Source organism: Coregonus lavaretus, assembly GCF_964263955.1.
Source record: "Coregonus lavaretus genome assembly, chromosome: 22".
NCBI lineage: Eukaryota > Metazoa > Chordata > Actinopteri > Salmoniformes > Salmonidae > Coregonus > Coregonus lavaretus.
In genome coordinates, this window is record NC_140009.1 from 14,654,319 (window position 1) to 14,726,407 (window position 72,089).

A 72,089-nucleotide genomic window follows, 5' to 3' on the forward strand; every position below is an offset into this window, starting at 1 on the left:
TCAAACAAGTTAAATCGACATCCATTGACGGAAAATGATCTGGCGAGTTAAATAAGGGAAAATTATATTTTATCTTGCGACATATTCAAATTCCTTTATTACGTCATGTCATAGCTCACAATAATTATTATTTTGAGGAAAACCGAATTTTGCTTCTAACGTCGTTACAAGTTACAATTTAGGCCTTTTGGGCAGGACCTGGCAACCCTGAGTCTGACTAGTAGTAGAAGAGTTGTCTTCTCTTCCCTAGTAGTTGAAATTCAAACATAGAAAAACAATGTAGCTTTTGAACAAAAGTATGTAAATGGCCAAGAAACACAAGGACAAAGTCTCACTTCAGTAGACTTTAGTTTCAAGTAAATTAGACCAGCTTTTATGCCTGTGCACAGCGCTTCTAAAAATGAATCTTTCACTCAGCTCTTCACGTGCGCACAGCCCAGCCAGGCAGTGTTGCAGCGCGAGGTGGGAAAGGCTATATAGGATTCGTAGTTCTTTGACTTTGTGCGATTAATTTACCAGCTATGAAACAAAAACGGCAGAAATACTTTGAAACAGCTACTGCAGCATTTATTTTACTAATATATATACACACACACACATATACATACATATATATACATACATACACACAGTATCTCACAAAAGTGAGTACACCCCTCACATTTTTGTAAATATTTGAGTATATCTTTTCATGTGACAACACTGAAGAAATGATACTTTGCTACAATGTAAAGTAGTGAGTGTACAGCTTGTATAACAGTGTAAATTAGCTGTCCCCTCAAAATAACTCAACACACAGCCATTAATGTCTAAACCGCTGGCAACAAAAGTGAGTACACCCCTAAGTGAAAATGTCAAAATTGGGCCAAATTAGCAATTTTCCCTCCCCGGTGTCATGTGACTCGTTAGTGTTACAAGGTCTCAGGTGTGTTAAATCTGGTGTCATCGCTCTCACACTCCCTCATACTGGTCGGTCACTGGAAGTTCAACATGGCACCTCATGGCAAAGAACTCTGAGGATCTGAAAAAAAGATGGCCTGGGCTATAAGAAGATTGCCAAGACCCTGAAACTGAGCTGCAGCACGGTGGCCAAGGCCATACAGCGGTTTAACAGGACAGGTTCCACTCAGAACAGGCCTCGCCATTGTCGACCAAAGAAGTTGAGTGCACGTGCTCAGCGTCATATCCAGAGGTTGTCTTTGGGAAATAGACATATGAGTGCTGCCAGCATTGCTGCAGAGGTTGAAGGGGTGGGGGGGTCAGCCTGTCAGTGCTCAGACCATACGCCGCACACTGCATCAAATTGGTCTGCATGGCTGTCGTCCCAGAAGGAAGCCTCTTCTAAAGATGATGCACAAGAAAGCCCGCAAACAGTTTGCTGAAGACAAGCAGACTAAGGACATGGATTACTGGAACCATGTCCTGTGGTCTGATGAGACCAAGATAAACTTATTTGGTTCAGATGGTGTCAAGCGTGTGTGGCGGCAACCAGGTGACGAGTACAAAGACAAGTGTGTCTTGCCTACAGTCAAACATGGTGGTGGGAGTGTCATGGTCTGGAGCTGCATGAGTGCTGCCGGCACTGGGGAGCTACAGTTCATTGAGGGCACCATGAATGCCAACATGTACTGTGACATAATGAAGCAGAGCATGATCCCCTCCCTTCGGAGACTGGGCCGCAGGGCAGTATTTCAACATGATAACGACCCCAAACACACCTCCAATACGACCACTGCCTTGCTAAAGAAGCTGAGGGTAAAGGTGATGGACTGGCCAAGCATGTCTCCAGACCTAAACCCTATTGAGCATCTGTGGGGCATCCTCAAACGGAAGGTGGAGGAGTGCAAGGTCTCTAACATCCACCAGCTCCGTGATGTCGTCATGGAGGAGTGGAAGAGGACTCCAGTGGCAACCTGTGAAGCTCTGGTGAACTCCATGCCCAAGAGGATTAAGGCAGTGCTGGAAAATGATGGTGGCCACACAAAATATTCACACTTTGGGCCCAATTTGGACATTTTCACTTAGGGGTGTACTCACTTTTGTTGCCAGCGGTTTAGACATTAATGGCTGTGTGTTGTGTTATTTTGAGGGGACAGCTAATTTACACTGTTATACAAGCTGTACACTCACTACTTTACATTGTAGCAAAGTGTCATTTCTTCAGTGTTGTCACATGAAAAGATATACTCAAATATTTACAAAAATGTGAGGGGTGTACTCACTTCTGTGAGATACTGTAATATATATAATCATAACTGACTATTTTTATTCACAAATGCGAGTGAAATGCTCGCACTGTGGAGCCCTGACCACCAGCCAACTAGGCTGGTGAAATAGACATCTTACCCGCCAATGCCAAAATCTACCCGCATTTGGCAGGTGTTAATTTTAGGCCCTGATGTCAACTCCTATTATTTCACACAGAGTGAGTCCATGTAACTTTTTATGTGTTTCGTTAAGCCAAATTTAACTGAACTAAATTAGGCTTGCCTAAACAAAAAGGCTGAATACTTGTTCATGACTATATTTTAGTTATACATTTGTTTAATGAAAGAAATAAAAAAATATTCCACTTTGACATTAAGGGTATTTTGTGTATATTGTTGGCAAAACATGAAAATGAAATAAAATGTTAATCCTCTTTGTAACACAAAATGTGAAAAAAATCCAAGAGGTCTGAATACTTTTGCAAGGCATTGTAGTCACAGTGCTACCATTTTTGTGTCTATCCTAGTTGTGAGAGTTCTACCTCTATACAAGCTGAATTGGTGTACATGTTAAAATGTGGACTCACGCTGGTGACTTTGCGATAGATCTGTGCAGCATTCTGGCACTCCGAGTAGGGGTACTCCGAGGTCGCCATCTCCAGCATGCACATCCCAAAGGCATAGACATCCACTGCTTCGTCATAGTGCTCCTCATACATCTCTGGGGCCATGAACTCTGGGGTGCCTGGGAGGACAGGGGTCAAAGGTTAGAAAGGAGGAAATTATTAGAATCTGGAGGGAGGCTAATAAAGGACGAGACACCAGGTATTACTGATGCAGTCTGGTTGGATCTCCTACCTATGACACTCTTGGCGAAGGAGGCCCTCTTGAGTGTGGCCAGGCCCAGGTCTCCGATCTTGACGGAGCCGGTGGGGCCCGTGATGAAAATGTTGTCACACTTCAGGTCCCTGTGGATGATAGGAGGGTCCCGGGTGTGGAGGAAGTGGAGGCCCTTTAGAATCTGCCTACACCAACTCCTTAAGACCTTGGGCTTCATCACCTTGAAGCGCTTCAGATACCTACAGGAGGAGAGGACCACAGTATCACCATTCAAACATTCTACAGTCTTGGGATTGATAATCCACTAAATAAATAAGGGGTAACTTGGGGCTAACTTGGAGCAAATATAAATGTGCATATCACACCCATGCCTCTTTTTGCAGTACTAGGGATACAAACTAAAATGGGGACAAAAACAAACTTAGTCATCTCATCAATGATAAATAATACTCCAGCACACGTTGACTGGTTGGTTGGGGGAATGAATTTAAAAATGTATGTGTGCTGCGTTAATGACTAGATGCAGCCCAGTTATAGCCTATTCCGTTGACCATCATCTCTCCCATCTCCAGCAGGTCTTATAGCACACTCACGTTTTGAGTGTGCCGGAGGTCATGAGCTCCGTTACCAGGACGATGCACTTCTTCCCTTTGAGGGGTGACTCCCAGAAGTCGTAGAAGCGGACGATGTTGGGGTGCTGCAGCCCCTTCAGCATTTCTGCCTCCTCCTTAAACCGCTGACGCTCCACTTTTGTCAGCTTACGGTCCTGAGGGAGGGGAAGGAAGGGGACAGAGAGGTCACACCAAATCCAGGCATGTGGCCAGGAGATCAAAGAAAATGAGGGAAAATATGCCTGGTTGGCCCTTGGTAATTTCCAAATGTTCTACAGAATCAATGTCACAAAACTGTGAATATAGTGGTAGGAGGGGAGGAAAACACTTCAGAGATCATGTGAAATGAAGAGGTCATTAACATCAGAGCATTTCCAGAGGGCCCTATAAGCAGGATGGGAGAGTGGGCCTACAGTATGTGCAGGAAGCGCTTCCCTTGCTGTTTGTCCGTCTGGTATCAGTGTGTCTGTCATATTCAGCTCACTAATTGGAGCATAGGTTTGACCCAGCTGGTCACCCCAGGGCAATGACTACTTTGGGAAATGAGGACCAGTACGGTCGGTGGAGAATAAGGGGTGTAAGCATGGCTCAGAGCAAATACACACTGGCTGCAGAGCACCATGTGGTCTACAGTAGGAGGAGAGGACCACAGTATTTTTATTTAATTTTTTTATTTCACCTTTATTTAACCAGGTAAGCCAGTTGAGAACAAGTTCTCATTTACAACTGCGACCTGGCCAAGATAAAGCAAAGCAGTGCGATAAAAACAACACAGAGTTAAATATGGGGTAAACAAAACATAAAGTCAAAAATACAACAGAAAATATATATACACAGTGTGTTCAAATGTAGCAAGTTATGGAGGTAAGGCAATAAATAGGCCATAGTGAAAAATAATTACAATTTAGTATTAACACTGGAATGATAGATGTACAAGAGATGGCGGCAGGTAGCTTAGTGGGTAAGAGCGTTGTGCCAGTAACCGAAAGGTCGCTGGTTCTAATCCCCGAGCCAACTAGGTGAAAAATCTGTCGATGTGCCCTTAAGCAAGGCACTTAACCCTAATTGCTCATGTAAGTCGCTCTGGATAAGAGCGTCTGCTAAATGACGTAAATGTAAATGATGTACAAATAGAGATACTGGGGTGCAAATGAGCAAAATAAATAACAATATGGGGATGAGGTAGTTGGGTGGGCTAATTTCAGATGGGCTGTGTACAGGTGCAGTGATCGGTAAGGTGCTCTGACAACTGATGCTTAAAGTTAGTGAGGGAGATAAGAGTCTCCAGCTTCAGAGATTTTTGCAATTCGTTCCAGTCATTTGCAGCAGAGAACTGGAAGGAATGGCGACCAAAGGAGGTGTTTGCTTTGGGGATGACCAGTGAGATATACCTGCTGGAGCGCATACTATGGATGGGTGTTGCTATGGTGACCAATGAGCTAAGATAAGGCGGGGATTTGCCTAGCAGTGATTTATAGATGACCTGGAGCCAGTGGGTTTGGCGACGAATATGTAGTGAGGACCAGCCAACAAGAGCGTACAGGTCACAGTGGTGGGTAGTATATGGGGCTTTGGTGACAAAACGGATGGCACTGTGATAGACTACATCCAATTTGCTGAGTAGAGTGTTGGAGGCTATTTTGTAAATGACATCGCCGAAGTCAAGGATCGGTAGGATAGTCAGTTTAACGAGGGCATGTTTGGCAGCATGAGTGAAGGAGGCTTTGTTGTGAAATAGGAAGCCGATTCTAGATTTAACTTTGGATTGGAGATGCTTAATGTGAGTCTGGAAGGAGAGTTTACAGTCTAACCAGACACCTAGGTATTTGTAGTTGTCCACATAATCTAGGTCAGACCCGCCGAGAGTAGTGATTCTAGTCGGGTGGGTGGGCGGGTGCCAGCAGCGTTCGATTGAAGAGCATGCATTTAGTTTTACTAGTGTTTAAGAGCAGTTGGAGGCTACGGAAGGAGTGTTGTATGGCATTGAAGCTCGTTTGGAGGTTTGTTAACACAGTGTCCAATGAAGGGCCAGATGTATACAAAATGGTGTCGTCTGCGTAGAGGTGGATCTGAGAGTCACCAGCAGCAAGAGCGACATTGATATACACAGAGAAAAGAGTCGGCCCGAGAATTGAACCCTGTGGCACCCCCATAGAGACTGCCATTGGTCCAGACAACAGGCCCTCCGATTTGACACATTGAAATCTATCTGAGAAGTAGTTGGTGAACCAGGCAAGGCAGACATTTGAGAAACCAAGGCTATTTAGTCTGCCAATAAGAATGCGGTGGTTGACAGAGTCGAAAGCCTTGGCCAGGTAGATGAAGACGGCTGCACAGCACTGTCTATTATCGATCGCGGTTATAATATCGTTTAGGACCTTGAGCGTGGCTGAGGTGCACCCATGACCAGCTCGGAAACCGGATTGCATAGCGGAGAAGGTACAGTGGGATTCGAAATGGTCGGTGATCTGTTTGTTAACTTGGCTTTCAAAAACTTTCTAAAGGCAGGGCAGGATGGATATACAGTGGGGAGAACAAGTATTTGATACACTGCCGATTTTGCAGGTTTTCCTACTTACAAAGCATGTAGAGGTCTGTAATTTTTATCATAGGTACACTTCAACTGTGAAAGACGGAATCTAAAACAAAAATCCAGAAAATCACATTGTATGATTTTTAAGTAATTTATTGCATGACATAAGTATTTGATCACCTACCAACCAGTAAAAATTCCGGCTCTCACAGACCTGTTAGTTTTTCCTTTAAGAAGCCTTCCTGTTCTCCACTCATTACCTGTATTAACTGCACCTGTTTGAACTCGTTACCTGTATAAAAGACACCTGTCCACACACTCAATCAAACAGACTCCAACCTCTCCACAATGGCCAAGACCAGAGAGCTGTGTAAGGACATCAGAGATACAATTGTAGACCTGCACAAGGCTTGGATGGGCTACAGGACAATAGGCAAGCAGCTTGGTGAGAAGGCAACAACTGTTGGCGCAATTATTAGAAAATGGAAGAAGTTCAAGATGACGGTCAATCACCCTCGGTCTGGGGCTCCATGCAAGATCTCACCTCATGGGGCATCAATGATCATGAGGAAGGTGAAGGATCAGCCCAGAACTACACGGCAGGACCTGGTCAATGACCTGAAGAGAGCTGGGACCACAGTCTCAAAGAAAACCATTAGTAACACACTACGCCGTCATGGATTAAAATCCTGCAGCGCACGCAAGGTCCCCCTGCTCAAGCCAGCGCATGTCCAGGCCCGTCTGAAGTTTGCCAATGACCATCTGGATGATCCAGAGGAGGAATGGGAGAAGGTAATGTGGTCTGATGAGACAAAAATAGAGCTTTTTGGTCTAAACTCCACTCGCCGTGATTGGAGGAAGAAGGATGAGTACAACCCCAACAACACCATCCCAACCGTGAAGCATGGAGGTGGAAACATCATTATTTGGGGATGCTTTTCTGCAAAGGGGACAGGACGACTGCACCGTATTGAGGGGAGGATGGATGGGGCCATGTATCGCGAGATCTTGGCCAACAACCTCTTTCCCTCAGTAAGAGCATTGAAGATGGGTCGTGGCTGGGTCTTCCAGCATGACAACGACCCGAAACACACAGCCAGGGCAACTAAGGAGTGGCTCCGTAAAAAGCATCTCAAGGTCCTGGAGTGGCCTAGCCAGTCTCCAGACCTGAACCCAATAGAAAATATTTGGAGGGAGCTGAAAGTCCGTATTGCCCAGCGACAGCCCCGAAACCTGAAGGATCTGGAGAAGGTCTGTATGGACGAGTGAGCCAAAATCCCTGCTGCAGTGTGTGCAAACCTGGTTAAGACCTACAGGAAACGTATGATCTCTGTAATTCCAAACAAAGGTTTCTGTACAAAATATTAAGTTCTGCTTTTCTGATGTATCATACTTTTGTCATGCAATAAAATGCAAATTAATTACTTAAAAATCATACAATGTGATTTTCTGGATTTTTGTTTTAGTATCCGTCTCTCACAGTTGAAGTGTACCTATGATAAAAATTACAGACCTCTACATGCTTTGTAAGTAGGAAAACCTGCAAAATCGGCAGTGTATCAAATACTTGTTCTCCCCACTGTAGGTCTGTAACAGTATCACCATTCATACATTCTACAGTCTTGGGATTGCCCCTGGGAGGACACAAATGCACACAGGCAGATGCATCCCACATCACACTGCAAGGGTGAGAAAAGATTAATCGATCAATCTCTTCCCTCTTTCGCCCACCCCCCTAGTCTCTTCTCCCCACCCCTCCCTCCACCTCTTCAAACCATTTCCTTCCCTGCTCCCCCATTTTCATCAATCACTCCTTCCTGCTCCCATCACCTCAGCCCCCCCTCATCTTCTCCATCCCTTTCTGTTCTCTCTATCCATTCTTCCCCATCCCTCCATTTGCTGACCACAGAAAAAGAAGCATCATTATCTCAGTAGCTCTGATGGGTTCCTTAGTGTGATGCTTTGCTTTTCCTTTAGAAAACCCCAGGCGCTGAGGCTTATATAACACACACACACACACACAGTGAGAGTAGTCATCCAACCCAGCGCCACACAGAGAAGCCGACGCCATTAACGATAGGATCTGATGAACATAAAACCCAGAGATCAAAATCCATTCAATTATTCAACCTACTGATTGGAAATTGGAGAGAGTGAGAACAGAGATGAGGAATTCAATGAGTGAGCGCAAGACTAGTAAAACAAAGTGAAAAACAGAGGCTGTGTGTGAGTGAGAAAACCAGAGGGTATTTTAGTAGGCCGAATAGATGCAATATAACGTGCAATGAGGGGGAGGTGACTACCTACATGTACATATTACCTCAATTACCTCGACTAACCTGTGCCCCCGCACATTGACTCTGTACTGGTACCCCTTGTATATAGCCTCGCTACTCTTATTTTACTGCTGCTCTTTAATTATTTTTAAGTTCTCTTTTTTACTTAACACATATTTTTCTTAAAACTGCATTGTTGGTTAAGGGCTTGTAAGCATTTCACTGTAAGGTCTACACCTGTTGTATTCGGTACATGCGACAAATACAATTTGATTTGATCTGGTGATGGAGTGTGTGTCAAGTTATTAGTCGTATGTATGGGATACACACGATATACACCGTCCAAAGAAATGCTTACTTGCAGGTTCCTCCGAAAAATGCAACAATAAGAAATAAAAGATAATATGAACCTAAAGTATATGGCTCAGTAGAATAGAATAAACATTTTAGCATAAGTACAATACAGGAAGGCACAATATAGTCCAATATTTTATAGTCCAAAGTGTTTTGGGGAACAGGGGATTGGGAGGGTGAGGGGGGATTTTTCACTGCACTCCTCTGAAGTCCAATAAATAATTCACAGCTGCAGAGAGGCTGAGCTGAGCTGTGTTGTGCTATGGTAGTCGGCAGCAGGCAGGGCTGAGTTGGGCTGTCCCCAAATGCTGCTACACAGGAGGATCCCTCCCTTTAGACTATACCCCCCCTCCTTCTCCCTCCCTCTACCTACTTTCCTTTCTCCCCCTCCTTTCCCCTCTCACACACCCCCCCCCCCCAAACCCTTCTCTAGTTTCACAGTCATACCCTTCCTGACAGGTCCTAAAAGTCCACCCACCCTCTGTGTTCCCCATCTCCTCCCTCTTTCCCCCCCATCCTCTCCCTCATTTCCTCTCCTCCCCCCTCCCCTTTCCCTTCCAGCAGCTCCTGCATAATTCATGTGCAGGCTCAGAGGTGTTGTGCACAGCATGGGAATATAAATAAACTGCATGACACACACAAAAACATGAAAGCAATAGTGTCTTCAGAAAGTATTCACACCCCTTTACTTTTTTCACATTTTGTTGTGTTACAGCCTGAATTTAAACTGGATTCAATTGAGATTTTGTGTCACTAGCCTACTTAAAAACAATACCCCATAATGTCAAAGTGGAATTATGTTTTTAGAAATTCACACAAATTAATAAAAAAATGAAAAGCTGAAATGTCAATAAGTATTCAACCCTTTTGTTAAGGAAAGCCTAGGAAAGCCTAAAGTTCAGGAGATAAAAAAAAACATAATAAATTGCATGGACTCACTGTGTGCAATAATAGTGTATCTAAACGGGTCTGTTTTGGAGATGACGTGTGTGTGTGTGTGGAGAGAGACCCAGCTAATGTAGCTATCTTCTAGAACAGGCTGTATAGAGTAGCCCAGAGCGAGCCAGGCAGAGTTGAAGGCACACAGAGCCATCCCATCGGGCCATGCTCCCTCTCAGAAAAATGTATTGTGACATTAGCAGGAGGTAATCCATAAAGCAGTGTTCCTCTCTGTCGCCTCCGACTACAGGCTGTATGTTTAACTCTATTCGTACAAGATTGTAGGCGCGATTGTTCTCATTCATGAAACAATCTCACCTCGCATCTCAGAAGTGCAGAAGTAGGTGAAACATTGGAATACTACCAGTAGAACTCTTACAACTCCAGAGCCCTGACATAATGCCTTAAAACTAATCATCACCACCAGCTTAACCAGGCCAATGTCCAGTGCTTAATGTGTAACAATTCCGATGATTGTCCGACTGGATAAAGTTCAGTTCCTACTGAAGTCTTATGACCACCAAAACACAGGCTGTGCCTTGAGACAGGCATGGCTGGGTCACTACACATTGAGATACATAATATGGCCTATTCACGAACAAAAGTTCAGAATTGTAGCGGCAAACATGAAAAGATCACCTGATGTATCACTTGAGCAGCATGACAGAGGAAGCAATTATTAGTGACCTATCCGAGTCACGTAAAGATTAGAGAAACTGGAACTACACAGACACACAGAGGGGATGCTGGAACGAGAGACGTTCTAAAGATCCATGAGAACCAGTCCTCATGTGAAAACCGTAACCCTTCCAGTGGTCTCCCAGGCTTTCTGTTCGAGAACAGTACACAAAAACACACCACAGATCTTTCCAGCGGTCATTAGTTTTCCTAAGGTTACCAAGACCAAAGGGATTTTTCCACCACTGAATGGATGGTAAAAGCTATTTTGTTTCTTTGAGGACCTGAACAACAAAAAGCCAATTTGCCTTCAATTGCCAATGCCAATATTCATGCATGTAACCTACAAAATGTTAATGTATCACATTTGCACTGCTTAGCCCAGGACATAGCTGGATAAATGAAGTCTTACTTAAATCAATTGAACTGAACCAAAGCAGAAGAGGGCAGGAAGGAATAAACTAAAGCATCATTGCAGGGCCTAACGGGGTTAGTGGCAGGCAGTCAGGGTTATCCAGCCCTATCCAGCCATTGATAGTCATTTACATTTACATTTTAGTCATTTAGCAGACGCTCTTATCCAGAGCGACTTACAGTTAGTGAGTGCATACATTATTTATTTTTCATACTGGCCCCCCGTGGGAATCGAACCCACAACCCTGGCGTTGCAAACGCCATGCTCTACCAACTGAGCTACATCCCTGCCGGCCATTCCCTCCCCTACCCTGGACGACGCTGGGCCAATTGTGCGCCGCCCCATGGGTCTCCCGGTCACAGCCGGCTACGACAGAGCCTGGATTCGAACCAGGATCTCTAATGGCACAGCTAGCACTGCGATGCAGTGCCTTAGACCACTGCGCCACTCATGAGGTGCATGACTAACCCAGGGAAAGGGCTGTCGGTGGGGGTGGACTCAGTCAGGGGTGGGCCTGGGCCATCTCGCTCGAGGATCCATAGTCGGAAAGATATCCACACGATGTTCAGATGACGCATTCGCATGCGCACACACACATGCAGTGATGGATGGCTTGCTGTGGCAGAATGACCTTAATGAATCCTGCTATGGGGCTGCTGGAAAAACGTGGGTTGTGTATTAAAGCACAGCCCCACACCTTTAACCGTGCTCACCGCTTAACAAACACAGTCACACACACCAATTGCTCTGTGAAGGCAATAAAAGACAACAAGTACTTTATTTATCAAGATGTACTTAATTCCACACCGGAAATGTGAAGAATCTCTGTTCATGTTAAAGAGAGGAATGAGGATAGATTTGCACAACAGTTGAGACAGAAATCACAATCTGAATATGTTCTAACCTATTCAAACTATTTTCAAAACAATTGATGGCACAGATAACAAGACTGGGGAATAACATCTGTGCCATCAGGTAAGTGCATCAGATATGAAGGAAAGGGGACAAGGAAAGGAAGCCACTGCCACTTGACTATTAGGACACAAGCTTATTACACATCCCAACATCAATACCTTACATGGCCTTTACCCTTAATGATCATAGGGCTTAAGCTCTGTTCATTGTTTGCTCTTAACCCCCAATTAACCCCGTCTTCCTCCAGCCTGATCCCGCTTTAACCATGGGAAGAGATTAGCTGCATCTGTGATTAGGGAGTATACACTCCCCCGGTCATAGTGTCATAAAACACACTGGAGCACTTCACAAAACGCTGCATGGGAGTCAATATTGTTATAATTTGAGATTGAGAGATTGCTTTGAAAAGAGGAAATGGTTTAATGACATAATTGACACTGACAAAACATGCAGTGACACAGCTATACTCTATGAACACCGTAGCTAGGCTATACTAAATCTGAGCTCAGACCAGTTCTTAGAGTGGTAGGCCTACTCCTGGAGCAGCTATGAGTAATTCGAATTTTTATTAGGATGTCCATTAGCTGACGCCATAACTTCAACTAATCTTCCTAGGGTCCAACACAGAACTTAAAAGACATTACAAACAATTACATTTAGACATTACACACATTTAACAAGTAGACAGACAATACAAATTCCTGAAAAGGTAATACACTAAACATTCAGTGGGATTAGTAGCTGTCCAGTCATATAATATATTAAGCAGACACCCGCCCCTGCGTTCTGTCCCATCAGTCATCCAGTGCAGAAAGTTTTGGCCAACAACAGCGTACCTGTTATCTGTTTCAGTGGAGCTGGGCTGAGGGCTCCTTTATAATTGGCACACTGGCATCCAGGGTGGCGCTGTGAATTATTAAAGTCGGGGGTGAGATGGTGAGACTGACTGCAGCAACAGTGAAAGGCCAGGAGGAGAGGAGGAGTGTGCACATCCAAACATGCATAATGGCACATCAGTCCTTTCAAATTAGGAAAGATGGACAGATGCAGTACACACACACACACATTTAGAAAACTAACCTGAGCCTAAATACTGATAAAAACACTAACCATTGTCAGTCCAATGACGTACTGACCGCTTGGCATCAGTCCAATGACATGCCAGCTAATCTACCGGATGTGTGTGTAAACGGTGTGTGTGAGGGGTCATGGAGAAAGTGTGTATAGCCTGGACTACGACACAGCCCTCCCAATAAGCTTCTTTCCAGTCACAGACTAAATGTGGAGGCTGGCGAAAAAGTACCGCCTTTGACACACAGCTGAATATTGGTGATAATAAGCTTTCCCCCCCCCTTCCTCCCCAAACTAATGCTGCTTATGTAATGGGCCCGGCAACGACAGGGTCGGGGAAATTCTGCCTGATTAGATCTGTGTGTGTCAGAGAGAAAGAGATGGAGTCTGACAGCTTACAGTGCTTGTGACAGACAGCGAGAATGAGGGAGCATAACAGAGAGTGAAAAAAGACTGGTAATACACAAAGCTGAGGACAACGGGGTCATGTGGCCTAGAGGAGAAGAGCCATGTTTCCATCAGTGCTGTTCTGACATGATCAGAGAAGAGGGCCGATCAGATCCCCAGGCGGCCAGTCTCTCTACAGTACAGAACAGGCCAGAGGCTTCCTCTCCATCCACTATGGGAGGATTAGAGCCAGTGGACAAGAGGGCAGCAGGCCTCAGAGAACCAAATTAGCCTGCTCCACTCCCACCCTCTCCACTGCTCTTCTGCTGAGCAGCAGCCGGGCACTTGGACAGTTAACCCCCTTTCTGAACAATTCCATTGGTCCTAGGTGATACTTCTCATCCCTGGCACACTGGGCAAGCCACATGTGCCTATTTAGAAAGGAACAGCGTTATGCACCCACCTCAAAGGGTTAACTACTGATGGGGCGGGGAGACCAGAGTTCTGTAGATGACTGAACCAATAATTGACAGGGGCAAATGAACCTGCCCATGGGGTTCTGTTGTTTCTCCATGGTTCTCAGCAGCCAGCTCAGGTTCCTTTAAAAAGAGCTCCAGGCTCCACACTGGAGTAACACAACACCAGCAACACAAAGCCCACTGCCAAGCCACCAGACAGCGGGAGTACATGAGCCAGATATCTGGATGTGTACAGCCGTACATCACAGCATGTCCCACCAGCCAAACAGCTGGTGGTGACATCCTAAACGTTAACCAAACACACTCACAGATAAACACACAACAAGATAGTTAACAGGGAATAACAGAGGTACCATGAAACCCAGTGATGCAGACTTAGTTGGAGCTAAGAGAAAGCCATATGTTCAGGGTCAGCTCATCTCTCAGGTAGGAGGATACTCGGCCTACAAAGTGAATATCAATCATCTGAAAAATCAGTCAAACTAGTGACAACCAGACAGTATGACAGGGGGCACACAGAGCTCTTGGACACCACTTCCAGGTCAGTCATCTTTGAGACAAAGCTTGCGTCCAATTATAGTACCAATATGGTCTGGAAAGTTTTTCACAGTAGAGTCAGCGTCTGTCAAGACCTTTCAGATCCTGAAGCCTTTATGACAGAAAAGAGACAAGGAAAAGGGAGCCATTATTCAGGAGTCAGGACGATTGCCTGACACCGTCCTCCTGGTCTGAGGGTGTCAGAGCACTACTGGGGCTTTGGGGACCTGTCCTGAGCTGAACCGAAGTCTAACTCTCCCCTTTTCCCTCCCCCTCTACAGTTTTATTGCCCGCTGCATTGAAGCGGCACAGAGCCAGAGAGAGTGGCTTGACTCAACAACAGTCTAACACACACACACACAATTCATGAACAGCCCAACTCTGTTGCCCCCAACCCCCGCTTTTAATTTGAGGTTTCAGCTAAATATTTGTGATTACCCTGAATGGCCTTTATGAAATCACCCAATTAAAAACGACCGGTAGTTGGGAAAACATAAGTATTCACACCTCTGAGTCAATACATGTTAGAATCACCTTTGACAGCGATTACAGCTGTGAGTTTTTCTGTAAGTATCTGAGCTTTGCACACCTGGATTGTACAATAACTGCACATTTTTATTTTTAAAATTCTTCAAGCTCTGTCAAGTTGGTTGTTGATCATTGCTAGACAGACATTTTTTAAGTCTTGCCATAAATTCAAGACGATTTAAGTCATAACTGTAACTAGGCCACTCAGGAACATTCAATGTAGTCTTGGTAAGCAACTCCAGTGTACAGTGCCTTGCAAAAGTATTCATCCCCCTTGGCGTTTTGTCCTATTTTGTTGCATTAAAATCTGTAATTTAAATGGATGTTTATTTGGATGTCATGTAATGGACATACACAAAATAGTCCAAATTGGTGAAGTGAAAAAAATAACTTTCAAAACATTCAAAAAAATTAATAATGGAAAAGTGGTGTGTGCATATGTACTGGGGGGGGGGGGGTGAATAGTTATGCACGCTCAAGTTCTGTTTTTTGTCATCTTATTTCTTATTTGTTTCACAATAAAAAATATTTAGCATTTTCAAAGTGGTAGGCATGTTGTGTAAATCAAATTATACAACCCCCCCCAAAAAATCCATTTTAATTCCAGGTTGTAAGGCAACAAAATAGGAAAAAATGCCAAGGGGGGTGAATACTTTCGCAAGCCACTGTATATATTTGGCCTTGTGTTTTAGGTTATTGTCCTGCTGAAAGGTGAATGTCTCCCAGCGTCTGTTGGGAAAGCAGACTGAACCAGGTTTTCCTCTAGGATTTTGCCTGTGCTTAGCTCTATTCAGTTTCTTTTTATCCTAAAAAACTCCCTAGTCCTTACCGATGACAAGCACACCCATAACATAATGCAGCCACCACGATTGAAATTATGGAGAGTGGTACTCAGTAATGTGTTGCATGTACCCCAAACATAACAGGACAAAAAGTGAATTGCTTTGCCACATTTTTTGCAGTATTACTTTACTGCCTTATTGCAAACAGGATGCATGTTTTGGAATATTTTTATTCTGTACAGGCTTCCTTTTCACTCTGTCAATTAGATTAGCATTGTGGAGTCACTAAAATGTTTCGGTCCATCCTCAGTTTAATGGCTGTGATAGGAAAAAACTAACTGTTTTAAAGTCACCATTGGCCTCATGGTGAAATCCCTGAGCGGTTTCCTTCCTCTCCGGTAACTGAGTTAGGAAGGACGCCTGTATCTTAACTAATTAATAACTTCACCATGCTCAAAGGGATATTCAATGTCTGCTTCTTTTATTTTTACCCATCTACCAATAGGTGCTCTTCTTTGTGAGGCATTGAAAAACCTCCCTAGTCTTGAGGACCTTACAGATACAGTTGGAGTTATTAAAACTCATTTTTCCAACCACTCCACAAAAGTCTTGTTAATAAACTATAGTTTTGGCAAGTCGGTTAGGACATCTACTTTGTGCATGACACAAGTAATTTTTCCAATAATTGTTTACAGACAGATTACTTCACTTATAATTCACTGGATCACAATTCCAGTGGGTCAGAAGTTTACATACACTAAGTTGACTGTGCCTTTAAACAGCTTGGAAAATTCCAGAAAATGATGTCATGGCATTAGAAGCTTCTGGTAGGCTAATGGACATCATTTGAGTCAATTGGAGGTGTACATGTGGATGTATTTCAAGGCCTACCTTCAAACTCAGTGCCTCTTGATTTTCCCATGATGTCAAGCAAAAATAAAAATCTGCCAAGAACTCAGAAATTAGGCCCACTAAGAAAACCTCTGTCAGTGACTAGGCCTACCATTTCTTTACACCTGCTAGGCTTTGTCACAGTGTTGGTTTCACCATCTCAAACCTACAGGCTATGACAAGAATGAACCCTATGTCATGGACTAGTCAAGGCCTTTCCTAAAGTTCACACACTGCCTTTGTGCCTTGGTCACAGTTCACACATTCTAACTACCGCTACCCCCGAGCATAGCCTGCTCCCAGATCAGGTACTGTATGTGCTTTAGCCAATAACAGACCACCTGTAACGGGCTTGGCCCACCTCACCATGGCTCGCATTTTCAAACAGCTTACACTAACAGGGCATTACCATCACTTTCACAATATTATTCCAACCTCAGTGTGGAAATATATATAAAACACATTTTTGACAGCACTGTGCTTTAACAATAGGCCTCAATCCAAAACAGGAAGTCAAGAGACTTTTGGTCAGAGTATTCTCAACGCCCAGTAGAACTGGTTACAGAGGGGTGTGCAGTTACTGTCCGTATCACAGCCCACGCTCAGCAGGAGCAAGCTTCATTCCTCTGCCATGGTGTCAGCACAATCACTGCAATCAGAAGCACAACAGCAGATTTTATCTGCAGAGCAGCATGCACCCTGCCAAATACCAGCGCACACTCAACTCTCTGTATGTGTGCGAGACCTGATTATGCACCATCTTAAAACAGAACTGAGCTACAAGTGTGAGTCAGAACCAAAGAACTTCCAAGAGTTTGAGTGACAGAGAGACAGTAGACCTTGATGATTAGTAGCCGAGTAGAACCAGTGTGCATTGGTGTTAATTTTTTTAATTTTTTTGGATCCCCATTAGCCGACACCAATGGCGACAGCTAGTCTTACTGGGGTCCGACACATAATGAAAAAGACGTTACAGACAGACTTTACAATTGACATACATTTAAAAACATGAACATGTAGTGTGTGTACCTATCAGTTACACATACATGTGCGTGAGACAATGGAATTTCTCCCTTCCTCTCTGCACACAGATTAGCATCCGTCCCTCAGCCAGTGCCATCTGAATGGTGCCAGGGCAAACAGAGAGATGTAGACAGAAAGAGGCAGAGACTGAGTAAGCAAGAGAGACAAGCTTGAGAGAAGAGAAGAGAGACGGAGGGAGGGAGAGCAAGAGAAAGAGCAATAGAGGAAGCCGGAGCAGAGGGAAAAAGACCAAGAGAGAGAGAGACAGAGAGAGAGAGAGATAGCACCGGACCAGATTAAACTTCCAGGCAGAAGGGCCACGTGACCGGGAGGGAAACAGTGGAAAATCACAGAGACACATTCCCCTCTCTTTCGATCCTTCTTTCTCTGCTAAACAAGAAACGCTCCAGCAACATTCACACAGCACCACACTGGCACCACCCACGTGCCCGGCTGAGGGCAAAATGTGCACACTCTGATTAACGTGCACAGCAGCTGAGCCTACCATGCACTGCTGTTGAGGGTGAATGAGGCGTCGGGGTGATGGCGGGGTAGAGGGCATTTTTTCTCATTATACTCCAGAGGCTTGGCTGGGCCCTTCAGACAGTGAGCTGTAAATGAGGGCCTTTATAGGCCATTAGGGCCCTTTCATCCCTAGTACCCAACAGACAGCATTACTACACATTACTGTACATGCTGCTGAATCTCACTTAGACTGTACTGCAATACAGTCATTACTAGCTAAGTGGATCTATGTTCATTCTCACATGCCTGTCCGTAATTAGATTACACACAGAAACATCCACCCACATTCGGTCCTATAGCCCTCAAACTCAACTCTGGACCTCGAAGCCAGTTCCACTGCATTTTTTCATTGTGCCCCTCTAATCAGGAACTGATTTAGATCTCAGACACCGGGCGTGTGCAATTAATTATCAGGTAAAACCAGCAGGCTCCGGACCTCGTAGGGTAAGAGTTGAGTACCTCTGTCCTATATGATGCATGTTAAATCTCATAGCCAATCATATGAATGTCAGACATGTCCATGATGGCAGAATCATAATGATGATGAGCAAAGCCAGAGTGTTGGCCAGAGGAACAACATCCAAAGTAAGGTACCTGAAGCCCCAAAAGAAAGGCTATATGGTCAAATCCACAGTGGAATATTATGAGCCAGTCCACTTGACTACCTGAAATTACCATAACCATATGGAGTTACACCTGACCACTCACTTGTAGACCACTATCTGATTGGCCAATAACGGTGAAAACACTACCATTCCTAATCAATTACTTAAGGCACCAACATGTGACTCTATCAATGGGGCCACCTTGAGCTCTAATCAATGTTTCTGATCAACTATGCTAAAAGTCCTAGGGAAGAACCAGAAAGCATCAGCATTCTGATGAAAACCATTGATCAGGGCAGCATTTCTGTCAACAATGCCATTTGTGAGGAACGATCTGTTAAAACCGACAGTACAATAGGCCTACATAGAGAGCAATGAGAAAGAAAATGGTTGCGGGAAAATGGCCTGTTGAATGGTGATTGGTTGTTGTTATTATAGCAAACAACTGTCCACTAGAGGGAGTGTTTGCACAGGTCTATTGGGAACAGTAGGCTATAGAATGAATGATTTCCTGTTCCACATCCTCTCCTCATCCTGTGTCCAATTATGGGTCATACTTTCCTTGCTTGAGGAGATATTGGATTCCTCTATTCCATGATCACCTACATGGCATCATCATCCCAGTGAAAATACTAATCTGTGTCTCTCAGGGCCAAGCATGTCATCATGACATCGCTTGAACAATGCTGAATAGGAGGGAGACATACAGCTTCACTCCTGAGACTCACTGCTGGGATAACTTTTCATGATCCCATGAGTTAGGCCAAGCAAGCAACATTCTCTTCCCCTTCCTTTCTTTCAAAACACACACACACGGTAGCCTGGGCTGAAAGAGCTCTATCAAGGCCACGGGGCCACCACACCGCTCCCAGCATGCATCAGCACGTTTCAGCTGCTTCCTGTCAGCAGCCCTCCTGTTGCACAGCAGGGGACTTTACCTCATCTGCATATTGCTGGGACAAACTCTAAACAGGCACTCTACCGTATAGTGTCTGACTGCTTAAATATAGCCCAATATTGTGACAAGGTCAGGAAATTCTTATTTTAGTGTTATATGAAATTGTAATCACATACGTGCCTAGGTGCTGGATAGCCTATTTGTATATGGGTTTCTTTGTGTCTGCACTAGTGCCACTAGGTCCATGAGGAGACTAGTCATGGTTACTGACTGTCGTTCATTTAAGACTACGCTTCCGGTGAGAGAGAAGGAGTGATAATCCCGTGCTGCAGACTTTGAGGTCGGAAATAATTAGGTAATACCTATGCAAGGTCTAAGTTGGTGATTTTCCAGTGTCTGTAACACACACTTAGACCAGTTATAGTCTCTCCTTGTTTCAATAAGACCCTAAGAGTAGGGTCACTGTAGCCTACAAAGGCCTCTCTCGGTCAATGGCAGTGACAAATGCTTGTCAATCCTACATGCCTAAATCATTTAAAATTTAGTGGAAACCCATTTACAATTTAGTAGATTCCCATTCCCTATAGTAGTCTAGCTGATTGACAGCTCCCCGTAGACATCACCATTATGCTGTCATGAAGTATGAACGTTCACTGACAGCATAAGAGAGAGGACTGTGAGAGCCATGCATCAGCCCTCTAATGGATATCACTCAGGGAAACCGACCAGTCGAGTAGGACACCCATCAGAGAGATCCAGAGGACTCACTCACATAGAGAGGTATGTTGACACTTAATCTGTGATGATATTTCATAGCAGACCTTTAGGAAAAACATCAGACTGAAGTGTTGAAACTGCCCATTTTACAGTTGTCCAAATTAAACCCTTAGCTACATTACTATAAAAAGGTTGAGCAGATCGAATAGGCCTTCTTTTCACAACATAAACTGCAGTGAAGTGCTTGAGCATCAGGACACTTTCTGGTCAAAAAAGTGCAGCATCTTACCTGAAGTTCACACCAGGCAACTTCCACCCAGGTGTCGGTATCCAGACCTTTATAGACAGTCTTGAAGGACCCTCTCCCGAGCTCGATATCGAACTTGAGAAACCGTCCCCCAGGGGACGTGGAAACAGCTTTCATCTCGGCCTCTTCCTCGTTCTCTTCACTAGCAGTTCTGACAGCGTTTTTACTGCCGTCGGTGGATGTAACAGTCAATTTATCCCCAGCTTTCTCCTTGTCCTCATCAGCACTGGCGCTCTCTGTGGCGCTGTCTTTCTTCCCCCCTTGACTCTCGGGAATGGAGCCCTCCTGTGGCACCAACCGTGCCCCCCGTGTCCTGTCAACTATCGTGCGCAGGCTTATGTTGCGGATTTTACTCCTGTTGTCACATTCTGGCACCTCAAAGGCCTGCTCATCAGAGTCTGAGAACCACAAACTTCTCCTGATGAATCTTTGGCGCACGATCCGCTGATAATTCGATGGAGGATACGCACTAGGGTCGCTTCCACCTCTCACGACTGTCGAAGTGTCCATATTATTGACGTTTCCGTCACTGATGGTCTCATAAATATTTATGTTGAGTTCACATTGTGAATTGGGAAGAGATGGGTATTTAAATCCATCGGGCTCGGCACCTGATTCCATGGCGATTTAACTGTTGAATCATTAACGTTTCCAGATGATTACCATGGCTACTCCCGACGCGAGCCGAATAACTGCAGCGCCCGCCCGGTGACGCAATTCTTCAGCATGGGGGTATCAACGGAATGATGTCAGTCTGCACATCCAATCTAAACGAAAGCAAAAAAAGAGTGTTGAAAGATTTAAAAGGAGTGGAAGCGGAAAACAAACATGGACTTGCAAGGTTTATTTCTCAAAAGACATAACTAGCTAGCGCTAAACTAAATCTCGATTTCTGCTTCCTGGCTCTGTCATACTGACATAGGAATAACTAGCAAAAGTATTCAGACCCCTTGACTTTTTCCACAGGTTTAGAAATGTTTTCCTAATTTTTTACATATAAAAAAACAGAAATACCTTATTTACATAACTATTCACACACATTGCTATGAGACTCACAATTTTGCTCAGGTGCATCCTGTTTCCATTGACAATCCTTGAGATGTTTCTACAACTTGATTGGAGTCCACCTGTGGTAAATCCAATTGATTGGACATTTGGAAAGGCACACACACCTGTCTGTATAAGGTCCCACAGTTGACAGTACATGTCAGAGCATAAACCAAGCCATGAGGTCGAAGGAATTGTCCATAGAGCTCCGAGACAGGATTGTGTTGAAGGAACATATCTGGGGAAGGGTACCAAAACATTTCTGCAGCATTGAAGGTCCCCAAGAACACAGTGGCCTCTATCATTCTTAAATGGAAGAAGTTTGGAACCACCATGACTCTTCCTAGAACTGGCCGCCCGGCCAAACTGAGCAATCGGGGGGAGAAGGGCCTTGGTCAGGGACGTAACCAAGAACCCGATGGTCACTCTGACAGAGCACCAGAGTTCCTCTGTGGAGATGAGAGAACCTTCCAGAAGGACCACCATCTCTGCAGCACTCCACCAATCAGGCCTTTATGGTAGAGTGGCCAGACGGAAGCCACTCCTCAGTAAAAAGGCACATGACAGCCCGCTTGGAGTTTGCCAAAAGGCACCTAAAGAACTCTGACCATGAGAAATAAGATTCTCTGGTCTGATGAAACCAAGATTGAACTCTTTGGCCTGAATGCCAAGTGTTATGTCTGGAGGAAACCTGGCACCATCCCTACGGTGAAGCATGGTGGTGGCAGCATCATCATGCTGTGGGGATGTTTTTCAGCGGCAGTGACTGGGAGACTAGTCAGGATCGAGGGAAAGATGAACGGAGCAAAGTACAGAGAGATCCTTGATGAAAACCTGCTCCAGAGCACTCAGGGCCTCAGACTGGGGCAAAGGTTCACCTTCCAACAGGACAACGACCCTAAGCACATAGCCAAGACAATGCAGGAGTGGCTTCGGGACAAGTCTCTGAATGTCCTTGAGTGGCCCAGCCAGAGCCCGGACTTGAAACCAATCTAACATCTCTGGAAAGACCTGAAAATAGCTGTGCAGCGACACTCCCCCATCCAACCTGACAGAGCTTGTGAGGATCTGCAGAGAAGAATGAGAGAAACTCCCCAAATACAGGTGTGCCAAGCTTGTAGCGTCATACCCAAGAAGACTCTAGGCTGTAATCGCTGCCAAAGGTCCTTCAACAATGTAAAGGGTCTGAATACTTACGTAAAATGTGGAAAAAGTCAAGGGGTCTGAATACTTTCCGAATGCACTGTACATACAAAAGTATGTGGACACCCCTTCAAATTAGTGGATTTGGCTATTTCAGCCACACTCGTTGCTGACAGGTGTATAAAATTGAGCACACAGCCATGCAATCTCCATAGACAAGCATTGGCAGTAGAATGGCCTTGCTGAAGAGTTCAGTGACTTTCAACGTGGCACAGTCATAGGATGCCACCTTTCCAACAAGTCAGGTCGTCAAATTTCTGCCCTGCTAGATCTGCCCCGGTCAACTGTAAGTGCTGTTATTGTGAAGTGGAAACGTCTAGGAGCAACAACAGCTCAGGCACGAAGTGGTAGGCCACAAAAGCTCACAGAACGAGACTGCCAAGTGCTGAAGCACGTAGCTCGTAAAAATCGTCTGTCCTCGGTTGCAACACTCACTACAGAGTTCCAAACTGCCTCTGGAAGCAACGTCAGCACAATAAATGTTAGTCGGGAGCTTCTTGAAATGGAGCGGTGGCAACGTGTTCTCTGGGATGATGAATCACGCTTCACCATCTGGCAATCAGATGGACAACTCTGGGTTTGGCGGATTCCAGGAGAACCCTACCTGTCCCAATGCATAGTTCCAACTGTAAAGTTTGGTGGACGAGGAATAATTGTCTGGGGCCGTTTTTCATGGTTCGGGCTAGGACCAACTCCATATTAATGTCCATGATCTTGGAATGAGATGTTCGACGAGCAGGTGTCCACATACTTTTGGTCATGTTGTGTACTGTCTGCTTGCATAACACAGTGTCAAATAAACACATTACACACGCATTCGCATTTTCTCAAGAGACGCTGAAAGAAAAATATAGTTCTCCACTCCTGTTCCTGAAACATAATTAATTTTTGTTGTATAATTTCACTGGAAGAAATACATAATACATTCTGCAGGAGTTATTATATTACATGTGAGAGGTTGTAGGCCTACAGTCAGTGTCCATGTTTCAGATACCATTCCATTTAACCCATATGAATTTAAATTAGGAATATTCTGTTTATTCATGGATACAGGGACACTCATGAGTGGGATATCAAAGGTGCATGTAAACATCTGATCCCGAATAAGACCTTATCCGGAATACTTGTGTGCATGTAAACGTGGTCTGTGATTAGATTCTAACACGCAACCTTTGGGGTGCTAGACTTTCGTTATAGGCCCACCCATCCAGCCCGATCAACCACCCACCCTTCCTTTCGTTTTTGGTTTAAGTAACCTTCCCTCTTATGTAACCATACCAAACATAACGTACTAATTTGAGCATCCCGGATTTTCGTTTACCATGTTACCTCTAATCTATGAGACCAGGCTGAAATAAAATGTAGCCTGATAGGATTCACATCAGCAAGGGCTTGAGAATTTACCATGTTTTCAATCTAGTTAGCTAGCTACCCGTTGAGAAAACATAATAACTAGCTCCCACTCAAAATGTAAATACATTAGTGGTAGTTTGTTTGGAGCCTAACGTTACTCGTTCGAACAGGCGAGGAAGCTGGCTGATGATGCTAACTAGCCGACTGATGCTAGCTCCGAATGAAAACGTTGAACCCAATGACTATATATATATAGGACGGTTGAACCCCGACGAGACAGCAAAACGAGAACAGTTTTTTTTTATCGGTATACCCACAATAGCTTATTTTCGTTCCATATCGCTGTTAGGTCCGAGCTGTAATTAATTATAAACGAGAAAACTGTTTCCAATTCGGACGGAATGTCACCAACCTTGCATCCCGGCCTCGACTCATCAGATGTGGGAGAGTCGCGTGCTGTTGAGCGTTCTGCAGGTTACCTGTGCGAGTGTCTGTCATACGGCTTTTAGAGGCGATGAATCTTCAAGAGTTGTAATGCTGATGTCCATAGTGTCCGGGTAAATATCCTCAGTATTTAATTGACATCGTTAATAGCTCGTCAGTGTTTCCCATAGCACAATAAATCAGCCCGGTAAATGCAACTACTGTCTACTGCTGCGAGGTTCCCTTTTTACAGGTTCCACGCCCCAAGTAATGACAGGAAGGTCCACCCAATTAAAGCGCACGTTTTAGCTTGTGACAACAGAGGAGGGGATAAGTGTTAACCCAGCCCATTTGCTTGGTCCACAAGTGAAACGATATATCCCGAAAAAAAAAAAAATAGACCTACATTGGCTATGGCAGTTGTTCAAAACGCTACTTCTTTAGATCACATGGCATTCAATTTAGTTTGAGCTGTATGGGCAAGAGGCTATTCATTTTATTATTTTATTAAAGACAGCTAGTAGCCATTTCCTATGAAATTATCTGGTCTACATCTCTATCTACAATACATCTCTCTCTCTGTGTGTGTGTGTGTGTGTGTGTGTGTGTGTGTGTGTGTGTGTGTGTGTGTGTGTCTGTGTGCAGTGGTGGAAAACGTACTTCATTGTCATACTGTCATAAAGTAAAGATACCTTAATAGAAAATGACTTAAGTAAAAGTGAAAGTCACCCAGTAAAATACTACTTGAGTAAAAGTCTAAAAGTATCTGGTTCCAAATGTACTTAAGTACAGTGGTGGAAAAAGTACTAAATTGTCCTACTTGAGTAAAAGTAAAAAGTTCAAGTAAATGCAGATCAGATTAAAGGCAGTAAGGACGACAACGCATTATATTGATAAGGGTGTAATATGACCATATTGCTGTCCTGCCTGAGCATTCGAAATGTAACGAGTACTTATGGGTGTCAGGGATCTATGGGACTAAAAAAAGATGTATGGGAGTAAATAGTAAATATTTTCTTTAGGAATATATTGGAGTAATATAAGTAGTCAAAAATATAAATAGTAAATTACAGATACCCCCAAAAATAGTACTTTAAAGTATTTTTACTTAAGTACTTTACACCACTGTATTTGTTTCTTTGTTTGTGTGTGTGTGTGTGTGTGTGCATGTGTGTGTGTGTGTGTGTGTGTGTGTGTGTGTGTGTGTGTGTGTGTGTGTGTGTGTGTGTGTGTGTGTGTGTGTGTGTGTGTGTGTGTGTGTGTGTGTGTGTGCGTGTGTGTGTGTGCGTGTGAGAGAGAGAGAGAGAGAGAGAGAGAGAGAGAATGTGAACAGCAAAATGCAAAAAACAGCCTCCCATACCCTTTATTGAGTCACCACTTCTCTCTTGAGTCAACTGACTGACAGAACTGTAAATAGGATTAATGATGAATGATGAAATCTGATTACCCTAATCCATTTAATAAGTGATGTTCTTTTGTAAAACTGTGAGTCCCTCCCAACATCGAAGCTAAATGAATTGTGCACCTTATCATCCCTTGGCTTGGCGTTGGCTCAAGATAACTACAAAGCAAATAGGCTACTGTAGATATGTCACCACCACTCACAAGGGAACCTCAAACTCAAGATTTGAAAAAAACAAAAAAACAAGAGAGGATCAAACATACATTTACATATTGAATATGCATACTTGAAAACAAACATGGTTGAAAACATTATATTAAGTTTTCTAGACAGTCTTTGCATGATCCAATCTTCTGGACACTGAAGTGACCAGAGGGAGGCATACTTTCCACTGAACCCTACACTAAAATAAAGACCTGCCCTGAACCCTACCCTGTGCATGAATTGCAGTAGGTCCATCTATGATAACAAACGTAACAAAACAAATTAGTGCATTTATCATTGTGAAAATCATTAACCTAACCTGCAAAAAGACAATCCACTCAACTGTCATCTGATTCAGGTTACCTTGTAGATATGATTAATTAATCACTGAATCATTAATTTGCTGCTCTAACTAATATGACATACATCTTTGTTTGTATAATTCATTGATATAATACATACTTTTTTTTACTAGCATGATCATAAATATACACTCGGGCCTATGTTTGAATAATACAGCATCTGTTAAAACTAGGCTATGGACAAAATGTATTTTATTTGTTTAGACAATAACCCTGGACTTTGGTTTGGTTTGGTTTTCAATCTATGTAGCTATGCTAGAACAACTTTTGGTCCCCAGACAAACTGTTATGATGGGGTGGATAATAACAGGATACATAGAGCAGGATTTATACAGTTGATCCACGTCGTCGAGGATTGGGTGAGCCGTCCCCATTCCACAGCGCGCGCGACCCAAGAGCTCAAGTTCCTCCGCCTAGCAGACAAGTTGGTTCCACGTTTTTTAATGTGAAACAGAACTTGCATCTTGTTTTGTTTTTTAACCCTGACATTGTCATCAAGATGCAAATGAACGGAAGCGCCGACAGAGAAAATGGAGGGGAGGTAAGTGATGATCTGTAGTTGCAACCTACTTAGCATCAAAGTATCAAGTTAGCTCACTTCCAGGAGAGGTAACGGACTGGAAACTATGTTGCCATTGCATTGCCATCCACAGTAGCCACTGTCGCGGTTTAGCTAGGCTACCAAACCTGCCAATGTAGACCTAACAATATAATAATGTTTGTAGACACAAAATACACTTTTACTGAATCACACAATATTTGTTATTATAGTTTCCCTACATTTGATAGCGGCTAGTCAGCTGCTAAACTTGCTCTAAAATTGGTTGCCATGGTGCCAGTCTGAGTTTATAGGCTGCTGCGCTAAAAGAGGCGGAGGCTGTGACATCCCTCACAGCACAACTGCCTCAGCTCTCCTCTGTGGGAGTTAAGCATCGATGGCGATGACATGATATGAAGACAAAAACTAAATAGTAGCTAAACTAAATATTTTATCAACACTTACAAAACAACCTGTTGTAATATCGTGCACCATAATTGTCTCTACATGTCTTTGTGTCTACAACATTTCCACCAATTAAGCTTTATTTGGAACCATATTGGATGCAATTTAGGAAATGCTTCATTTTTTTACAACCTTTTACAACACCATTTTATAGCACAGGGATCAGATACATAACACCATTCAATTCTAATTAGAATTTTTCAAAATCATGTAATATATCAATGTATGGTTATCAACACATTTAAAGTTTAGAATGGTTTTGGAGGACACCCCACAATCTAACCGTGGCTATTGTTATAATAAAAATTATTATCCTTGTTAGCAGGATAGATTTTGTAGGTGAGGTTAGTGAGTTGAAATTCTGATTTTGGTTTGGGACAGTCTACGGTTCAGACCAAGGCTCAGCCTTTCCTGAAATGGCTGACATCTTTTGGCCAGGTCTCCGGTGACAGTCTGCGTCCCTTGAGGAGTTGTGCCTGTATGCACCTGAGTGGCCCAGTGAATAATGAATGCCCCTTTTTGTTGGATCCCTGGCACAATGTTCCAATAAGAAACAGTTTCCTTCCTTTCATCACACATTTTCAGTGGAAATAATTCAAAAGGGCTTGGTGTATTCATTTGGCTAAATTAATTTATGGTATTGATACGATAGTGCTCAATCAAATACTTTCATTAGCAATTTTGTGTTAACTAGCCCCCTAGACAGTGTTTTTAATGACATGGTGTGTTCCCATTTCCCCAGTTATTGGGAGGTAGTTTAGTGCTGCTTACAAAGCAATAACACTTTACAGAGGGAGGAAATGAGCTTCACTGTGTCATCCCAACAGTCTGTCCCTGTCCCTCTAATAGCTCCATTTAATTTCAGAGAGAGAGAGAGTGTGTGTGTGTGTGTGATGTGTGTGTGTGGTGTGTGTGTGATGTGTGTGGTGTGTGTTTGTGTGTTTGTGTGTGTGTGTGTGTTTGTTTGTGTGTGTGTTTGTGTGTGTGTGGTGTGTGTGTTTGTGTGTGTGTGTGTGTGTGTGTGTGTGTGTGTGTGTGTGTGTGTGTGTGTGTGTGTGCGTGCGTGCGTGCATGCTTACCGGTATGTCTAGCTACTGTCCTGAGATTGTCACAGTCGAGTCACGGAGGACAGAATATAATATATTTACGCTCGATACAATGTGCAATTGGTGTCATTTACAATATGTCTCCCCACAGTGAGAGTGAATAATGTCCCATGGACGCTTTGTACATTGCTTTCTGTCCTCACAGAGGACTTCATTTCCTCTGCACTGTCTGAGCTCAAATCCAAGCCTGGGGGTCCGCAGTACTACCTTGTTTATTTTCTACCTGGTAGTTAATCGACTGATAAATGTTGTTGATTAGGCCTAGCCAGTGGCGATTTTAGCATGTAAATCTTGGTTGGACAAACCCCCCAAAAAATGGGGGATGCATGCCAGAAAAGCCACTACACAACACTAAACAATACATTAATTGCACTATTAACAGTGACAAACGGTGCCCACAAACTGTTAGGGCCTACATAAAGCTGTCCCAACAGCATGTGCACCACCAAGTCAGAACAGTAGGCTAAGTTATGAGGGGCAAAGGGACTAAATTATTAGTGTGAGGCACATGGGCTACTAACAGCTTACTACACAACATACACTTAGTATTACTTTCTTAGCTATAGTATACATATCTCCCTGGCATATTACATAATTTATGCAGCAGCAGCATACAATACGTTTTTGGACTCACCATTGTGCTGTGCTCACTTGAACAGGAAGGTGGCGCGGTGGTCCTTCTTGTGGGCAAATTTTTTCATTAAACTTTGTCATCAAAGTCTGGCATTCTCTGGATTTATGGTCCTTTCAAGACAACTGGGAAATATAAAGAAAAAAAAGGTTGAATCATGACGTCAGTGATCTTCATGTCGGAACTCTAGAAAGTGGCTGAGTTCCCGACTTGGAATTCCAAGTTGGATGACCGTTCAAAACTTATTTCCCAGTCGGAGCTCGTTTTTTTCAGAGTTCCCAGTTGTCTTGAACTCACTGAAGTCTGAGATTTCCCAGTTCTGAGTTTCCAGTTGGTTTGAATGCGGCAGAAGTCATGCTGGATTGACAGCATGGCCAATGTATTCAACCTTTTCTGGCCCATGGTGTTGCATGTGAATGTTTATCCTTTTAAGCTTGGATAAGAGACCCTTAAACCCTGACTTGGACCACACACCCTCTCCATCGAATAGCAGGCAGGGGAAGCAAAATAGTGATTGCTTTGCAACGCTTGCAGTTAGCCACTGATTCCTTCCAAACCACTCACTGTTGAATTTGCGTTTTCCAACTTGTCTAATGTTTATATCCAATGGCCGATGAGCACCAATACGTTTTATCTATAATTTATCTTCATATGACAAGGATTGAAAAGGATTTGCCAGTAGATTGTCGACGTGATTCATGATGATGACTGCTTGTCGAGCTTGCAAGCTAAGATTTTGAAAGTATGATGTTGACATGATCAGTCCAATCAAAGCTACGGTAGATATAACGTGATTTGACGTCATTTTATCTGTGGCCAATGACCTTGAGCACTTACAATGTAAATCTATGGCAGCACCCAAGGAGGCTTGAACTTTCTAGCTCTCCCTGTAGATTTTGCGGTGACGTAGTGTCCCCATGAGTGACAGAACACTGAGCCAATCACGGCGCAACTAGAGAAGATGACCAACCCCTACGCTCTGTATTGTCCGCTGGCTGCCCCTCCACCAAAGAAGGCACTGAGCTAGGCTGAAACACCTGCATTGAGCTGCCTTACTCAAGAAAGCAAAAAAGAGACCATGTTTGTATGCGGCTCTATTAACTCAATACATTTTTTTTTACATTGTTTGCAAACTGATATGTGACACGTATTAATGCCAAAATAACATGCAAAACAGGCACATAAAAAAAAAAAATCTACAGTGTACAGTGGGGAAAAAAAGTATTTAGTTAGCAACCAATTGTGCAAGTTCTCCCACTAAAAAAGATGAGAGAGGCCTGTAATGTTCATCATAGGTACACGTCAACTATGACAGACAAATTTAGAATTTTTTCCCCAGAAAATCACATTGTAGTATTTTTTATTTAATTAATAATTAATAAATATTAATAATATGCCATTTAGCAGACGCTTTTATCCAAAGCGACTTACAGTCATGCGTGCATACATTTTTTTTTTTGTGTATGGGTGGTCCCGGGGATCGAACCCACTACCTTGGCGTTACAAGCGCTGTGCTCTACCAGCTGAGCTACAGAGGACCATTTATTTGCAAATTATGGTGGAAAATAAGTATTTGGTCAATAACAAAAGTTTCTCAATACTTTGTTATATACCCTTTGTTGGCAATGACACAGGTCAAACGTTTTCTGTAAGTCTTCACAAGGTTTTCACACACTGTTGCTGGTATTTTGGCCCATTCCTCCATGCAGATCTCCTCTAGAGCAGTGATGTTTTGGGGCTGTCGCTGGGCAACACGGACTTTCAACTCCCTCCAAAGATTTTCTATGGGGTTGAGATCTGGAGACTGGCTAGGCCACTCCAGGACCTTGAAATGCTTCTTACGAAGCCACTCCTTCGTTGCCCGGGCGGTGTGTTTGGGATCATTGTCATGCTGAAAGACCCAGCCACGTTTCATCTTCAATGCCCTTGCTGATGGAAGGAGGTTTTCACTCAAAATCTCACGATACATGGCCCCATTCATTCTTTCCTTTACACGGATCAGTCGTCCTGGTCCCTTTGCAGAAAAACAGCCCCAAAGCATGATGTTTCCACCCCCATGCTTCACAGTAGGTATGGTGTTCTTTGGATGCAACTCAGCATTCTTTGTCCTCCAAACACGACGAGTTGAGTTTTTACCAAAAAGTTCTATTTTGGTTTCATCTGACCATATGACATTCTCCCAATCCTCTTCTGGATCATCCATATGCACTCTAGCAAACTTCAGACGGGCCTGGACATGTACTGGCTTAAGCAGGGGGACACGTCTGGCACTGCAGGATTTGAGTCCCTGGCAGCGTAGTGTGTTACTGATGGTAGGCTTTGTTACTTTGGTCCCAGCTCTCTGCAGGTCATTCACTAGGTCACCCTGTGTGGTTCTGGGATTTTTGCTCACCGTTCTTGTGATCATTTTGACCCCACGGGGTGAGATCTTGCGTGGAGCCCCAGATCGAGGGAGATTATCAGTGGTCTTGTTTGTCTTCCATTTCCTAATAATTGCTCCCACAGTTGATTTCTTCAAACCAAGCTGCTTACCTATTGCAGATTCAGTCTTCCCAGCCTGGTGCAGGTCTACAATTTTGTTTCTGGTGTCCTTTGACAGCTCTTTGGTCTTGGCCATAGTGGAGTTTGGAGTGTGACTGTTGGAGGTTGTGGACAGGTGTCGTTTATACTGATAACAAGTTCAAACAGGTGCCATTAATACAGGTAACGAGTGGAGGACAGAGGAGCCTCTTAAAGAAGTAGTTACAGGTCTGTGAGAGCCAGAATTATTGCTTGTTTGTAGGTGACCAAATACTTATTTTCCACCATCATTTGCAAATAAATTCATTAAAAATCCTACAATGTGATTTTCTGGATTATTTTTTCTCATTTTGTCTGTCATAGTTGACGTGTACCTATGATGAAAATTACAGGCCTCTCTCATCTTTTTAAGTGGGAGAACCTGCACAATTGGTGGCTGACTAAATACTTTTTTCCCCCACTGTATATACAGTTGAAGTAGGAAGTTTACATACACTTAGGTTGGAGTCATTAAAACAAGTTTTTCAACAACTCCACAATTTTCTTGTTAACAAACTATAGTTTTGGCAAGTCGGTTAGGACATCTACCTTGTGCATGACACAAGTAATTTTTCCAACAATTGTTTACAGACAGATTATTTCACTTAGAATTCACTGTATCACAATTCCAGTGGGTCAGAAGTTTACATACACTAAGTTGACTGTGCCTTTAAACAGCTTGGAAAATTCCAGAAAATGATGTCATGCCTTTAGAAGCTTCTGATAGGCTAATTGACATAATTTGAGTCAATTGGAGGTGTACCTGTGGATGTATTTCAAGGACTACCTTGCCTCTTTGCTTGACATCATGGGAAAATCAAAAGAAATCAGCCAAGACCTCAGAAAACAATTGTAGACCTCCACAAGTCTGGTTCATCCTTGGGAGCAATTTCCAAACGTCTGAAGGTGCCACGTTCATCTGTACAAACTATAGTATGCAAGTATAAACACCATGGGACCACACAGCCGTCATACCGCTCAGGAAGGTGCAAATCAATCCCAGAACAACAGCAAAGGACCTTGTGAAGATGCTGGAGGAAACAGGTACAAAAGTATCTATATCCACAGTAAAACAAGTCCTATATCGACATAACCTGAAAGGCCGCTCAGCAAGGAAGAAGCCACTGCTCCAAAACCGCCATAAAAAAAGCTGTGGGGGTGCTTTGCTGCAGGAGGGACTGGTGCACTTCACAAAATAGATGGCATCATGAGGAAGGAAAATTATGTGGATATATTGAAGCAACATCTCAAGACATCAGTCAGGAAGTTAAAGCTTGGTCGCAAATGGGTCTTCCAAATGGACAATGACCACAAGCATATGGACAATGACCCCAAGCGTGTGCGAGCAAGGAGGCCTACAAACCTGACTCAGTTACACCAGCTCTGTCAGGAGGAATGGGCCAAAATTCACCCAACTTATTGTGGGAAGCTTGTGGAAGGTTACCTGAAACATTTGACCCAAGTTAAACAATTTAAAGGCACTGCTACCAAATACTAATTGAGTGTATGTAAACTTCTGACCCACTGGGAATGTGATGAAAGAAATAAAAGCTGAAATAAATCATTCTCTCTATTATTCTGACATTTCACATTCTTAAAATAAAGTGGTGATCCTAACTTACCAAAGACAGGGAATTTTTACTAGGATTAAATGTCAGGAATTGTGAAAAACTGAGTTTAAATGTATTTGGCTAAGGTGTATGTAAACTTCCTACTTCAACTGTATATATATACTGTATATATATATACAGTGGGGGAAAAAAGTATTTAGTCAGCCACCAATTGTGCAAGTTCTCCCACTTAAAAAGATGAGAGAGGCCTGTAATATTAATCATAGGTACACGTCAACTATGACAGACAAAATGAGAAAAAATAATCCAGAAAATCACATTGTAGGATTTTTAATGAATTTATTTGCAAATTATGGTGGAAAATAAGTATTTGGTCAATAACAAAAGTTTCTCAATACTTTGTTATATACCATTTGTTGGCAATGACACAGGTCAAACGTTTTCTGTAAGTCTTCACAAGGTTTTCACACACTGTTGCTGGTATTTTGGCCCATTCCTCCAAGCAGATCTCCTCTAGAGCAGTAATGTTTTGGGGCTGTCGCTGGGCAACACAGACTTTCAACTCCTTCCAAAGATGTTCTATGGGGTTGAGATCTGGAGACTGGTTAGGCCACTCCAGGACCTTGAAATGCTTCTTACGAAGAAACTCCTTCGTTGCCCGAGCGGTGTGTTTGGGATCATTGTCATGCTGAAAGACCCAGCCACGTTTCATCTTCAATGCCCTTGCTGATGGAAGGAGGTTTTCACTCAAAATCTCACGATACATGGCCCCATTCATTCTTTCCTTTACACGGATCAGTCGTCCTGGTCCCTTTGCAGAAAAACAGCCCCAAAGCATGATGTTTCCACCCCTATGCTTCACAGTAGGTATGGTGTTCTTTGGATGCAACTCAGCATTCTTTGTCCTCCAAACACGACGAGTTGAGTTTTTACCAAAAAGTTATATTTTGGTTTCATCTGACATTCTCCCAATCCTCTTCTGGATCATCCAAATGCACTCTAGCAAACTTCAGACGGGCCTGGACCTGTACTGGCTTAAGCAGGGGGACACGTCTTGCACTGCAGGATTTGAGTCCCTGGCGGCGTAGTGTGTTACTGATGGTAGGCTTTGTTACTTTGGTCCCAGCTCTCTGCAGGTCATTCACTAGGTCCCCCCGTGTGGTTCTGGGATTTTTGCTCACCGTTCTTGTGATCATTTTGACCCCACGGGGTGAGATCTTGCGTGGAGCCCCAGATCGAGGGAGATTATCAGTGGTCTTGTATGTCTTCCATTTCCTAATAATTGCTCCCACAGTTGATTTCTTCAAACCAAGCTGCTTACCTATTGCAGATTCAGTCTTCCCAGCCTGGTGCAGGTCTACAATTTTGTTTCTGGTGTCCTTTGACAGCTCTTTGGTCTTGGCTATAGTGGAGTTTGGAGTGTGACTGTTTGAGGTTGTGGACAGGTGTCTTTTATACTGATAACAAGTTCCAACAGGTGCCATTAATACAGATAATGAGTGGAGGACAGAGGAGCCTCTTAAAGAAGAAGTTATAGGTCTGTGAGAGCCAGAAATATTGCTTGTTTGTAGGTGACCAAATACTTATTTTCCACCATAATTTGCAAATAAATTCATAAAAAATCCTACAATGTGATTTTCTGGATTTTTTTTCCTCATTTTGTCTGTCATAGTTGACGTGTACCTATGATGAAAATTACAGGCCTCTCTCATCTTTTTAAGTGGGAGAACATGCACAATTGGTGGTTGACTAAATACTATTTTTCCCCACTGTATATATATATATATTTTAGCTAAACAGGTGAATGACGAGTCACCACTGAGCCAGAGATTCCACTTAGGCCTACCTGGTGTTCTAGGTCTGAATCGGTGCCTGATTCAAGGGGAATACGGTAAACCAACAGTGCTGCGAAGCCTTGAGGTCCGGATTTAATCATGGGAGCTACAGGCTATAGGTTACAGGCTAAGTTGTGTTGCATTGCATTGCCACTGTAATGTAGGTAAGGTACAGTATACTGTGCTTTGGAATAGCAGTGCTTGCATCTGTTTCCGGTGGGATGTAAAACTAAAAGCCCTTCAGAGAACCATGAAAATTAAATACAGTTGTGTATAACGTTGGGCTGGACACAGGCCAGAATCTGAGGTGAGCAGAGAAGGCTGATGGGACATGATCGATGGAGAACACAGAAGTGCTGATGCAGAGAGAGAGAGAGAGAGAGAGAGAGAGGCAAAGAGTGACACACATCCTGTAGCAGCATCCTCTTAATTTAAAACCCAACCACGCATACTGCAAGTCAAGCAAGAACAGAATAAAAAACATTCCGATGATAAATGCAACTTGGTCTGTATAAATGCTACACGCTGTTGTCTTGTATTCTTACTGTAAGGATGGAATTGTCAGGATGTCGCCTAGTCTGGTTGCCATTCTTTTTCCTGACAATGGAGTCGGCTAAAGAGATAGAATTGTAACCATAGTGTACAGTACGTATCCCAGAGAGTTTCCCTTTTGTATAGCCTGGAGCCCAACCTGCCCCTCAGTCTACTAGGGAATAGCAGACTAGCACCACAATTGTCTGGCAGCTTAGAAAACCCCCATTCACAGATTGAAACAGTGAGAGTAGGCATAGCTGTTCATTGATGCTGGTCTGGGGTTAAATGAGTTCACTTCTCACACAGCAGATTTTTTTTTGTCAGAGTCAGCCCGAAATGAGGATGAGCTTAAAGTCTGTGAAAGTCTATGTGCTTGTATGGTAAATATCTAGAGCCTATTCTGAGTACCCAGATCAAGGAAAATTATGAATCACTTTTCACAAAAATATCATTGCATCCACAACTCTAAATTGTCTTCATCAGGCTTCCCTAAACTGAAAATATTGAATCTTTGAAAGCTTTTATGATATAGCCGTTCAACAGCATATAGTCTGAGTACCCAGAGCGAGGAAAATGCATGTTTGTAGACAAATTATACATTTTCACAACAATAGTGTAGTATTCACAACTGTAACTTGTCTTCATCAGGCTTCCCAAAGGTGAGCTGAATTTCGATGCCTTCAGGGAGAGACTGGCAACGTTGGTGCAGTAACCCCCAAGAACATTGTGCGGAAGCTTGATCTACAGTGAAGAAAATGCATGTTTTCAAACAAGACAAATAATCTATTTTCACAAAAATTGTGTAATTCACACCTCTAAATTGTCTTCATTTGGCTTCGCTAAGCTGAGAACAGTGTGTAGAAATTGTTTTGGAGTCTGTGAAAGCGTGTGCTTACTTGAACTGAATAGAAGCACTTTCAATGGGGGTTTGAGGTTGTGGGGAGAGGGGTCCTACCAGAGTGCTGCAAGCCAGGCACCGCTGCCAGAATTTACTAGGACCAGATGGATTCTGCGGGGCTTTTTCAAAGCCCCTATAAATGTAATGAAAAGACAGACAATCTGCAGAATCAATCAAACAAAAGCGAGACATAGGCTACTAGGCTATACTAACAGGTGTGGCATGTCAATGATAGCCAGAAGAGTTGGCTAAGGTATAGGCTACAGATCTGGGACCAGGCTACCTTAGCACATAGGCTAGCTGTCTTGCAAAATTAGATCAGGTAACTGTGCTGTAACAGACTAGAGGATAGGAAACAGTTATGACAGTTATCACTAGGGACTGCTTGGGCTGCAGTCAGTGACACATTTAATCCACGCCTACTGGGCAGGCGGTGTTGAGAGGTATGCAGACAGAGAGTGACACCACATGATTTCCTTAGAGCTTTATTACTCACCTACGTGGGCAGCTATCTCCGCCTTGCTATTCTAAATGACTGCTGCAGCGACCTTCTACACTCTCAGTTTCTCTCTCTCTCTGTCTCTCTCTCTCTCTCTGTCTCTCTCTCTCCCTCTCTGTCTCTGTCTCTCTCTCTCTCTCTCTCTCTCTCTCTCTCTCTCTGTCTCTCTCTCTCCCTCTCTGTCTCTCTCTCTCTCTCTCTTTCACTCTCTCTCTCTCGTGCTAAGACAGCTATGTATTTAGGCCTAGGCAAGAAACACACAGTTCAGTCTGGTCAAGGGCAGGATGTGGTGATTGTTCTCTAAGGTCTAATGACTGTCATATCCTGTCACTGAAGGATCTTCTGGGCTTTGAGACCAACATGTTACAGGGAAGTGTTCTGTTCTGAGGTGGAGGGAGCACTTTACAGGGAAGTGTTCTGTTCTGAGGTGGAGGGAGCACTTGGTTTTGTGGATGAGTGGAGAGGGGGATGACAATTAACTGAACATTTAGCATTTATCTTGATTGTTTTCCTTTTATTTATTATACCATGGATGCTGCACTGAATCTGTGTGCACTTCTTACATTTACAATAAAGGCTTGTTAAAAAAATAAAATAATAATCCCTTTCTCTCCTTCTCTCTCTCCCTCACATGGGGATTGTTGAGTTGAATAATTAATAATAACAAAATAGAGGACCGTCCGTTTTTGGTCAGACAGAATAACAATGGACCTGCAGAGTGATTGACTAACACTGCCTCTCCAGTAGAGAATGTCAGTGCAATCATATGCTAATTTATGCTTTGTTCGATTGTGCTTTTCAATCGAGAGTTCTATTCAAATACAGAACTGCGTCAGTCAGTCGGTTGCGTTCTGTACTTTTAATGAAAAGTTAAGTATGTGTGTGTGCACACGCGTGTGCGGTTGTGCACTTGTCTTTGGACCTATGTCATCGCTCATGCTCAATCGTGCCAAATTACCACTATCATTCTGTTGTGTCAGCCAGCGATGAAGAAATTGAACAAGTCAGGTTTCCCAGAATGCAGTGTCAGTCAGTCCTAGGGATAGCCTACACCTTCACAACCTGGGGTCTCCTGGCTCACACAAGGCTATCTTACTATAAGACCTATTGATTAAGGCATAAGGGATGTCCTTGAATGCCCTCTGAGTGGGTTCAGTGTGTGAGAAGAGAGCAGGTGACCCTAGCAGGTCGTGACAATGTGCAGCACAGAGATCACTGTGTTTGGCTCAAGTATTTGGTATTTATTAGGATCCCCATTAGCTACTCTTCCTGGGGTCCACATGAAACATGATATAATACGTATAACAGAACATTATTAGTCAAGGACTGAAATACATACATTTAAAACGTCACACATAGCTTACATATCAGTACAAATACACAATATTTAGGTCTAATACATAGTACAGTGCAAATTACAATACAATACAGGTTGTCTCTTCACAGTCCCCTTTGTGCAGTAAGGTGTTCTTTTATCTGTTTTTTTAACTGTTTTTATTGCTAGCTTGAGTTACCTGGGGTGGCAGAGAGTTCCATGTAGTCATGGGGCCCCGTGTAGCTCAGTTGGTAGAGCATGGCGCTTGCAACGCCAGGGTTGTGGGTTCGTTTCCCACGGCGGGACAGTATGAAAATGTATGCACTCACTAACTGTAAGTCGCTCTGGATAAGAGCGTCTGCTAAATGACTAAAATGTAAAAATGTCATGGCTCTATTTAATATTGTGTGTTTCCCAGCCTCTGCTCTGGACCTGGGGACTGTGAAGAGACCTCTGGTTGCATGTCTTCTGTTATACCGATGAGTGTCTGTCACTTATCACAAGGACAAGAGTGTGACGTCAGTTCTTTAGGAACACGGAGGGCTTGTTTTTAAGAGTTGTTTAGATTGTGTGACTTTGTAATGCTTAGTGCAAGAACTCTTTAAAGGCTCACAGTCGGGGTTGTAAGAGTTTTTATCTTGGTGAAATACAGTTGAAGTCGGAAGTTTACATACATTTAGGTTGGAGTCATTAAAACTCGTTTTTCAACCACTCCACAAATTTCTTGTTAACAAACTATAGTTTTGGCAAGTCGGTTAGGACATCTACTTTGTGCATGACACAAGTAATTTTTCAAACAATTGTTTACAGACAGATTATTTCACTTAGAATTCACTGTATCACAATTCCAGTGGGTCAGAAGTTTACATACACTAAGTTTACTGTGCCTTTAAACAGCATGGAAAATTCCAGAAAATGATGTCATGGCTTTAGAAGCTTCTGATAGGCTAATTGACGTAATTTGAGTCAATTATTTTTGAGTCAATTGGAGGTGTACCTGTGGATGTATTTCAAGGCCTACATTCAAACTCAGTGCCTCTTTGCTTGACATCATGGGAAAATCAAAATAAATCAGCCAAGACCTCAGAAAATAAATTGTAGACCTCCACAAGTCTGGTTCATCCTTGGGAGCAATTTCCAAACGCCTGAAGGTACCACGTTTATCTGTACAAACAATAGTACGCAAGTATAAACACCAAGGGACCATGCAGCCGTCATACCGCTCAGGAAGGAGACGCGTTCTGTCTCCTAGAGATGAACGTACTTTGGTGCGAAAAGTGCAAATCAATCCCAGAACAACAGCAAAGGACCTTGTGAAGATGCTGGAGGAAACAGGTACAAAAGTATCTATATCCACAGTAAAACGAGTCCTATATCGACATAACCTGAAAGGCCACTCAGCAAGGAAGAAGCCACTGCTCCAAAACCGCCATAAAAAAGCCAGAGTACGGTTTGCAACTGAACATTGAGACAAAGATATTACTTTTTGGAGAAAAGGCCTCTGGTCTGATGAAACAAAAATAGAACTGTTTGGCCATAATGACCATCATTATGTTTGGAGGAAAAAGGGGTTGCTTGCAAGCCGAAGAACACCATCCCAACCGTGAAGCACGGGGGTGGCAGCATCATGCTGTGGGGGTGCTTTGCTGCAGGAGGGACTGGTGCACTTCACAAAATAGATGGCATCATGAGGAAGGAAAATTATGTGGATATATTGAAGCAACATCTCAAGACATCAGTCAGGAAGTTAAAGCTTGGTCGCAAATGGGTTTTCCAAATGGACAATGACCCCAAGCATACTTCCAAAGTTGTGGCAAAATGGCTTAAGGACAACAAAGCCAAGGTATTGGAGTGGCCATCACAAAGCCCTGACCTCAATCTTATAGGAAGTTTGTGGGCAGAACTGAAAAGGCGTGTGCGAGCAAGGAGGCCTACAAACCTGACTCAGTTACACCAGCTCTGTCAGGAGGAATGGCCCAAAATTCACCCAACTTATTGTGGGAAGCTTGTGGAAGGCTACCCGAAACGTTTGACCCAAGTTAAACAATTTAAAGGCAATACTACCAAATACTAATTGAGTGTATGTAAACTTCTGACCCACTGGGAATGTGATGAAAGAATTAAAAGCTGAAATAAATCATGCTCTCTACTATTATTCTGACATTTCACATTCTTAAAATAAAGTTGTGATCCTAACTGACCTAAGACAGGGAATGATTACTAGGATTAAATGTCAGGAATTGTGAAAAACTGAGTTTAAATGTATTTGGCTAAGGTGTATGTAAACTTCCAACTTCAACTGTATGTCTATTTAGGGGTTGGTTGATTCAATAGCACATCCTGATGGGAAGGATGGTGATCCAGATTGTTTGTGAACATTGCAGAGATGTGCAGCACAGTAGGAGCCATGCCAGAAATATAGGTCAGGCCACGCCCCAAAAAGCACAGGGGTACTTTAGATATTTAAATGCATCTAGCCGGGTTTCCTCACAGAATTGTAAAGCTCATCATATAGCCTAACCACCTCAGCATTTAAGGGATATTGGGTGGCTAATCAACACACCAGCTACTGCAGAGAACACATCCATCTCTCTCTCCCTCTCCCTCTCTATCTCTCTCTCTCCCTCTCCCTCTCCCTCTCTCCCTCTCTATCTCTCTCTGTCTCTCTTGCTCTCTCGGGGGTTACTGCACCAGCATTGCCAGTTTCTCCCTGAAGGCATGGTAATTCAGCTCAGCTCTGTGGTAAATTAGAGGGTTCTGTTCTCCCCTTCCTAAAACAGAACCTCTGACTGTCTCTCTCTGCTGTGAAGCCTACCGCCCCTCTCATCCACTGTTTCTATTCCTGGAACAGAGGGAAGGAAGGAAGATTGTCTGTATACAGCACTGTGGCACATCACTGACAATTTAACAGCCAGTCCTCCACAGCTGTTGGAAAGAGGGGGGATACATGCATCCAATTTTTAAATGTTATTGAATGGTTGTTAATGCAATGGAGATAGTTTAGCGTAACTTCAAGTTCACTTTCATCAGGAAGCCTAGTTGTTCAGTCATTGCAATACATATTTAGTCAGCAGCACTTTAAAGATGGAATCCGCATTAGGGGAAACAGCGCCATTGTCCGCCCCAGCAGCTTTCTTCTAGTTTTTGTTCGGTGGACTAAATGGAGGTGCGGTGCATCGAGCAGTGTGGTAAAAAAAATGGCAGTACATATTCTGATGTTCTATCGCCAGGCAAAAAAACTGTGTTTGTTGTTTGCAATAACTTCTTTGTTCTTGTAATATCTAAAACGGATGTGGCAGTTTCACCATTAATCATTCCAGCTTTAAGGGAGTTTAAGGGTTTAGGGGCCTCATTTATCAACCGTGCGTAAATGTTGGACTAAATTCTGGGGTACATGGAGATTCTAGGATTTGTGTGCGCAACAAATTATTGGGATTTATCAAACTGTCGCACGCATCATATACTGTATGAATGTTTCCATTGATTAATCCGACCATAATACATATGTGGGCTCGTGAACGAGCGCTACAACCCCGCCTGGAAAACGCCCTCCATTCACCTTTTATGGTAACAAAACGGCCTCATTTGCTGTATGATTTGGAGGTATTGGAACTGGGCCATGATAGTTTCTAAAAGAAACCGCAATGGCAAATGTTATCACATTTCTGTAGAGTTGTGGGCAGAATGTTTTAATCTTTTGCAGTGTCTTTAAAAAACGAAAAACGCATGCCGCCTGTAGCGAGTGCCAAACACTGGCTGCGCATTCTGCAAGATTGATCAACCTTTCTAACAATTTATAAGTAAATGCTACTACAGCCCACACTTCTATGCAAAATACGAATTGCTGTTCAATATTTTGTTTATCAATAGATGATTGTGTTTCTATCTCCTGCCTTGGTATAGGCTCTGAGATTAAATAGGCCATTATGTCCCGCTCCTATCGCACAGCAATACTGTTGCCTACCCATACTGTCTTAGGCTACCGGTCTGTTTACTTTCGCGCATAGGTGGCTATTGAAAGAGCGATGGATAAATGGTAGCCTAATATTTATTGTGTAGCGGGAATGAACTAGTCATGTCAGAAAAGGAGAGACATGCCCTGCAATATGATTATGGTTTAGGCCTATATAATACATGTAAAATAAATATATTAGGCGATCTTCTTACCAACTGCAAATGCATCTGTTTTTATCATTAAGCAAACGTTTTAATGTTTTTATTAGCCTACCATTATTATAATTCCTGTGCATCAAACACTTCCATTTCCACCTAAAGAACAATATTTGCTTGCAATACAGTTGATCAACTTTTGCGCACACATGGTTTGTGATTTGCGTGGAGATACGCACACTTTCCCGTCAAGTTCAAAATGGATAAATACCAACCTTTGCGGGAAAACTGGCACACGCAAGGTTTAGAGTATTTTTTGTGCGCACGCACTTTTATTAATGAGGCCCCTGAACAGAATCCTGTGGGAGCTGAATGGTACAGAGTCATCAGAGCAGCCCTGAACTCCCCCTATAACCTGCTATCTATCATCATCAGCCATAGAGGAATCAATACCTGGAGGAATGGATTAATTTAATCATACATCCTCCATTCATCTGAGACATATAATATGACCTGGGATCACTTTAATCTATTCATTATTCATTTCATGACATATACAAAAATATGATGCATTAGCATTCAGTAGGCTACTTAAATTATCAGGTTGACAAAGTTAATGTACAGTTCCCACACAGGGCAGGAACAAAGTAGCAGGATCCCTTCACAACCAGAGATCCCTGTCCTGAAGTGTCCTCGACCCGCACCTGGTGTTGCTCCTCTGGCCCGGAAAGTCCTCACTAACCCCACGGCCACAGTGTTAGGTCACAAGTGTGTCTTTGTAAACATAGACAGGTTTGCAATGTAAACATACAGATAGCGTTCAGTGTAACTGGGTGAAGGGGTGTATGAGCGTGGGGGGATCCGCAGAGATGAGCTCATAGTCTGGAACTTAGCCAAGTGTGTGTGTGTTCGCCTGCACTTAATGTGAGTGCTTGTTTTCTAAAGACATGGACGTTGCTTTCATAATGGCTTTACTGTCATAAATTATATGATAGTGGTGCATATGATAACATATGATTAACACATCATAGATTACTGAGTGTGTTTTGTCTCATTGTGAGATGAATCATGCTAAGCTAAACTTCCACTTAAAAAGCAAGTCTAAATCATGAATTGATGTCAATGGGAGGTTTATGTGAAAATTTGAGTTATGTGCATGTTCTTCAACAAGATAACCATGTGTATCTGATTGTATTGTTGACATGTGTTTGTGTCTCCAGGTCCCCCATACAGGTGGCTGGCACGGTGTCAGCCCCTCTGCTCTACTGAACATGAACCACTATGCCAATAAGAAGAGTGCAGCAGAGAGCATGCTGGACGTGGCCCTGCTCATGGCCAACGCCTCCCAGCTGAAGGCTGTCCTGGAGCAGGGCCCAGACTTCTCCTTGTACACTCCCCTCATCACCCTCATCAGCATCTCCCTCAGCCTGCAGGTCACTGTGGGGGTCCTCCTCATCTTCATCGGTGAGGATAACAACACTGTCTCTCTCTGGGGGAATTTTTTACAAAAAGCATATTGAATGCAACACTTTTGCGGTTGCATCAAATAGGCCTACATTAGACCGTTGCATTCTAACACTGCGTAATGAATGCTGTATTATGGACTCTTTTGACACTAGTCCCGCTCATGCACGCTGTCTAAATGGAGCCCCTTGTGTCTCTTAATCTTCATGAGCCCTTTGTGTCTCATCTTCATCAGTGAACATGTGTTTTATAACTTCCTCCTCCCTCAACACTTTGTGTTGACCTTAACTGTGGATGACCTCATACCTATCAAGTCCAATGTCTCCTGACAAACAACCCATTACCTACTGCAGCGTTGCTGAGGTGCTGTACCATGGCAACCAGGCATATGACCAGGTCAGAGTTCACCGGGTTTTAGTGCTGCTGTCAGCAGGCTGACCCGAGAGACGGCTGTGTGTGTGTGTGAGTGTGTGTGTGTGTGTGTGTGTGTATGTGTGTGTGTGTGTGTGTGTGTGTGTGTGTGTGTGTGTGTGTGTGTGTGTGTGTGTGTGTGTGAGGACGGGGGTGTTGAAGATTAAACTCTTCAGGCGTGACCGTACAGGCTGACAGTGACCTTGATCTTCAGCGCTGGACAGAGACTGCTCTTCATCATGTCTACATCACAGAGACTGCTCTTCATCATGTATATGTCACAGAGACTGCTCTTCATCATTTCTACATCACAGAGACTGCTCTTCATCATGTCTACATCACAGAGACTGCTGTTCATCATGTCTACATCACAGAGACTGCTCTTCATCATGTCTACATTACAGAGACTGCTGTTCATCATGTCTACATCACAGAGACTGCTCTTCATCATGTCTACATTACAGAGACTGCTGTTCATCATGTCTACATCACAGAGACTGCTCTTCATCATGTCTACATTACAGAGACTGCTGTTCATCATGTCTACATCACAGAGACTGCTCTTCATCATGTCTACATCACAGAGACTGCTCTTTGTCATGTCTACATCACTGCCCTCACGTTTGCTCCCATGATTTCTGCACCATATCACTCTGGTTTAAATTATAATTTTCTTGTGAAACCAGATAGTTAATGATGGGTGCAGGTCACATCACTGTAACTAATCTCTTACAGTGTCCAGTAGGAACACACTTAGGATGTCCAGCCCATATGTTTTTAACCACTCTCTCAGCATTAACACTCATTCACCAAGTCACAAGGCTTCTATACTAAATACTAAATTGGTGGTGCGTGCTGTGAATGCCCTACAAACCATCCCCCCTGGGCCGGGCCAGACACACACAGCCAGAGACAGAGGCAGGGTTCTTCACACCATTTAAGGTGGTGGCACCTTAATTGGGCAGGATGTGCTCGTGGTAATGGCTGGGGAAGAATGGGTGGAATGGTATCAAATACATCAAACACATGGTTTCCTTCTACTGACTGTGTCCTGGTCACACATACAGTACCAGTCAAAAGGTTTGGACACAGCTACTCATTCAAGGGTTTTTCTTTATTTTTACAATTTTCTACATTGTAGAATAATAGTGAAGACATCAAAACTATGAAATAACACATATGGAATCATGTAGTAACCAAAAAAGTGTTAAACAAATCAAAATATATTTTATATTTGAGATTCTTCAAATAAATCACAGACAGTGTCACCAGCAAAGCACCCCCACACCATAACACCTCCTCCTCCATGCTTTACGGTGGGAAATACACATGCAGAGATCTTCCGTTCACCCACACTGCGTCTCACAAAGACTCGGCGGTTGGAACCAAAAATCTCCAATTTGGACTCCAGACCAAATTTCCACTGGTCTAATGTCCATTGATCGTGTTTCTTGGCCCAAGCAGGTCTCTTCTTCTTATTGGTGTCCTTTAGTAGTGGTTTCTTTGCAGCAATTCAACCATGAAGGCCTGATTCACAAAGTCCCCTCTGAACAGTTGATGTTGAGATGTGTCTGTGACTTGAACTCTGTGAAGCATTTATTTGGGCTGCAATTTCTGAGGCTGGTAACTCTAATGAACTTATCCTCTGCAGCAGAGGTAACTCTGGGTCTTCCATTCCTGTTGTGGCAGTCCTCATGAGAGCCAGTTTCATCATAGCGTTTGATGGTATTTGCGACTGCACTTGAAGAAACTTTCAAAGTTCTTGAAATGTTCCGTACTGACTGACCTTCATGTCTTAAAGTAATAATGGACTGTCATTTCTCTTTGCTTATTTGAGCTGTTCTTGCCATAATATGGACTTGATCTTTTACCAAATAGGGCTATCTTCTGTATACCCCCCCCCCCCCCCCCCACCTTGTCACAACACAACTGATTGGCTCAAACGCATTAAGAAGGAAATAAATTCCACAAATTAACTTTTGAGAAGGCACACCTATTAATTGAAATGCATTCCCGGTTACTACCTCATGAAGCCGGTTGAGAGAATGCCAAGAGTGTGCAAAGCTGTCATCAAGGCAAAGGGTGGCTATTTGAAGAATCTCAAATCTCAAATATATTTTTATTTGTTTAACACTTTTGACCGGTAGTGTACAGTGGGGAAAAAAAGTATTTAGTCAGCCACCAATTGTGCAAGTTCTCCCACTTAAAAAGATGAGAGAGGCCTGTAATTTTCATCATAGGTACACGTCAACTATGACAGACAAAATGAGGGAAAAAAATCCAGAAAATCACATTGTAGAATTTTTTATGAATTTATTTGCAAATTATGGTGGAAAATAAGTATTTGGTCAATAACAAAAGTTTCTCAATACTTTGTTATATACCCTTTGTTGGCAATGACACAGGTCAAACGTTTTCTGTAAGTCTTCACAAGGTTTTCACACACTGTTTCTGGTATTTTGGCCCATTCCTCCATGCAGATCTCCTCTAGAGCAGTGATGTTTTGGGGCTGTCGCTGGGCAACACGGTCTTTCAACTCCCTCCAAAGATTTTCTATGGGGTTGAGATCTGGAGACTGGCTAGGCCACTCCAGGACCTTGAAATGCTTCTTACGAAGCCACTCCTTCGTTGCCCGGGTGGTGTGTTTGGGATCATTGTCATGCTGAAAGACCCAGCCACGTTTCATCTTCAATGCCCTTGCTGATGGAAGGAGGTTTTCACTCAAAATCTCACGATACATGGTCCCATTCATTCTTTCCAGTCGTCCTGGTCCCTTTGCAGAAAAACAGCCCCAAAGCATGATGTTTCCACCCCCATGCTTCACAGTAGGTATGGTGTTCTTTGGATGCAACTCAGCATTATTTGTCCTCCAAACACGACGAGTTGAGTTTTTACCAAAAAGTTATATTTTGGTTTCATCTGACCATATGACATTCTCCCAATCCTCTTCTGGATCATCCATATGCACTCTAGCAAACTTCAGACGGGCCTGGACATGTACTGGCTTAAGCAGGGGGACACGTCTGGCACTGCAGGATTTGAGTCCCTGGCGGCGTAGTGTGTTACTGATGGTAGGCTTTGTTACTTTGGTCCCAGCTCTCTGCAGGTCATTCACTAGGTCCCCCCGTGTGGTTCTAGGATTTTTGCTCACCGTTCTTGTGATCATTTTGACCCCACGGGGTGAGATCTTGCGTGGAGCCCCAGATCGAGGGAGATTATCAGTGGTCTTGTATGTCTTCCATTTCCTAATAATTGCTCCCACAGTTGATTTCTTCAAACCAAGCTGCTTACCTATTGCAGATTCAGTCTTCCCAGCCTGGTGTAGGTCTACAATTTTGTTTCTGGTGTCCTTTGACAGCTCTTTGGTCTTGGCCATAGTGGAGTTTGGAGTGTGACTGTTTGAGGTTGTGGACAGGGGTCTTTTATACTGATAACAAGTTCAAACAGGTGCCATTAATACAGGTAACGAGTGGAGGACAGAGGAGCCTCTTACAGAAGAAGTTACAGGTCTGTGAGAGCCAGAAATCTTGCTTGCTTGTAGGTGACCAAATACTTTTTTTCCACCATAATTTGCAAATACATTTATTAAAAATCCTACAATGTGATTTTCTGGATTTTTTTCCACAATTTGTCTGTCATAGTTGACGTGTACCTATGATGAAAATTACAGGCCTCTCTCATCTTTTTAAGTGGGAGAACTTGCACAATTGGTGGCTGACTAAATACATTTTTTCCCCACTGTATATATATACAGCTGCGGAAGAAATTAAGAGACCACTACAAAATTATCAGTTTCTCTGGTTTTACTATTTATAGGTATGTGTTTGGGTAAAAATAACATTTTTGTTTTATTCTATAAACTACTGACAACATTTCTCCCAAATTCCAAATAAAAAATTGTCATTTAGAGCATTTATTTGCAGAAAATGACAACTGGTCAAAATAACAAAAAAGATGAAACTGTTTGAGAGAATGCCAAAAGTGTGCAAAGCTGTCATCAAGACAAAGGGCGGCTATTTGAAGAATCTCAAATATAAAATATATTTTGATTTGTTTAACACTTTTTTGGTTACTACATGATTCCATATGTGTTATTTCATAGTTTTGATGTCTTCACTATTATTCTACAATGTAAAAAATAAAGAAAAACCCTTGAATAAGTAGGTGTGTCCAAACTTTTGACTGGTAGTGTATGTTTACTCTGAGCTAAGTGTCAAGGGGTGCTGAAGGTGGGTGTGGTGCATGAATCAAGCGCAGGACGCAGAAGCTCAGTCCAAAAGACTTTAGTGCAATATTCACGTAGGAAAATAAGCACAATAAGCCCGAAGGCGAAATCACGGCGCACACAGGCGTCAAACAAACGGCGCACTAACATGTGCGAAAAACCTCTCCAAAACACTGGAGGGAAGTATGTAGCTCCAACACGAAAACAGAAGAGCAATCACACACAAAGACAAACACAACCAACGAGAACTAAATAGGACACTAACGAGGACTAACAAGACACAGGTGTACAACATCAAGACAAAACCAAACGAACATGAAACATAGATCGGTGGCAGCTAGTACTCCGGGGACGACGACCGCCGAAGCCTGCCCGAACCAGGAGGAGGAGCAGCCTCGGCCGAAACCGTGACAGTACCCCCCCCCCCTTGACGTGCGGCTCCAGCCGTGCGCCGACCCCGGCCTCGGGGTCGACCAGGAGGACGCGGAGCAGGGCGCGCGGGATGGTCCCGGTGAAACTCCGACAGGAGAGATGGGTCTAGGATGTCCCTCCGCGGCACCCAGCACCGCTCCTCCGGGCCGTACCCCTCCCACTCCACGAGATACTGGAGACCCCCCATCCGGCGTCTGGAGTCCAAGATGGACCGAACGGTGTACGCCGGAGCCCCCTCGATGTCCAGTGGGGGCGGAGGAGTCTCTCCTATCTCATTGTCCTGGAGTGGACCAGCTACCACCGGCCTGAGAAGAGACACATGGAACGAGGGGTTAATATTCTTATACTCAACAGGTAGATGTAACCTATAACACAACTCGTTCAATCTTCTCAGGACTTTAAAGGGCCCCACAAACCGCCGACCCAGCTTCCAGCGGGGTAGGTTTCTGGTAGAGAGCCAGACTCGATCTCCGGGTGCGTACACCGGCCCCTCACTGCGGTGGAGATCGGCGCTCGCCTTGTGACGAAGGACGGCCCGCTGCAGGTGGACGTGGGCAGCGTTCCACGTCTCTTCCGAGCGCCTCATCCAATCATCCACCGCAGGGGCCTCGATCTGGCTCTGCTGCCACGGTGCCAGAACCGGCTGGTACCCTAACACACATTGGAAGGGGGTTAGGTTGGTAGAGGAGTGGCGGAGAGTTCTGGGCCATCTCGGCCCAGGGAAAGTACCGTGCCCACTCCTCAGGCCGGTCCTGGCAATACGACCTCAGAAACCTACCCACATCCTGGTTGACACGTTCTACCTGCCCGTTACTCTCCGGGTGGTACCCTGAGGTAAGGCTAACCGAGACCCCCAAACGCTCCATGAACGCTCTCCAAACATGGGAGGTAAACTGGGGGCCTCGATCAGACACTATATCCTCGGGTACCCCGTAATGCAGGAAGACGTGGGTAAATAGGGCCTCAGCGGTCTGTAGGGCAGTAGGAAGACCCGACATAGGGAGAAGACGACAGGCCTTAGAGAACCGGTCCACAACGACCAGGATGGTGGTATTCCCCTGAGAGAGGGGAAGGTCTGTCACAAAATCCACCGAGAGGTGGGACCATGGTCGTTGTGGAACGGGCAGGGGTTGTAACTTACCCCTGGGCAGATGTCGGGGCGCCTTACACTGGGCGCACACCGAGCAGGAGGAGACATAAACCCTCACATCCCTAGCCAAAGTAGGCCACCAGTATTTAGTGCTAAGGCAATGCACTGTCCGGCCAATACCCGGATGTCCAGAGGAGGGTGACGTGTGAGCCCAGTAAATGAGTCGATCCCGAATCTCGAGCGGAACGTACTTCCGACCCTCAGGACACTGTGGAGGGCTGGGGTCGGTACGCAACGCTCGCTCGATTTCGGCATCGACCTCCCACACCACCGGTGCCACAAGGCAAGACTCCGGTAGTATGGGAGTAGGCTCAGCGGACCTCTCCTCCGTGTCATACCGCCGGGACAGCGCATCTGCCTTACCATTCTGGGACCCAGGGATGTACGTGATTTTAAATACGAACCTGGTGAGAAACATACTCCATCGAGCCTGGCGAGGGTTCAGTCTCCTCGCTGCCCGGATGTACTCCAGGTTCCGATGGTCAGTCAAAATGAGGAAAGGGTGTTGAGCCCCCTCAAGCCAATGCCTCCACACCTTAAGGGCTTGAACTACAGCTAACAGCTCCCTGTCCCCAACGTCATAGTTACGCTCCGCCGGGCTGAGCTTTTTTGAGTAAAAAGCACAGGGGCGGAGTTTAGGTGGCGTGCCGGACCGTTGAGAGAGAACGGCCCCTATACCTGCCTCAGACGCGTCCACCTCAACCTGAAAGGGTAATGCGGGATCCGGATGCGCCAGCACCGGAGCCGACGTAAACAGGTCCTTCAGTCTCCCAAAGGCCCTGTCCGCATCAGCTGACCACTGCAGGCGCACCGGACCCCCTTTCAGAAGGGACGTGATGGGAACTGCCACCTGTCCAAAACCCCGGATAAACCTCCGGTAGTAATTCGCAAAGCCCAAGAACTGCTGCACCTCTTTTACAGTGGTTGGGGTTTGCCAATTACGCACAGCGGACACACGATCCACCTCCATTCTCACCCCTGACGCGGACAACCGATAACCCAAAAAGGAGACCGACTCCTGGAAAAACAGACATTTCTCTGCCTTGACATATAGGTCGTGCTCCAACAGCCTCCTCAATACACGACGCACCAGGGTTACATGCTCGGCTCGGGTAGACGAGTACACCAGAATATCATCAATGTACACGACCACCCCTTGTCCCTGCATATCCCGGAAAATGTCATCTACGAAGGATTGGAAGACTGATGGAGCATTCATCAACCCATATGGCATGACAAGATACTCGAAATGACCTGACGTGGTACTAAACGCTGTCTTCCATTCGTCGCCCTCCCTAATGCGCACCAAGTTATACGCGCTCCTGAGATCCAATTTTGTGAAAAACCGCGCTCCATGCAATGACTCCGTCATGGTCGCAATCAGAGGGAGTGGATAACGGTATTTCACAGTAATCTGATTGAGACCACGGTAATCAATGCACGGGCGCAACCCTCCATCTTTCTTCTTCACAAAAAAGAAGCTCGAGGAGGCGGGAGAAGTGGAGGGCCGAATGTATCCCTGTCTCAAAGATTCGGCTATATAAGTCTCCATAGCTTTTCTCTCCTCTTGAGACAAAGGATACACATGGCTCCGTGGGAGCGCTGCTCCTGCCTGGAGATCAATCGCACAATCCCCCTGTCTATGAGGAGGCAACTGCGTCGCCCTAGTTTTACTAAACACGAGAGCTAAATCCCCATATTCAGGCGGAATGTGCAGTGCGGGCACTTGGTTTGGACTTTCCACCGAAGTCGCCCCCACGGAAACACCCAGACATCGCCCCTCGCACTGAGCAGACCACCCATCGAGAGCCCTCTGTTGCCACGAAATAGCAGGGTTATGGGTGCTTAACCAGGGAATTCCCAGCACCACTGGGTACGCAGGAGAGTCGATCAGATACAGCTGTATAGTCTCTTCATGACCCCCCTGCGCACACATCCTAAGTGGCGCTGTGATCTCCCTAATCAACCCTGACCCCAACGGGCGGCTATCTAAGGCATGAACGGGAAAAGGTTTGTCAACAGGTAGGAGAGGGATCCCTAAATCTAAACAAAACTTCCGATCAACAAAATTCCCAGCTGCGCCTGAATCTACTAGCGCCTTATGCTGGGAATGAGGTGCAACCTGTGGAAAACAAACAGGTATACAAAAGTGCGCAACAGAAAGCTCTGGGTAAGTGGGACGTCTACTCACCTGGGAGGCCCCCCCAGTGCGTGGCCTGTTGTCTTCTCCCCCGGAGAACCCTCCCCAGCACCTGGCCGCAGTGTGCCCTCCACGACCGCACTTGGTGCAGGAGACAGGCCCCCTCGGGCTCCTCCTCCTCCTTTCTCTAGCGCCGGCACCCCCGAGCTCCATAGGGCTCGGCTCGGAGGTGCCGGAGGGCGGAATGGACGGACCCCCCTCGGGACGTCCACGGGTGGCCAGCAGGGTGTCCAGACGGATGGACATATCGACCAACTGGTCGAAGGTAAGATGGGTATCCCTGCAGGCCAACTCACGTTGAACGTCCTCCCGTAGGCTACATCGAAAATGGTCGATGAGGGCCCGTTCATTCCACCCTGCGTCCGCCGCTAGAGTCCGGAACTCTAGAGCAAACGCCTGTGCGCTCCTCCTTCCCTGTCTCAGGTGGACTAGACGCTCCCCCGCCGCTTTGCCCTCAGGTGGATGGTCGAACACGGCCTTGAAGCGACGGGAGAACTCGGCGTAGGAGATGGTGTTGGCGTCCATCTTCCTCCACTCGGCGTTAGCCCACTCCAACGCCTTGCCCGTGAGACAGGAGATGAGGGCGGAAACGCTCTCGTGTCCCGAGGGCACCGGGTGTACAGTGGCCAGGTAGAGCTCCACCTGCAGGAGGAACCCCTGACACCCGGCAGCTGTTCCGTCATACGCCCTCGGGAGCGAGAGCCGAATCCCCCTGGGTTCCGGACCTGGGACTGGTGGACCGGCCGATGGGGTTGGCAGGGTAGGTGGAGGTGTGGGTACCCCGCTGGCCTCCCATCGGTGTAAGGTGTTGATGACGTCCTGTAGAGCGGTCCCCAGTTGTCGTATCTGGTCATCTTGCCCGCGGACATGCTCCTCGAGCGACTCAGGCGTAACTGCAGATCCTGCTGATTCCATTCTGGTGTGTGATTCTGTCAAGGGGTGCTGAAGGTGGGTGTGGTGCATGAATCAAGCGCAGGACGCAGAAGCTCAGTCCAAAATACTTTAGTGCAATATTCACGTAGGAAAATAAGCACAATAAGCCCGAAGGCGAAATCACGGCGCACACAGGCGTCAAACAAACGGCGCACTAACATGTGCGAAAAACCTCTCCAAAACACTGGAGGGAAGTACGTAGCTCCAACACGAAAACAGAAGAGCAATCACACACAAAGACAAACACAACCAACGAGAACTAAATAGGACACTAACGAGGACTAACAAGACACAGGTGTACAACATCAAGACAAAACCAAACGAACATGAAACATAGATCGGTGGCAGCTAGTACTCCGGGGACGACGACCGCCGAAGCCTGCCCGAACCAGGAGGAGGAGCAGCCTCGGCCGAAACTGTGACACTAAGCAGAAGAGAGTTGGCAGAGTTAGTCCGTGGTACATGAGGACCAGGCCTGAGAGACACTTATACAAAACAGTATGTCACTATGGACTGGCTCCAGTCCCGGGCTAGCTGCTGTCACTCATTCATGATTATACTTTTTATGTGTGTGTAGAGTTATCTGTGTGTGTGTGAGAGAGAGTCTATGTTTGCATGCGTGTGTGTTTGCACGTGCATGCTGTGAGTGTGTATAAAGCTCATGTGTACCAACTTCCCCTGTTCTCTCCACAGTGCGGTGGAACTTGAATGACCAGAGTAAGCACTTCAGACTGAATGTAATGGAGAACCTTGCCACAGGCCTCATCTTCATCATCGTAGTAGTCAACGTCTTCATCACTGCCTTCGGAGTACAGAAACCCAATCAGAAAGCCTGACCAGGACACGGACAGGCATCACCACCCCCTTAGGTACACACACACACACACACACACACACACACACACACACTCTTTCTCTCTTCTCCCCTCTCTCTCTCAAACTCAAACAGGAATTGTTTGCACTTTCCCCCAATAGTTTGTCCATGACTCAGCAGCTGTCCTGTTCTCCCTATCTCCTGACCTTCCTAAACGCCCCTGCTCCACCAACCTGACCCATAAACACGCACTGTTCCAGGGCTCCACGGAAACTTCCACTAGAAAACACCCCCCAACAAAACTCAACTACTGTTTGTGCAGAACCCTTTTGTCCCAATGAGAGAGAGGTTTGCTTTCATAAACAACACTGTGTGTTTGTGTAGGAGACCAACAGGAAAACAGAGACAACAGCCAGGGACCATGTGACCTCACTGTCTGCCTCCTGCCCTGTCCCATAGTTATCCCCAGCAAGCAAGCACACACACACATGCACGCACACACACTTTCCCTATCTCTCTATCTCGCTCACTCTCACTCACACTCACACACATATACTCCGACACACAGCATTGAGGAAGGCTGAGCACCGAGTTTAAATGTTTTATCACATTTATGAGGTGAAAGGAGGACGTCATGGGTCTTGTCCAGACAGCCTGGGCCACTGGGCCTGACAGGTCTGAGCAGAACATGTATGGAAAGAAAGAGTCTGTGCCTCACTCTCAAAACACTGACCTACGCTTAGCTAAACATAGAGAACACATTCAACTTGTGTCTTGGTCTCGTAGTATCATATCAACTGCATTTAAATGGAGCAAATCGTTGCAGCATTGAGTAGCAGTTGATGTGAAACTTGATCAATAAAAGAGCTAGCTGGCTAGTTGCACCACTGATGATCTTGTCTCAGACCAAGACACACAGAGGAGCTGTGAGAAGAGTGCATGGTTATTTTGGTTGTGTGGTGACTCACTATCATCAGATGCAGATAGAGAAAGAACTGCTGATTAAAACTGAGGCCTTGATTAGACTGTGTCTCAGTACTGTCACCGCATACACAATTAACATGTCACTTTCTCAGACTCTGTACATCCTTTTACCATTGGTTAGCTTAATGTAATAGAAATAGCTAAAACAAATCTAGTTTGACGGTTCTGTTCTTACCGCTCAAAATAAGATCATATGGCATTGTAACCCTAGGTTTGGCAGGGACACCCATAACTGCTATTGTAGCTATGTACTGATGGAGTCTGAGGGAAGGTGACATCATAAACTAATGACACATTTTCCCCCTTTCTTTCCCATAGCTTCCATTGGTAACCATGGAATCACGCAGACAGACCATGATCCAGATAGTGACACACAGATCCACTCTAACCAGGACCATAGACAGATCTATAAACATTCTGTATATATATTGCTCTCATGCACTGTTTCTGGCTCTAACTCAGTGTAATACCCCTGAGTTGGTTGGAGGAGGCAGTCTCTGGAATGAAAATAACATCTGAAGGATTTCATATTCAGATGCGCATCATCATCATGGCTGCAGATCTTTCTAAGTGGGACTAATAGCTGTCTGTCTGTTAGGACTGGGAATACTGGGATTCAAACAGAACAATCACTCTAGTGACACCCTCCCAACTCCCTGTAACACCTGCCCACCCCCTCACCCCTCCGATCTGCCGCTCACCCCCTTATACCCATTCTGTCCCTCGCCCTCCCATCCGCTCTTTGATCTGGGTCTCTCTACAGACAGGAACAGATATGGAAACACAGAGCTCACTGAAGCAAAGCTGCTGAGAATAGACACCAGGAATCTGACTGCCACAGAGAATCATCATCTACCAGACGTCACTCATCTTCTATCTCACTGTAACCAGTATGGGTACTAGAGGAGATTCCATAGAGGAGAAATACACATCTTCACTTGAACTGCAGAATACTAACCACACCTGTCCGGAAGTGTAAAGCTGCTCTGGCACTTGTGATCATCTTCATAGCAGTTCATTTCATCATCCTCTTTGTCTTCCCCGCAGATGTCTCTGGACTAGGTCAGGAGTGCCCTCTAGTGGTATTGTTGGTGCCATTGCAATGATGTGAGATCTTCGTATTACATTGTCAGGTTACCACTCACAGATCTACCTCCTGCTCTGGTAACGAATTAATGTAATGTGTAAGTGTGTTATTTGTGTAAACCAATCACATTTTTGTGTGAAGTTTTGTATTGTATCCCACCCCTGATTTACTTCCAAACAAGTCACACCAAAATTAAATGTTAAAAAGTAGAGCTGTTACTAACACTAGCAGTGTTTTAGCATGTGTGTACAAGTATGTGCAGTAGTCTATTCTTGTTTTTTCCCCTACTATTCTTAAACAGAATAGTTATGCTTTATTTGTCCTATTTCACACATGTACAAGTGTGTATTAATATGCATGTGTGAATTGGATATGTGTTTTTTTGCATTTTCCACTATCCGCGGGACACCCCGGAGAGTGGGGTCACGGAATTTGCCTGGTCTTTGCTTCAAAACAAATTATCTTCAACTGGTGCAACTATCAAAACGCAACCAAACACTTTCCAGTATTAGAGCACATTCACATTTCTTTCCATCAAAAGAAAACAAAATTCAAGATAAGAATTCTGTTATTTATTATGGTGATATTCCTCAGTTCTCTGTTAACAATGGGTTAGAAACAAGCTGTAATTGTGAAACAGTCTCTCAGTGCAACTACATGTGAAGACATGCAAGGGGTAGTGTAAGGGTGACTTGGAGACTGCGAATAAGCTGTTGATTGTTGATCACAGTGTTAGGAGGCACTGAGCGGTGACAATGGATGTGTTGCTAAGGACACTCAGAAACTGTGGTGTGTAAAACACAGTGACAACATTCAAACAACAGACTGGTTAGGCTTTCAGTCTTTCAGTTCAAACTGAGGTACACTGCAGACTTACAGTCTCCTTCCACTCCTGATATGTGAAGAAATCATTCATTCCCTCAGTAAAAATTAAATGTTTAGGGCTTTCAAGTTAGCCCACAATCAAAGGTTCAGATTAAGTTAACCATTTTGGTTTCCTGTGATGTTTAAGAAAGCATATATGACACTTTTACAAAGAGCATTGAGGCACTATGTCTGATTATACAAAGACATATTCAATGAATAAGTAAAATGTTCACTTAAAAATGCAGGGGTACTGTTAAAATACAATACTACTTATAAGTATGTACAAATCATTTAAAAAAAGAATAGCACCTTTTAGTTCCCCCTGCTGGTAAATGTTTGGCATTGCAAAGATAATTGTTTTAGCATTTTCCCAAAATGTCATTCTTTAGCATTTCTCACTGAATATGGCCTTATTGAATTCTGGATCCATCCTTGGCGTAGGCTAGGAGAACCTCACTGGTCTCTCTGCCCAGTCCCAGCACTGAGAAGCTCAGAAATGGACCAGTACCACTCAAATTACCCTCTGTAGGACAGAGACAGAGGGAAAGGAAGTGAGGAATAGAGAGAGAGGGGAAGAAAGAAATAGAGAGAAATAGATAAACGTGAATGACAGCGAGAGCGTGATAGGTCAAGGATAAAAGGAAAGCATTGGGGAATAAAAGTGGAGAGAGAGGGAGGGTGAATGCGTCGATGACACTATATGAAACACAACCGTCTATTCCTTCCATAGTTACCAAATCAGTGCACGTCATTGCACAGTGAACATCCGCTTCTAAGGCATTTTCAATCATTCAATGGGAAACCTTTTCTTCCTGAATGAAGACTTACCTCCATAATAACAGAGCAGAGCTAAGCCCACTGCAAGGCTGAAACAACTCAGGAAGAACAGAGGTCCTGCAGAGAGAAAGAGAGAGATAGTATGCATCGTCTTGATGAGGGGGAACTGGACCGTGTAAATGGTAAGACAATCTCATAACATGGTAGACAGAGACAGACAGGCAGCATCATACTGAGTGATGTTATACCCATGGCTTCCTCTAAAGAAAACATCTCTCTCGCGGCCGTCTGATTGGTAGTTACTGGTTCATTAGAACTGTATATCAGAGATGACCCACTTCTCTGTTGGACGTTACCTTTGACCTACTGTAAGCATAACAAAGTTGTCAAAGGAATGAGGATAGAGGTTGGTTTGCGTGTGTGTGTGCGTGACACGTGAGCTGGTCTGACCCATAAAAGCAGAGAACTGGGGCTGATCAGACTGAATGGAGGTTACTAAAATGATGCTTAGCTGAGGTTATAGAGGTAACAGATTTGCATTCTGAAGGAACTGTCAACTTGTATCCAGTCAAGTCCTTAGTTATCGTTGGCACTATAGTGTAATATTACATATACCCCTGTCATTAAGTACATATCTCTCCATGCGGCGGGCCACAGTGTTAGTCCCCATTGGGTCTGCAGGCTCTAGAACAGAGACACACGGAACACTGTTAGTCCGTCTCCACAACATCACACACAGACACACAAATCAGCAAACATCTGCAAATAGGACATTTACAGTGAAAGAGACAGATATAGAAACACACAGAGAAGGAGAGAGAGGGAAACAACCGGTATACAGACAGACAGACACACAGCAAGAGATCAGTAAATCTCCTCAGTGCTGTACCTCTTCTGCGGCTGACTCTGGTAGGCAGGTTGAAATAGACCTCGTAGGCGTGGATCTGAAGCCCCCTGTACAACTCATGACACGCCTCCTCTCCCTTCCCCTGCAGGTGCACCAGCAGCTCAGCCAATCGTACCGCAGTGGGCACACTCAGGTTCCTGAACTGGAGCAGAATTAGACAAGCATCCAATCACAAGTGTCCAAACAACTGCCTTATGTCCAATTATTCGTAGTGCATTCATGGATCTGTAATAAGTCCTTCATCCTGACTGTTATTGTCCAGTATTCCCTAGAATCACAAAATACAACACAACAAATTGCAAAAACAGAAAGATTGCGAATTGCATGACCACTTGTGGCTGTATATGTAGAGGCCTAGAGGGTGAGGGTGCCCTGGTAAGAGTGGTGATGTAAAGCTGTGTGCACCTTGAAGTGAAGTACTCAATCCCCTCAGAGATTTAACATACTCACTAGGCTACTTACCCTCTGGGCCTCCTTGTCAGTCAGTATCTGAGGGTAGGTCCTGTTGAGCTGCAGCACCAGCCTGTCCACCAGCTCAGTGTGCATCCTCTGGTCTGAACACAGGAAGTGGGAGTCCCTCTGCAGCTGCACATGGTAGCCGTCTGAGCCTGACCAGGGAGCTAGGGAATGCAGGAGATAAGGCACAAATAAATACACACTTTAAATAAAGGATATTTTTTTATTTTTTATTTGTATGTATAGCAAACATAGGACTTTGGTTTCAGAAGCACATACATGGTCTCTTGCAATGCAATAGAGTGACCAAGGCACGCCCCTAAGGCACGCCCCTAAATGCTGTAACTGAACTAGTGTGACTGAGGTCGGAATTAAAGAGGCAGGTCTAATTGTAACTGAATCCTTGGCACTGAATGGCACCGTTGGCTGTCTACACTACAGTCTATTCTGTTAACCAGTGTTGTAGGCATTAGTCCTTCAAGAGGAATTAGTGGTTAAGAGGTTTAGTGTCCCCTTTTAGAAACATTAATTGATCTTGTCACGCAAGGGGCACACTGCCTTAGTGAAGATGCACCTTGCAAAAGAGAAAGTGTTTACATTCAGTATTTACTCTCGTTGGCTACAGTGTTGCATGCATGGCAACATTAGTTGAAGCATTGCTTGCATAACCCTTGGTACAAAGTATCAAATTGCTGTTGGCATATATATTTATATATGTTATAGTAGGTCTACTAAAATGTAAATCATATTTACAGTATTTGTGATGAATGTAGGTCAAATGTTGGTAAAATAACCAAGTAAAATACGACCAATAGGCTACTGTAGCTTGATTTGTTATTGCGATTGAGAAGGTCAGCAACAGCAAGCCAACAGGTCGTGGCGGCGACGCGACATGATGGCGATAGTGTGTGACAGATTGTCCTCTGCTGCGCATGATTCGTACATAACCAACTCAAAAGTCCAAAAGCTCTATTCAAATTCACTAACCTGCCATGGAAGAAAACGGAGATAAGGCTTGAGGCTTCCCCCTGTTCGACCGATGACCACCTCTTAGCTAACTTCCTGCTCTCCCTACTTTGACGCTCTTTCCATGTTGACAGCACAACCGGCCGTGCTGTAGCCTAGTGCACGAAGGTCTATAAAGAGTGGCGTCACCGGCTGATAAATGGTAGCCTAATAGTTAAATGTCTAAGCTACTATGTAAGAATGTGTACCTACACTGTTATTACACGGTAGCCTACCTACCTATGGAACTCATTTTGTATTGAATTTTTTACATTTTATTTAACATTTTCCATACAGACAAAACCAACAATATTTTCATACAGACAAAACCAACAATAACACTATATACATTTTAGTCATTTAGCAGACGCTCTTATCCAGAGCGACTTACAGGAGCAATTAGGGTTAAGTGCCTTGCTTAAGGGCACATCGACAGATTTTTCACCTAGTCGGCTCGGGGATTAGAACCAGCGACCTTTCGGTTACTGGCACAATGCTCTTACCCACTAAGTTACCTGCCGCCCCTGTATACAGCTCTGGAAAAAATTAAGAGACCACTGCAACTTTTTCTTAAATCAGCATCTCTACATGTATGACAGCCATTCCATTCCAGTGTCTGTTGAATTCCAACACAGGCACACCTCATTCTACTGAATTAGGTACTGATTAGGTGATCACATGAACCAAATCTTATTTAACGAGGAAAAGTATAAAAACCACTGCTGTGGTCATCACTATCCTCTTGCAATAGGACCAGCTGGATGGCAAAAACAGTGCTAATAGTACCTCAAAAGTAATATTAATAAAAAAAATAACAATTGACCATGCCAAAAGAGTTGAAAATGAATGTTTTGAGTGAGGAAAAGAAGGGTTCAATTCTGGCTTTACTGGCAGAGGGATACAGTGAGCGTCAGGTTGCTTCCATCCTTAAAATTTCAAAGACGGCGGTTCATAAGAACAAGGTCAAGCAGCAGACATTGGGGACAACAAAGCTACAGACCGGCAGAGGGCGAAAACGACTCTCTACTGACCGGGATGACCGCCAACTCATTCGAATGTCACTCAACAACCGTAGGATAACATCAAGTGACCTACAAAAAGAATGGCAAACGGCAGCTGGGGTGAAGTGCACAGCAAGGACGGTTCGAAACAGGCTCCTAGGGGCAGGGCTGAAGTCGTGCAAAGCTAGAAAAAAGCCCTTCATCAATGAGAAGCAGAAGAGCCAGGCTGAGGTTTGCAAAAGACCATAAGGATTGGACCGTAGAGGACTGAAGTAAGGTCATCTTCTCTGATGAGTCCAATTTTCAGCTCTGCCCAACACCTGGTCATCTAATGGTTAGACGGAGACCTGGAGAGGCCTACAAGCCACAGTGTCTCGCACCCACTGTGAAATTTGGTGGAGGATCGGTGATGATCTGGGGGTGCTTCAGCAAGGCTGGAATCGGGCAGATTTGTCTTTGTGAAGGACGCATTAATCAAGCCACGTACAAGGTTGTCCTGGAAGAAAACTTGCTTCCTTTTGCTCTGACATTGTTCCCCATCTCTGAGGATTGGTTTTTCCAGCAGGACAATGCGCCATGCCACACAGCCAGGTCAATCAAGGTGTGGATGGAGGACTACCAGATCAAGACCCTGTCATGGCCAGCCCAATCTCCAGACCTGAATCCGATTGAAAACTTCTGGAATGTGATCAAGAGGAAGATGGATGGTCACAAGCCATCAAACAAAGCCGAGCTGCTTGAATTTTTGTGCCAGGAGTGGCATAAAGTCACCCAACATCAATGTGAAAGACTGGTGGAGAGCATGCCAAGACGCATGAAAGATGTGATTGAAAATCAGGGTTATTCCACCAAATATTGATTTCTGAACTCTTCCTAAGTTAAAACATTACTATTGTGTTGTTTATAAATGAACATGAACTGATATTCTTTGCATTATTCGAGGTCTGACAACATTGCATCTTTTTTGTTATTTTGACCAGTTGTCATTTTCTGCAAATAAATGCTCTAAATGACAATATTTTTATTTGGAATTTGGGAGAAATGTTGTCAGTAGTTTATAGAATAAAACAAAAATGTTATTTTTACCCAAACACATACCTATAAATAGTAAAACCAGAGAAACCGATAATTTTTCAGTGGTCTCTTAATTTCTTCCGCAGCTGTATATATATACACTACCGGTCAAAAGTGTTAAACAAATCAAAATATATTTTATATTTGAGATTCTTCAAATAGCCACCCTTTGTCTTGATGACAGCTTTGCACACTCATGGCATTCCCTCAACCGGCTTCATAAGGTAGTTGTCACGCCCTGGCCGTGAGAGGCCTGTTGTCTTTAGCTGGTTTGGTCAGGGCGTGAGTTTCTATGTTCTATATTCTATGTTTACGTTCTAGTTAGTCTATTTCTATGTTTCTATGTTTCAGTTCTAGGTTGTGTGTCTATGTTTGGCCGGGTGTGATTCCCAATCAGAGACAGCTGTCGCTCGTTGTCTCTGATTGGGGATCATACTTAAGTAGCCTGTTTGCCTACCTTAGTTGTGGGATCTTGTTCTGTGTTAGGCTTGTATGTGTTTAGCCTGAGGACTTCACGTTACAGTGTTTCTTGTTTTGTTTATTGAGTTAAATAAATATGTACGCTTTTCACGTTGCACCTTGGTCTGACCCGTCTCTCAACGATCATGACAGAAGATCCCACCACAAAAGGACCAAGCAGCGTGCTCAGAAGGAGCAAACGCCTGGTACTCAACAGGAGGCTACGTTGGTAGATGTCCTCCTCGGTTGGGGGAAAATCACAGAGGAGGAGGCCGTCCGTTACGGTAAGGCAATGAAGGAGGAAGCCCGGGTAGGAGAGGATCAACGGCGACATCCACGAAGCCGGCAGAAGAGGAAGCCCAAGAAGCAGCCCCAAGAAAATGTTGAGGGGGGGCTCACGGGGTGGACGACGAGGCAGCAGGAGTCTGGGAAAGGGCTGACTAGAGAGGAGGAGGACGCTATTTTAGAGGTCCTCCAAGACCTGCGGATCGAGAGAGAAGAGCCCCGACCACTACACCCGGTGGGGTTCCAGTTGGAGTCCCTACGACCATGGGAACAGGAATGGGAACAGTTTTACACTGGGGAGTCGGAGGATGACGACGACGATGAGTTTCTGTTCCCTAACTCGTGGGGGCTCCCGGAGGAGTCCTCACTGGAGGAGGATTAGGCGCGGAGAGAGAAGGACTGGAACAGTCGTACATATCCAACGCCAGTTCCCAGGCCGGTACGCCCCGTGCCTGCTTCTCGCAACAAGCCAGTGGTGCGTGTTCCCAGTCCGGCACGGCCCGTGCCTGCACCTCGCACCAAGCCAGTGGTGCGTGTTCCCAGTCCGGCATGGCCCGTTCCAGGACAGAAACACGCACCTAAAATGGAGTCAGCAGGTACAGTCAGTCCGTCCGGATCTTGGGAGGAACGTATCCAACGGCAGGCGAGCAGGATCCAGGTGCTCGGCAGCGCAATGGTGTGCGTGGTGAGTACATTGGAGCGATGGGAGAGAGGTGGCGTTTCTACACCTCCTCCAACCACACAACTCACTCGACCTCCAGCGACGGTCCCCTGCAGGGAGCACTTTAGCGTGTCGGTGCCCAGTCTGGGGCCGGCAACCAGTCCTATTACAGGGCCCGTTCCTGCTCCTCGCACCAGACCTGTGGTGCGGGTCCCCAGTCCGGCCCGGCCCGTTCCTGCTCCTCGCACCAGACCTGTGGTGCGTGTCTCCAGTCCGGCCCGGCCCGGCCCGTTCCTGCTCCTTGCACCAGACCAGTGGTGCGTGTCCCCAGTCCGGCCCGGCCTGTTCCACCGGTGCCTGGTCCAGCAACGGTCAGCGGCTCCACTCCGGAGTCAGAGCAGTCCGCCCCACCGGGGTCCAGTTCAGCTCCGGTCAGCGGCTCCACTCCGGAGCCAGAGCAGTCTGCTCCACCGGGGTCCAGTTCAGCTCCGGTCAGCAGCTCCACTCCAGACCCAGAAGTCAGCCCCTCTCCAGGGTTGGGGCCTCCCACACCAGGGTCCAGACAGGGCTTGGTGCATCGTGGGGGGATTGCCGATCCAGGCCCAGACGTCAGCCCCTCTCCAGGTTCGGGGTCTCCCACACCAGGATCCAGACAGGGCTTGGTGCATCGTGGGGGGATTGCCGATCCAGGCCCAAACGTCAGCCCCTCTCCAGGATCGGGGTCTCCCACACCAGGGTCCAGACAGGGCTTGGTGCATCGTGGGAGGAAGGAGAGGGGAAGCATCACGCCGAGGTCCACACCAGACCAGGGGCACAACGGGGAGGCAGAGAGGAAGAGGTTGTCACGCCCGGAGCCAGATCCGCCTCCGAGGCTGAAAGCCCACCCGAACCCTCCCCTAATGAGTCAGGTTGGTGCGGCCGGAGTACGCACCTTTGGAGGGGGTTACTGTCACGCCCTGGCCATGAGAGGCCTGTTGTCTTTAGCTGGTTTGGTCAGGGCGTGAGTTTCTATGTTCTATATTCTATGTTTACGTTCTAGTTAGTCTATTTCTATGTTTCAGTTCTAGGTTGTGTGTCTGTTTGGCCAGGTGTGATTCCCAATCAGAGACAGCTGTCGCTCGTTGTCTCTGATTGGGGATCATACTTAAGTAGCCTGTTTGCCTACCTTAGTTGTGGGATCTTGTTCCGTGTTAGGCTTGTATGTGTTTAGCCTGAGGACCTCACGTTACGTTGTTTCTTGTTTTGTTTCTTGTTTATTGAGTTAAATAAATATGTACGCTTTTCACGCTGCACCTTGGTCTGACCCGTCTCTCAACGATCGTGACAGTAGTAACCGGGAATGGATTTCAATTAACAGGTGTGCCTTATTAAAAGTTAATTTGTGGAATTTCTTTCCTTCTTAATGCGTTTGAGCCAATCAGTTGTGTTGTGACAAGGTAGGGGGGGGAGGTATACAGAAGATAGCCCTATTTGGTAAAAGACCAAGTCCATATTATGGCAAGAACAGCTAAAATAAGCAAAGAGAAATGACTTTACGACATCATTACTTTACGACATGAAGGTCAGTGAATACGGAACATTTTAAGAACTTTGAAAGTATCTTCAAGTGCAGTCGCAAAAACCATCAACCGCTATGATGAAACTGGCTCTCATGAGGACCGCCACAGGAATGGAACACCCAGAGTTACCTCTGCTGCACAGGATAAGTTCATTAAAGTTACCAGCCTCAGAAATTGCAGCCCAAATAAATGCTTCACAGAGTTCAATTAACAGACACATCTCAACATAAACTGTTCAGAAGGGACTGTGTGAATCAGGCCTTCATGGTCGAATTGCTGCTAAGAAACCACTACTAAAGGACACCAATAAGAAGAAGAGACTTGCTCGGTCCAAGAAACACGAGCAATGGATATTAGACCGGTGAAAATGTGTCCTTTGGTCTGGAGTCCAAATTTGAGATTTTTGGTTCTTTGTGAGACGCGGTGTGGGTGACGGATGATCTCCGCATGTGTAATTCCCACCGTAAAGCATGGAGGAGGAGGTGTTATGGTGTGGGGGTGCTTTGCTGGTGACACTGTCTGTGATTTATTTAGAATTCAAGGCACACTTAACCAGCATGGCTACCACAGCATTCTGCAGTGATACGCCATCCCATCTGGTTTGGGCTTAGTGGAACTATCATTTGTTTTTCAACAAGACAATGACCCAACACACCTCCAAGCTGTCATCAAGGCAAAGGGTGGCTATTTGAAGAATCTCAAATATAAAATATATTTTTATTTGTTTAACACTTTTTTGGTTACTACATGATTCCATATGTGTTATTTCATAGTTTTGATGTCTTCACTATTATTCTACAATGTAGAAAATAGTAAAAAATAAAGAAAAACCATTGAATTAGTAGGTGTTCTAAAACTTTTGACCAGTAGTGTATATATACAGTTGGAATCTGAAGTTTACATACACCTTAGCCAAATACATTTAAACTCAGTTTTTCACTATTCCTGACATTTAATCCTAGTAAAAATTCCCTGTCTTAGGTCAGTTAGGATCACCACTTTAATTTAAGAATGTGAAAAGTCAGAATAATAGCAGGGAGAATGATTTATTTCAGCTTTTATTTCTTTCATCACATTCCCAGTGGGTCAGAAGTTTACATACTAATTGAGTGTATTTGGTAGCATTGCCTTTAAATTGTTTAACTTGGGTAAAACATTTCGGGAAGCCTTCCACAAGCTTCCCACAATAGGTTGGGTGAATTTTGGCCCATTCCTCCTGACAAAGCTGGTGTAACTGAGTCAGATGTGTAGGCCTCCTTGCTCGCACACGCTTTTTCAGTTCTGCCAACACATTTTCTATAGGATTGAGGTCAGGGCTTTGTGATGGCCACTCCAATACCTTGACTTTGTTGTCCTTAAGCCATTTTGCCACAACTTTGGAAGTATGCTTTGGGTCATTTTCCATTTGGAAGACCCATTTGCGACCAAGCTTTAACTTCCTGACTGATGTCTTGAGATGTTGCTTCAATATATCCACATAATTTTCCTTCCTCATGATGCCATCTATTTTGTGAAGTGCACGAGTCCCTCCTGCAGCAATGCACCCACACAGCATGATGCTGCCACCCCCGTGCTTCACGGTTGGGATGGTGTTCTTTGGCTTGAAAGTCCCCCCTTTTTCCTCCAAACATAACGATGGTCATATGGCCAAACAGTTATATTTTTGTTTCATCAGACCAGAGGACATTTCCCCAAAAAGTTCGATCTTTGTCCCCATGTGCAGTTGAAAACCGTAGTCTGCCTTTTTTATGGCGGTTTTGGAGCAGTGGCTTCTTCAGGTTATGTCAATATAGGACTCATTTTACTGTGGATATAGATACTTTTGTACATGTTTCCGCCAGCATCTTCACAAGGTCCTTTGCTGTTGTTGTGGGATTGATTTGCACTTTTCGCACCTCTAGGAGACAGAACGAGCGGTATGACGGCTGCGTGGTCCCATGGTGTTTATACTTGCGTACTATTGTTTGTACAGATGAACGTGGTACCTTCAGGCGTTTGGAAATTGCTCCCAAGGATGAACCAGACTTTTGGAGGTCTACCATTTTTTTCTGAGGTCTTGGCTGATTTCTTTTGATTTTCCCATGATGCCAAGCAAAGAGGCACTGAGTTTGAAGGTAGGCCTTGAAATACATCCACAGGTACACCTCCAATTGACTCAAATGATGTCAATTAGCCTATCAGAATCTTCTAAAGCCATGACATAATTTTCTGGAATTTTTCCAAGCTGTTTAAAGGCACAGTCAACTTAGTGTATGTAAACTTCTGACCCACTGGAATCGTGATACAATGAATTATAAGTGAAATAATCTGTCTGTAAACAAATGTTGGAAAAATTACTTGTGTAATGCACAAAACTATAGTTTGTTAACAAGACATTTCTGGAGTGGTTGAAAAACAAGTTTTAATGACTCCATCCTAAGTATATGTAAACTTCTGACTTCAACTGTATACAGTGCATTCGGAAAGTATTCAGACCCCTTGACTTTCTCCACATTTTGTTACGTTACAGCCTTATTCTAAAATGGATTAAATTGTCCCCCCCCCTCATCAATCTACACACAATACATGTCCAATCAATTTAATTTACCACAGAATAACTCCAATCAAGTTGTTAGAAACATCTCAAGGATGATCAATGGAAACAGGATGCACCTGAGCTCAATTTCGAGTCTCATAGCAAAGGGTCTGAATACTTATGTAAATGTGAAAAAGTATTCTGAATACTTTTTTCCCCTCATCAATCTACCCACAATACCCCATAATGACAAAGCAAAAACAGGTTTTTATAAATTTTTGCTAATTTATTTAAAATAAAATAAAGAAATATACATTTACATAAGCACTCAGACCCTTTTTTCAGTACTTTGTTGAAGCACCTTTAGCAGCGATTACAGCCTCGGGTCTTCTTGGGTATTACGCTACAAGCTTGGCACACCTGTGTTTGGGGAGTTTCTCCCATTCTTCTCTGCAGATCCTGTAAAGCTCTGTCAGGTTGGATGGGGAGCGTCGCTGCACAGCTATTTTCAGGTCTCTCCAGAGATGTTCGATCGGGTTCAAGTCCGGGCTCTGGCTGGGTCATTCAAGGACATTCAGAGACTTCTCCCGAAGCCACTCCTGTGTTGTCTTAACTGTGGGCTTAGGGTCGTTGTCCCGTTGGAAGGTTAATTTTCGCCCCAGTCTGAGGTTCTGAGCGCTCTGGAGCAGGTTTTCATCAAGGATCTCTCTATACATGGCTCCGTTCATCTTTCCCTCAATCCTGACTAGTCTCCCAGTCCTTGCCGCTGAAAAACATCCCCACAGCATGATGCTGCCACCACCATTCTTCACCGTAGGGATGGTGCCAGATTTCCTCCAGACATAGCGCTTGGCATTCGGGCCAAAGACTTCAATCTTGTTTTTCATGGTCTGATAGTCCTTTAGGTGCCTTTTGTCAAACTCCAAGCGGGCTGTCATGTGCCTTTTACTGAGGAGTGGCTTCCGTCCGCCACTCAACCATAAAGGCCTGATTGGTGGAGTGCTGCAGAGATGGTTGTCCTTCTGGAAGGTTCTCCCATCTCCACAGAGGAACTCTGGAGCTCTGTCAGAGTGACCATCAGGTTCTTGGTCACCTCCCTGATCAAGGTCCTTCTTCTCCTATTGCTCAGTTTGACCAGGCGGCCAGCTCTAGGAAGAGTCTTGGTGGTTCCAAACTTCTTCCATTTAAGAATGATGGAGGCCACTGTGTTCTTGGGGATCTTCAATGCTGCTGACATTTTTTGGTACCCTTCCCAAGATCTGTGCCTCGACACAATCTTGTCTCGGAGCTCTGCGGACAATTCCTTCGACCTCATGGCTTTGTTTTAGCTCTGACATGCACTGTCAACTGTGGGACCTTATACAGACAGGTGTGTGCCCTTCCAAATCATGTCCAATCAATTGAATTTAGCACAGGTGGACTCCAATCAAGTTGTAGAAACAGCTCAAGGATGATCAATGGAAACAGGATGCACCTGAGATCAATTTCAAGTCTCATAACAAAGGGTCTTAATATTTCTAAAAATGTTTCCCTTTTTCATTATGGGGTATTGTGTGTAGATTGATTAGGGGAAAAAATAATTTAATCAATTTTAGAGTAAGGCTGTAACATAACAACATCATATGGAAAAAGGGAAGGGGTCTGAATACTTTCCGAATGCAATGTGTATATATATATATATATATATATATATATATATGTAGTGTGTGTGTTATTGTTGGTTTTGTCTGTATGGAACATTTTAAATAATAACATGAATATATCTATAACATGAGTATACAGTATATTAAAAATATATACTGAACAAAAATGTAAATGCAACATGTAAATGCAACATGTAAATGCAACATGCAACAATTTCAAAGATTTTACTGAGTTAAAGTTCATATAAGGAAATCAGTCAATTGAAATAAATTCATTAGGCCCTAATCTATGGATTTCACATGACTGGGAATACAGATATGCATTTGGTGGTCACAGATAACTTAAAAAATAAGGTAGGGGTGTGGATCAGAACAACCAGTCTGTATCTGGTGTGTCTACCATTTGCCGCATGCAGCGTGACACATCTCCTTTGCTTAGAGTTGATCAGGCTGTTGATTGGGGCCTGTGGAATGTTGTCCCACTCCTCTTCAATGGCTGTGCGAAGTTGCTGGACATTGGCGGGAACTGGAACACGCTGTCATACATGTCAATCCAGAGCATCCCAAACATGCTCAATGGGTGACATGTCTGGTGAGTATGCAGGTCATGGAAGAATTCTCTAAAACGACGTTGGAGGCAGCTTATGGTAGAGAAATGATCATTCAATTCTCTGGCAACAGCTCTAGTGGGTGTTCCTGCAGTCAGCATGCCAATTGCACACTCCCTCAAAACTTAATACATCTGTGGCATTGTGTTGTGTGGCAAAACTGCACATTTTAGAATGGCCTTTTATTGTCCCCAGCACAAGGTGCACCAGTGTAATGATCATGCTGTTTAATCAGCGTATTGATATGCCACACCTGCCAGGTGGATGGATTTTTTGGCAAAGGAGAAATGCTCACTAACAGGGATGTAAACAAATGTGTGCACAAAATTTGAGCGATATAAGCTTTTTGTGCGTATTAAATATTTCTGGGATCTTTTATTTTAGCTCATGAAACATGGGACCAACACTTTACATGTTGCGTTTATATTTTTGTTCAGTCATGGTCAAAAGTTTTGAGAATGAAACAAATACTAATTTTCACAAAGTCTGCTGCCTCAGCTTTGATGATGGCAATTTGCATATACTCCAGAATGTCATGAAGAGTGATACTACAGAATGTCATGAAGTCCCTCTTTGCCATGAAAATTAACTTAATCCCTAAAAAACATTTCCACTGCATTTCAGCCCTGCCACAAAAGGACCAGCTGCCATCATGTCAGTGATTCTCTCGTTAACACAGGTGAGAGTGTTGACGAGGACAAAACTGGAGATCACTCTGTCATGCTGATTGAGTTAGAATAACAGACTGGAAGCTTTAAAAGGAGGGTGGTACTTGAAATCATTGTTCTTCCTCTGTTAACCATGGTTAACTGCAAGGAAACACGTGCCGTCATCATTGCTTTGCTTAAAAAGGGCTTCACAGGCAAGGATATTGCTGCTAGTAAGATTGCACCTAAATCATCCATTTATCGGATCATCAAGAACTTCAAGGAGAGCAGCGAACTTTGTGAAGACCAATACTTGTGTCATTCTCAAAACTTTTGACCACGACTGTATATACAGCGATGTCCATGTCTTCCAAGAATAAAACAAGATCGAATAGGTGAATACATTTAAAAATGTCACTGCATTCTACATAACTCTTTGACAATTGTTCTTCCATGATAAATATGTACATCCCTTTCCCAACGCTCTCTCTATTCCCCTCCCAAACAAATTATTAGAGCAACATCCAAATGCTTGGTGGGTTATCCCCTTCAACAGTACAGTTGCACACTCATCTCCTATAGACTGAATTACAGATATGCAAACATTTGTCAGGTTTCCCCTGGAGGACATTAGTCAGTCTTTCCAGATGAAACAACCACAACAGGTTTCTGAGCCATCACACATTTTTGGGTTTCATGTCATCTAACCATTATTGAAGTGGGGAAAAAAATTATTTAGTCAGCCACCATTTGTGCAAGTTCTCCCACTTAAAAAGATGAGAGAGGCCTGTAATTTTCATCATAGGTACACGTCAACTATGACAGACAAATTTAGAAAAGAAAATCCAGAAAATCACATTGTAGGATTTTTAATGAATTTATTTGCAAATTATGGTGGAAAATAAGTATTTGGTCACCTACAAACAAGCAAGATTTCTGGCTCTCACAGAGCTGTAACTTCTTCTTTAAGAGGCTCCTCTGTCCTCCACTCGTTACCTGTATTAATGGCACCTGTTTGAACTTGTTATCAGTATAAAAGACACCTGTCCACAACCTCAAACAGTCACACTCCAAACTCCACTATGGCCAAGACCAAAGAGCTGTCAAAGGACACCAGAAACAAAATTGTAGACCTGCACCAGGCTGGGAAGACTGAATCTGCAATAGGTAAGCAGCTTGGTTTGAAGAAATCAACTGTGGGAGCAATTATTAGGAAATGGAAGACATACGAGACCACTGATAATCTCCCTCGATCTGGGGCTCCACGCAAGATCTCACCCCGTGGGGTCAAAATGATCACAAGAACGGTGAGCAAAAATCCCAGAACCACACGGGGGGACCTAGTGAATGAC

The 72,089-nt window shown here is 44.4% G+C and overlaps 3 protein-coding genes across 3 annotated transcripts in view; 1 reads left to right on the forward strand and 2 right to left on the reverse strand.

The window, feature by feature from the left end:
* LOC311149749 (serine/threonine-protein kinase WNK2-like) overlaps positions 1-24,739 on the reverse strand; it is a 68,978-nt gene extending 44,239 nt beyond the window's left edge. Inside the window, exons 1-5 of the mRNA XM_084186961.1 lie at positions 24,534-24,739; positions 20,501-21,285; positions 3,641-3,813; positions 3,066-3,286; positions 2,795-2,952 (exon numbers count right to left, since the gene is read on the reverse strand). Of these exons, the coding sequence (XP_084043087.1) occupies positions 2,795-2,952; positions 3,066-3,286; positions 3,641-3,813; positions 20,501-21,139 (1,191 nt within the window). The 5' untranslated portion in view covers positions 21,140-21,285; positions 24,534-24,739. The remainder of the gene's footprint in view (positions 1-2,794; positions 2,953-3,065; positions 3,287-3,640; positions 3,814-20,500; positions 21,286-24,533) is intronic.
* Positions 24,740-27,007: 2,268 nt separating this feature from the next.
* Positions 27,008-54,224, forward strand: LOC311150318 (ninjurin-1-like; the record flags this gene model as incomplete). The annotated part of the gene is made up of 3 exons (XM_084187724.1): positions 27,008-27,053; positions 43,794-44,037; positions 54,082-54,224. Exons 1-3 carry the CDS (start codon positions 27,012-27,014, stop codon positions 54,222-54,224), a joined length of 429 nt encoding a protein of 142 aa, XP_084043850.1. The 5' UTR covers positions 27,008-27,011.
* Positions 54,225-56,830: 2,606 nt separating this feature from the next.
* On the reverse strand, positions 56,831-60,352 carry LOC311149362 (caspase recruitment domain-containing protein 19-like). The gene is made up of 6 exons (XM_084186531.1): positions 60,268-60,352; positions 59,287-59,444; positions 58,807-58,966; positions 58,533-58,601; positions 57,969-58,034; positions 56,831-57,663 (listed from the first exon to the last, which is right to left on the reverse strand). Exons 1-6 carry the CDS (start codon positions 60,272-60,274, stop codon positions 57,551-57,553), a joined length of 573 nt encoding a protein of 190 aa, XP_084042657.1. The 5' UTR covers positions 60,275-60,352; the 3' UTR covers positions 56,831-57,550.
* Between the last annotated feature and the right edge of the window lie 11,737 nt (positions 60,353-72,089).

Excerpts from the sequence above, each read along its gene's own strand:
- LOC311149362 (XM_084186531.1), bottom strand. Across the intron at positions 58,602-58,806 it reads CAGAGTCAGCCGCAGAAGAG|AGCCTGCAGACCCAATGGGG; the intron begins GTACAGCACTGA and ends TCTCTGTTCTAG. Across the intron at positions 57,664-57,968 it reads TCTGCTCTGTTATTATGGAG|AGGGTAATTTGAGTGGTACT; the intron begins GTAAGTCTTCAT and ends TCTGTCCTACAG.